Source organism: Oncorhynchus kisutch, linkage group LG5, assembly GCF_002021735.2.
Source record: "Oncorhynchus kisutch isolate 150728-3 linkage group LG5, Okis_V2, whole genome shotgun sequence".
Taxonomy (NCBI): domain Eukaryota; kingdom Metazoa; phylum Chordata; class Actinopteri; order Salmoniformes; family Salmonidae; genus Oncorhynchus; species Oncorhynchus kisutch.
Window position 1 is genome coordinate 26688353 of NC_034178.2, and position 71765 is coordinate 26760117.

Sequence of the window (71765 nt, forward strand, 5' to 3'; positions counted from 1 at the left end):
CACAGATTACCACATGTGGAGAAGTACTGTATTATAACATCTCAGGAAGCACATCAACATGATTTATTCAGGTCATATATGCACACAAAAAAAGTTTCTGTCTAGGTCTAAAATGCATCTGAAGGTTCAAAAGGGTAATGCTTGCCAGACGATTCCTGTAATGCTTAACACTGAATCGCACTGACAGCATGACTGTGTAGCTCAAGACATCACGGGGCCAGCACTAGATATGGCTTGGAAAATGTACCTTAATCTCGGGATGATAAATGCATTGTACTCCGAATTGTCCCACTATCCCAACTGTTACTCCGGGAAGATTGAACAACTGCTTGTTTTTCTGCAAAGCTGCCCTTTTTGTCCTCATAGCAAAAGCCACATCAGCCATTTTGAACAACTAAGGATAGTCAGCCAATCAGGCTCTGTGCGGTCTACGCTGTCGCACTGTGGAAATAAAAAATAAATAAAAAATAGAAGTCCTGTGTGGGGAATGGCAAGGTATACGTCAAACTATCCAAAAACTATGGATGCTTGTCTAAAGTACAATAATGAATTGGTAAAGCAGGTCATTGTTGTCAAGGGTGCATTAAGAAAGGCAAAAAAGACACACTAGAACATTGTTGTTTCTTTTAATATTTTCTTTCTTTGTTGGAGCTCTAAAAACAACTGCTGGACCCTGTCTTTTTTATTTATTTTATTTTATTTTATTTTACCTTTATTTAACCAGGTAGGCAAGTTGAGAACAAGTTCTCATTTACAACTGCGACCTGGCCAAGATAAAGCAAAGCAGTTCGACACATACAACAACACAGAGTTACACATGGAGTAAAACAAACATACAGTAGAACAATAAGTCTATATACAATGTGTGCAAATGAGGGATAAGATAAGTCTTAGCAAACATGTTGAATTACAATCAATATCACATCGTCATTCGTGTTTAAAATGTATTTCAAGGGACAAAAACAGTACATACAATAGAAAATTAATTCACAGTGACAAGTTCATAGCATTGCTATACAGTACAGTATGAAGACCAGCCCAAGTCCTGTTTTTGCAGTATAATGTCAACAATTGTAATACTGTTTACAACTCAGTTCGAGAAAACCGAGATGACTGCATTAAATTATAAACAGTAGGCTACAGGCCTATTTCAATCATATTGAAATACAGTTCATGTTCAATCTATTGAGTTCTATTTTGCTACTTGTAGGCTACTGTCTGTAATTTGTCTCAATATATTTAATGATGTGTAGCCTAACGTGCGCACCCGTAAGTGGTAACATCTCTCTAGGAGCTGATCTACACAAGAAAATGTGGGGTTCAACAAGGGTTCTTCTAAGATCCGCCAAGTTCCTCGAAGAACCTTATGGTTCTTGGCACTGAAAAATGCCCCCAAAAGTTTATTTCAAGAACCACGGGTGGCAGGTAGCCTAGTGGTTAGAGCGTTGGACTAGTAACTGAAAGGTTGCAAGATCGAATCCCTGAGCTGACAAGGTAAAAATCTGTCATTCTGCCCCTGAACAAGGCAGTTAACCTAGGCCTTTCTTAACTGACTTGCCCAGTAAAATAAAAAAAATATGAGGTGAGATTCATTGAGGAACCTCCTTAGATTATGCAGGTTCTTGTAGGAACCTAATTGCCTAACTGAAAAATGTGAATTTGAGACAACAGCAGGTGCTGTTAAACTGAGGAGATTGTTCAATTTTATGATGATACCATCTACCTTTTCATATTTCTGCAAATGGCTGTGTTGTTTGACACTTTCTCCGTTTTAAAATTCAATGAATATCAATCAACAAAGAGGTAAGAATATGGTAAAGGCTTTGGCATTCTGTTCTTTCAAGCTTTGATTGAGTCTTTACCTGACAAAGTAATGTTAGGATACATGAGTTATGCTGTTAGAGCTTTTGTGCCAAATACACTGCAGTGTTATAGGTGTCACGTTTATGGGCAGCAGTGTGTAGGAGGGAGATTTCAAGATGTGGGTGGAGTGCAGGAGGACATGGGACAGAGGAATGTGTAGTTTTGTTGGAAAAAGTTGTGTGTGTTAACTGTAGGGGTGCCCATGTTGCTGGGGATTGGAGGTGTCCGGTGTGAGAGGGGCAGGTTGAGGTGGCCAGGGTCAGAGTAGTGCAGAAGATGTCATATGCTGAGGCAGTGAAGAAAGTAGAGGAAAGGTGAGGGATTCTGAGAGGATCCTTCTGAATAGTAGATCTGTGCCAGAACAGAGGGTTAGGCCAATGAGTTATATGTTTCAGTAAGGTTGGCTTCTTAGCATTCATAGCAATGGTTATCAACTGTACCGCAGAGATGGAACGTGAGTCACAGAAAATATATGTTGTGGTGGCAGCTTCAGAAAAGTACTTGGGGGAAGAGATTTGACTTCAGAAGAGTAACATGATGTGTTGAGGGGTAGTGTCCCGTCCTCTCAGGTCACTGGCCTGGGGTAGATTCAGATAGGATTAGTGGAAAGTAGTGGAAAAGGTTTGTAGGTTTTAATGAGTGTAGGGTTAGTTGGTAGGGTGATTTTAAATATTTTGATTTACTTTTTCCCTTTTCCCATTTTGTATCACAAAGAGTAATGGATTAATTCTATAGTTCAGTTGGGGGTGCTAATGCAACATATTGGATGCCAACCGCCGGTTAAACTCCACCGAAGAAGTGCATGTCAGAGCAGAAACTATACCATGAAGTCCAAGGAACTGTCAGTAGATTTCCGAGATTGTAATGAGCCATATATCTGCCTAAGCGAGGGAAAAAAATTATATTTTAATATATTACAAATAAACTAAAGTATACTTAAATATACAAAAAAAATCTAATAATATACATTGCTTTCGGAAAGTATTCAGACCCCTTTACTTTTTCCACATTTTGTTAGTCTTATTCTAAAATATGTTATAAATGAAAGAAAATCCTCAGAAATCTACAAACAATACCCCATAATGACAAAGCAAAAAAGTTTTTTATACATTTTTTGAGAAAGAAAACCCCAGAAATACCTTATTTACATAAGTATTCAAACCCTTTGCTATGAGACTCGAAATTGAGCTCCGGTGCATCCTGTTTCCATTGATCATCCTTGAGATGTTTCTACAACTTGATTGGAGTCCACCTGTGGTACATTTAATTGTTTGGACATGATTTTGGAAAGGCTCACACCTGTCTATATAAGGTCCCACAGTTGACAGTGCATGTCAGAGCAAAAACCAAGCCATGAGGTCAAAGGAATTGTGTGTAGAGCCCCGAGACAGGATTGTGTCGAGGCACAGATCTGAGGAAGGGTACCAAAGAATGTCTGCACCATTGAAGATCCCCAAGAACACAGTGGTCTCCATCATCCTTACATGGAAGAAGTTTGGAACCACCAAGGCTCTTCCTAGACTCTTCCGGAAGCCACTCTTCAGTAAAAGGCACATGACAGCCCGCTTGGAGTTTGCCAAAAGGGACCTTAAGACTCTCAGACCATGAGAAACAAAATCTGATGAAACCAAGATTGGCCTGAATGCCAAGCGTCACGTCTGGAGGAAATCTGCCAATATCCCTATGGTGAAGCATGCTAGTGGAAGCATCATGCTGTGGGGATGTTTTTCAGCGGCAGGGACTGGGCGACTAGTCAGGATCAAGAAAAAGATGAACGGAGCAAAGTACAGGGAGATCCTTGAAGAAAACCTACTCCAGAGCGCTCAGGACCTCAGACTGGGGCGAAGGTTCACCTTCCAACAGGACAACCCTAAGCACACAGCCAAGACAACGCAGAAGTGGCTTCGGGACAAGTCTCTGAATGTCCTTGAGCGGCCCAGCAAGAGCCCGGACTTGAACCTGATCGAACATCTCTGGAGAGACCTGAAAATAGCTGTGAAGCAATGCTCCCCATCTAACCTGACAGAGCTTGAGAGGATCTGCAGAGAAGAATGAGAGAAACTCCAAAAATACAGGTGTGCCAAGCTTGTAGTGAAAGAGGCCCAAAATCTAAATTATTATTCAAAATTATTTTCCTTATTTTCCCAGTCGCAGCTAGTTTTATCCAAGTTCCCATTTGTCTTGAACTCACTGAAGTCTGAGATTTCCCATATCCAAGTTTAAAGTTTTTTGGAACGTGGCAGAAGTCATCCTGGATTGACAGCATTGCCAATGTTTTCTAACTTTTCTGGCCCATGGCATTACCCCCTTTCACGTGATATCCAATTGGTAGTTACGATCTTGTCTCATTGCTGCAATTTCCCTACGGACTCGGCGAAGGTCGAGAGTCAAGACGCACTGCTTCTTGATACACTGCTCGCTTAACCCGGAAGCCAGCCGCACCAATGTGTCGGAGGAAACACTGTCGAACTGACGACCGAACTCCCCCGACCGGCCCGCCACAAGGAGTCGCTGAGCACGATGAGACAAGGACATCCCGGCCGGCCAAACCCTCCCCTAACCCGGACGACGCTGGGCCAATTGTGCTGGGCCATGGGTCTCCCGGGTCACGGCCGGCTGTGACACAGCCTTGGATCGAACCCAAGGCTGCAGTCGCGCCTCAGCACTCATTGTTGAATTTGCAATTTCAAACTTGTTGTGTGATGTTTATGTCCAATGGCCGATGAGCACCAATATGTTTTATCTCTTTATTTCTCTTCATGTGACAAGGATTTGCCAGTAGATTGTCAACTTGATGCAGTTATGATGACTTGTCTAGCTTGCTAGCTAAGATTTTGAAAGATTCATTCTTGGCATGATCAGTTCAATCAATGCTAAGTTAGATATAACGTGATTTGATGTCATTTTATCTGTGGCAAATTACCTTGAGCCTTCTTGGATGGGCACTTCCAAGTTCCCAGTTGTCTTGAACTCACTGAAGTCTGATATTTCCCATATCCGAGTTTCCTTCTTTTTTTTACGCAGCAGAAGTCATCCTGGATTGACAGCATTGCCAATGTATTCAAACTTTCCTGGCCCCCTTGAGCCTTCTTGGATGGGCACTTCTAATGTAAGTCTATGGCAGCACCCAAGGTGCTTGAATTTTTTAGCACTACCTGTAGATTTTGCGGTTAAGTAGTGTCCCCATGAGTGACAGAACACTGAGCCAATCACAGCGCAACTAGAGAACATTACCAATCCCTGTGCTCCGTATTAACAGCTGGCTGCCTCACCACCACAGAAAGCACTGAGCTAGGCTGAAACATCTGCATTTTGGAGCTGCCTTACTCAAGAAAGCAAAAAAAGAGACCATGTTTGTATGCGGCTTTATGAACTTAATGAGTTGTAAAAAGTGTACATTGTTAGGAAAACTGATATGTGACACTTATTAATGCCAAAATAACATGCAGAACAGAATTTATATTTTTTAAGCTTATCAGGTGGGCCTCAAAACAGGTTATCCTTGTCTCATCGTGCTCTACCGACTCCTTGTGGCGGGCCGGTCGGTCGATTTCGGTCATGAGTCGCCACTTCTATTTATAACTCCCCTGCTATAAATACATGGGCCTGGTTTCCCGATAGTGATGGAACTTAGGCTTACCAGTGTTTTAACATGCTTCTTTCCTACAATCTCCGAAGATGTAACATACCTTTCCCAAAACATGCAGAGACAATTAACGGTCGCTAAGTGCATCTTTTGAGCATGTGTCGATACTGATAGGATCTAAAGAAAGGAAGTGCTGCTCTTCAATCAGCTTTCTCCTTACTAGGGAAGTCCAGAGAGGACATATGAATAATTTAAAAAACTATTCCCTCATTACTTTGAGATCACGATCGCAACATAAAAGTTTTATTGAGATCACGAGAATAACAAAAGTACCATGCATCATTCATTTATACAATAATTTTTATTTTATTTTTTATTTAACCTTTTATTTCAAATCAAATTTATTTATATAGCCCTTCGTACATCAGCTGATATCTCAAAGTGCTGTACAGAAACCCAGCCTAAAACCCCAAACAGCAAGCAATGCAGGTGTAGAAGTACGGTGGCTAGGAAAAACTCCCTAGAAAGGCCAAAACCTAGGAAGAAACCTAGAGAGGAACCAGGCTATGTGGGGTGGCCAGTCCTCTTCTGGCTGTGCCGGGTGGAGATTATAACAGAACATGGCCAAGATGTTCAAATGTTCATAAATGACCAGCATGGTCCAATAATAATAAGGCAGAACAGTTGAAACTGGAGCAGCAGCACGGCCAGGTGGACTGGGGACAGCAAGGAGTCATCATGTCAGGTAGTCCTGAGGCATGGTCCTAGGGCTCAGGTCCTCCGAGAGAAAGAAAGAGAGAAAGAGATAATTAGAGAGAGCACACTTAAATTCACACAGGACACCGAATAGGACAGGAGAAGTACTCCAGATATAACAAACTGACCCTAGCCCCCCGACACATAAACTACTGCAGCATAAATACTGGAGGCTGAGACAGGAGGGGTCAGGAGACACTGTGGCCCCATCTGAGGACACCCCCGGACAGGGCCAAACAGGAAGGATATAACCCCACCCACTTTGCCAAAGCACAGCCCCCACACCACTTGAGGGATATCTTCAACCACCAACTTACCATCCTGAGACAAGGCAGAGTATAGCCCACAAAGATCTCCGCCACTGCACAACCCAAGGGGGGGGCTCCAACCCAGACAGGATGATCACATCAGTGACTCAACCCACTCAGGTGACGCACCCCTCCCAGGGACGGTATGAGAGAGCCCCAGTAAGCCAGTGACTCAGCCCCTGTAATAGGGTTAGAGGCAGAGAATCCCAGTGGAAAGAGGGGAACCGGCCAGGCAGAGACAGCAAGGGCAGTTCGTTGCTCCAGAGCCTTTCCGTTCACCTTCCCACTCCTGGGCCAGACTACACTCAATCATATGACCCACTGAAGAGATGAGTCTTCAGTAAAGACTTAAAGGTTGAGACCGAGTTTGCATCTCTGACATGGGTAGGCAGACCGTTCCATAAAAATGGAGCTCTATAGGAGAAAGCCCTGCCTCCAGCTGTTTGCTTAGAAATTCTAGGGACAATTAGGAGGCCTGCGTCTTGTGACCGTAGCGTACGTGTAGGTATGTACGGCAGGACCAAATCAGAGAGAGAGGTAGGAGCAAGCCCATGTAATGCTTTGTAGGTTAGCAGTAAAACCTTGAAATCAGCCCTTGCTTTGACAGGAAGCCAGTGTAGGGAGGCTAGCACTGGAGTAATATTATCAAATTTTTTGGTTCTAGTCAGGATTCTAGCAGCCGTATTTAGCACTAACTGAAGTTTATTTCGTGCTTTATCTGGGTAGCCGGAAAGGAGAGCATTGCAGTAGTCTAACCTAGAAGTGACAAAAGCATAGATTAATTTTTCTGCATCATTTTTGGACAGAAAGTTTCTGATTTTTGCAATGTTACGTAGATGGAAAAAAGCTGTCCTTGAAATGGTCTTGATATGTTCTTCAAAAGAGTGATCAGGGTCCAGAGTAACGCCGAGGTCCTTCACAGTTTTATTTGAGACGACTGTACAACCATTAACCCGGACGACGTATTCCGCCCTATGGGACTCCCAATCACAGCCAGTTGTGATACAGCCTGGAATCAAACCAGGGTCTGCAGTGACGCCTCTAGCACTGAGATACAGTGCCTTAGACCGCTGCGCCACTCGGGAGCCCTAAAATAACCACCTACCTCATCAAGGAGCCATTCGTTAATCACTATGCTCTCATGGGCCATTTAAGCCCTGAACATGCACTGTCTCCCAGGCTGCCTGCCATACCCAAGACCACAGCCAATCACATGCAAGGAACAACACAGTAAGTTGGCAAGTCTTATGAGCTAGCTAGTTAGCTACTTAGTCTTACTAGATTATTATCTATGATGGTTGTCAGCTTGCATAACTGATGTGTATAATTATAAGGGACACTTCATGTTTTGTCGATAATATTCACATTTACAATGGGTGACAGACTGATCAGTTTCAATTTCAGCCTCAGAAGCTGATAAGTCAGGAAGTTGCCTTATAGGCTCTTTCATGTGTAAGGCTCCTTGCAGACAGCCTACAATACAGCACCCTGACAAATCAGCCTCTGAAGCTGCTATTGAATCTGATCAGCCTGGCATGAATAGAGCACACCCACTCTTGATCATATACATAATGCACTGACTGCTAATCTGCCTGCAAGGTGCTTTACCTATAAAAACAGCCTACAAGGCATCATCCTGATTTATCAACCTCTTAGGCTGCTGAATCTGATCAAGCTCTGAGGCAAAATGTTTAATCTGATCAGCTTGTCGGGAATGAAGCTCACCCACTCTGTAAATATTATCCATAAAACATGACGTGTCCCTTACAATTATACACATATCAGTTATGCAAGCTAACAACCAGACGGCTAGCTCACAAGACTAGCCGATTGGCTGTGGTCTTGGGGGTGGCATACAGCCTGGGTGGAAGTTGCCTGTCAGGCATTGTTTAGGGCTTAAATGTCCCACCAGCTCTTAGCTCAAAGTATTTAGCTGGCTAACTTTCTAACGTATAAACTGATAATGAACTCCAAGCACGATGCTAGCATGAAATGTACCATATCTTAGTGTAGCAATCTATTTATATATATATTTGTCCTCTGGACTTCCATACCATTCAATATTTCCTTGATTTAAGAATTATTTTACAACTGCTGGAGATATTACTACCTATGGCCGCAAATATTGAGGCAGCTTATTATAACGCTTACCCAATGAAAATGCACGAAATCACCGATTTGGCACATCATTGCGCACATTAGGCTACATATGTTTAACCACATTTTTATACATCGCTTGCAAAGACATTGGCAACTTTGTATTTGTAGAATTTTGTTCTGAAGTTATCAGGGCCACATAAAGACAGATAAACCATGTGATTTTATGTTTAGCGGAATCCTTCTGTGTGTAAAGTGACGAGGGAGGGCAAAAAAAAAATCTAACGGCACACTTAGCTATTCTAGGAGTGGTCTGAGGCAGGCGTTAATTATTAGCTATCTCAGTGCCAACAGAAATAGTATTTGAATTCCATAATTTAACTTGTTTTTTAATTTAAAAAAAAATGAATCTAAACAAATTATCAATTTATCAAATTATCAATTTCATTGAATATTCAAGTTCAATATTTAGATATTCAGTTTCAATATGGTAGACATTGCATTCATTGTATGAGTATCAAGTTTATAAACCATAATTTAAAGTTGATCAATGTTGGATATATTCAGTTTTCAAAATTCAGATTCAAAACCAGTCAACATCCTTTGCCTGCCAGCAAGGAAAGTAGGATAACAGAATCACTGTGGTAAACAGAAACTTTGCCGGTTTCTTTATTTCTAATTCATTTATTTCAATTGACTGATTTCCTTATATGAACTGTAACTCAGTAAAATCTTTGAAATTGTTGGATGTTGAGTTTATATTTTTTAAATTCAGTATATATTCATGTGGGTCAAATTTTGTGACACTCTTCTAATGCAGCCTGTGATAATCATAGAACAGAAAGCACGTCCATGTTCCAGAGTATATTAGCTTTCAGGAATGGGGTCAATAGCTTATAGCAAAAGTGGTTCAAACACTAGAGCCAAATTCATAAGAAGAAAATAAATTGAACATGCCACATTGGCTTCAAACTGCCAGAAGCTTATGTTTACCACAGAGAGCGTTTGTTTATATCTGTTCTTCCCTAAGTTTCAAGTCTGGAAAAGTACCCGGATGTTGGTTTTGAATCTGAATTTAAAGAACTGAATTTGAAAACTGAATCTGAATGCATCTGAGATGTTTAAATATATGAAACTTTGAAATGATGGTTTGATACAAACAATGAATGCAATATCTAGCATAATGAAACCATATTCATTCAATTCAGTTTCAAATCATGAAATACAAGTTCCATTTATTAATTCCATTATTACATTTGTGCATTAAACATTCAAAAACATTAAATGCAATATCCTAATATACAAATTAAACATAAAATACAAATTGAGTAATGCCTGTCCATCATTACTCAAACACAGCATCACCCAGGGAGTGTTACTATCATCAACTGTTTCCCTATGACATTCCAGTTGTCTGGTCACAATGCTGTGGCCTGTGGAGAGGATGGATGGGCTGCTGCCCTGCACAGGCTGTGGCTGCTGGTTTCCTGTCACTATCACCCATCTCTCAACACTCACCACCTCTGAAGGGATTCAATTCAATATCATCCTCGCTGCCTCCTCTGAAGGAAGGCTGTGAAGGAGAGAACCGTAAGATCACTCTTGGCAGCAACCATGGCCTGTCTCATTGATCCTGATAACCTTACAAGAAGTATACAGCAGCCAAGTTGCACTTGAAATTATTTACACAAAATATGACAATCACATATTGAAATGTGTGTCAGTTTTTGTCCGTAATTCAATGTTACTTGGTTTGACCACTGAGAGCAGAGATTCATGCCAAAACATGGGTTTGAGTTAAAGGAATCCATGTATCTGGCAGCAACTCCACTAGGTGGCAATGTCAAATACAGTCATCAGTCTAAAAAGTACAGTACCGATTGTCATGACAGATCAAAATCATCTGACAGCACGTTCGTTGTCTGGCAAAGTACTAAAATAACTTCTTCACTTGTCATTCTAGCAGCAGACCACTAGTCTGGGTGATCCATTTGATTCAAACTGTGCATATCCTGTCTATTTTCCCAACCATGTCACTTCCCTAATCTGCAGCAAATCCTCTTCCACCCCAATACCAATTAATTTGTCATTCAGGATAACACTGCATGTCTCCTTAATGTATAATGTCCAGACAAGTCATGGCATCACGCATCAAAATGTAATCTTATGAATTATTTGGATGAAAGGAGAGAGGTTGTTACATGCAGGAACAGATGGGATTTGTATGATTGTGTAAAATGTCCTAAGATCCCCTTTACCATATTCAATGGTCTGGTCCTATGAGCTCAACAAACCTCAGTGAAAGGTTCCACCCAACGCAATATGCTCCTAACTTTAAAATCATATTTGCTATAGCACTTCACAACAAAATTAAGATCACAATCAGTTGACGGAAGGCTTTTATCCTAGCTAAAAATTGCAGAAATTATAAATGTAGACAGGTGTGGCTAAATTAGGAACTGGCAAGTTTGTACAGAAAGGGTTGAGCAAAATCAAAAAGGCATCTGGCTCATCAAACACAAACGCACAATAGGTAAATTGGCAGCCGTCTGTGGCAGCCATGCCTGAATTCGACGACTGCACGGCATGAATCAAAATGAGACTGCACATCAAATTACCTGAGGGGATACATGACAACTTGACTGAGTATAAAATGCATCTGTTCTATGAACAACCAAGAAACCAAACGATGTCAAACCATTACAATCCCTCCTGACAAGCTATAAATAAAACTTCCAATGGAGCATAAGTATAGCAGCAAATGCCTGAACCCACACAAAGCAATCGGGCATGATCCGAAGTTAAACATACGAGCCAAGAGAAACGCTTTCTAACAACCTAAATCCTAAAACCATTAACTTGTTGTTCTTCAAATGAAAATAGTTTTCCATCAACTTGGGACATGTACAAGTGAATCCGAGAAGCCACTCAAACAAAACTGGTACAAGGATGGGCATCCAAGTCCTCTGGGGACAGTGTAACAGCCAGTTCTTTCAAGTGCACAAGTGGTATGTATCCCAGGTCTAAAGAAGACACAGATTCGGAAAAAATACAAAAAACACCATTACATACAGCCCTCAGGATCAGTTACCCATCTCTGCAACTAAAATATGTATATGGGGGAAAACAAAAAGCACAACAAACCGACAAATTGTGAAAACATAATTTATTGATTTCACAGTAAGAACTGTTTAAGATCTGGGTCTCTCCTTCTTGCCTTTGTAAAGGGCCAGCAGGGAGACGTTAGCCACTTTGACCACCTTGAAACGGACACCGGGGATATCACCGACGGCATGTCCCTTACGACCGAATCCTGCCACCAGAACCTCGTCGTTTTCCTGAAAGACCAAAGGAAACAAACTAAATACACAGGACAACAACAGACAACACGCACCAGTCAACTTTGAATATCAAAATGATTGTCCCTGAACACGTGCATATTCTTAGATTACTTATGGGGAGTCTTACAATTATCCACTATAATGACATCAGGCAGAGTATAAGATACTGGTTTATATGGCTACCCAACTATGTCCGTCAGATCCTAAAATATCTGTCAAGTTAGCTAATGTTCTAGGAATTCATCAATCTCTTCTTATTCTGAGGCAATCCACAACATCCTAGAAATAGTTACCGGTACACTGTTCTTTGGTAAGATGAATGCAATGTTGGGTTTGACTCTTACCTCAATGAAATTCAAGCAACCATCATTTGGGACAAAGGCAGTGATCTTCTTGCCATTCTTGATGAGTTGGACCCTGACACACTTCCTAATGGCAGAGTTGGGCTGCTTAGCTTCAACACCTCTGTAAGAATTGGGGAGAGGAGTATGACACTTCGCACTGACAGTATATGAAAGATGGCATCCAGTGCACTGTACATAGTTGATCATACAGCATTCACATAGCTTTCACTGGATTAAAGTTTGCATGGTTATTAGTGAACACTCATTAGGGGCGTTGTGATGTAACGTTAGCTAACTACTTACACTTTCTCAAGTACGATTCCCTTAGCGTGGGAAGCGCCTCCGAAGGGGTTAGCCTTCAGGGCAGTGCCGAGATGGGCCTTCTTGTACTGTTTATCATGCCATCTCTGTTCACGACGATGGTTACGCAGCTTCCTGGCTGTACGCAGACCGCGACACTTTCCTGGGGAAATAGAACGGTAAACTTAAAATCATGGCGTGAACTAAGTCGACTAACAAAACATAGGTCGATACATACCTACAAATGGAGTCTAGAGAACCTGACTAACGTTGGCTAGAATATACAACCAGTTACAGTAGCTTATTAACGCATATGACTACGGTTAAGTGCGGACAATCTAGCAGCTAACAATTTAGCTAGTTCATTGCTAAATATTTTCGCCAATTAGTCAAATGGATGCAGTTCGCTGCTAAACACTTGTTTTTCTATCACTTTGTAACTAGCCAGCAGGCTTCGTAAATGCTTGGTGACTGAAACGTAAGGCAGAGAGGGGAAGTGCTTGCCGAACCCCATGCCATGCTACTGGCCCTCTCCACGTTGCGAAACTCGCGCTATTTGTCCGTAAAATTTAGAAAATATGCCTACAAATAACAGCCCGTTTTTCCACAATTATACTGGAAGTTGGTAAGAGGACATCCTTATTCCATATCAATGTAAGGAATATGACTATATATTGTAATCGTTCCGTTAAAAAGGGAAAATTATCGTACCCATGTTTGCAGATTACGAGCCCAGGCTAGAAAGGAAGAATCCCAGACTCCTCCGCGGCAATGTCCCTTCTCAGGACCCCAGAGGTGGGTAATAAAGTGCCTGTTTTGAGCTAGTTCTTTTTCAAAATACAATTTAAATATAGCTCCATTTTAAGCAACCCGTTTTAAAATACACAATTTAAGGAAATATCACATGTATACTATATGAATAGCTATGTTTGATTAAGTAAGTGTAATAAGGAGGTGGTGTTTTAAATGCCTGATTTAAAGTGCAGTCAAACAAGTCTGAAAATGGACAGGGCGTTAGTTCCTTAATTCATTAATGCTGAGAGCCAAGCAGAGAGTCATCAGGTCCAAAACTACTGGATTGATAAACCATCCTTTCTGTCTCTGCTTGGTCGGCTCCCCACTCTCAACTGGAATTTCATACCGCTGACTCGATTACGGGTGCTGAGTGCATGGCTTGTTGCACTCAGGGGTGGGTTTGGACGGAGCCACATTGTCTCTCGATCTCCCTGTCCCAGTCTCCAGTGTTTATACTACAGTAGTGTTTATTTGCCATGGGGCCATGGTCAGCTTGTCTCATCTGGTGTACTGGGTTTTATCTGTTTTATCGGCATGCTCCCACTAACCCCCTTCTTTTGTATTTTTCTACGACGTGCCTGGCCCATACTGTACATTCCACCTCACCCTCTTCCTCTCCTCCTATGTCCTCTCCTGTCTTATGCCTAGTCCTGGACAAATAAATTATTTTACATTTATATTGAGCATGCTTTTTTTGTCCAGGACTAGGTGTAATCTGAGTCCGGGAAACCAGCCCATACTGTAGACAATGAGATTATTCCAGAATGCTATCAAAATAAAGATTGTTTTGTAATTGTATTTATTATGGATCCCCTTGGCAGCAGCTACTCTTCCTGGGGTCCAGCAAAATTAAGTCAGTTAAACAATTTAAAAATAACAAAAACATTGTTTAACTGACTTAATTTTGCTGGAACCCAGGAAGAGTAGATGCTGCCAAGGGGATCCATAAAAAAAGCATGCTCAATATAAATATAAAATAATTTATAACATTCACAACATATTTCACAACGCATTAAGTGTGTGGACTCAGGTCACTACTCCACCACCACATATCTACAATGCAAAATATAATATATCTAGGCACCGCATCTCAGTGCTTGAGGCATCACTACAGACACCCTGGTTCGAATCCAGGCTGTATCACAACCGGCCGTGATTGGGAGTCCCATAGGGTGGCGCACTATTGGCCCAGCGTCGTCCGGGTTTGGCCGGACGACGCCAAACCCGGACGACGTTGTAAATAAGAATTTGTTCTTAACTGACTTGCCTTGTTAAATCATTGTTTTGTTTTTAAAACATGTTGCAGTCATTTCAGTCGCTGTAGTAGCTGACGTGTTTTGTGTTGAGTTATCCACATACATAGACATACTGGCTTTACACAAAGCCAGTGGCATGTCGTTAGTAAAGTTTGAAAAAAGTAAGGGGCCTAGACAGCTGCCCTGGGGAATTCCTGATTCTACCTTGATTATGTTGGAGAGGCTTCCATTAAAGAACACCCTCTGTGTTCTGTTAGACAGGTAACTCTTAATCTATGATTATCTATGGGACATTTAACATTTCCATTCTACAATATGACCTCTGACAAAGAAAATGTACTCATTGTGGTGTGGTTTGTCTCTCACAGAACAGAAGGCTTAGGAGAAAAACACAAGAACCCAGATGCTGGGAACAAGATCAATTGGAGTTAACACACACACACACATCTAAAAATACACAACACATCCTAACATACAAAACACCACACAAAATAATGGTGAAAAAACAAAAACTAACAACAAAGCAGATAAAACAAATATAGGACTATAGACTAACCAATCAAACAAGGGTTAGGGTTGTATCAGCCATTATCATAATACTTACGCCTATCCAAACATATCTACAAGTGCATAAGGGTTAGGTCTAACTTATCCATCTACAGACACACTTTTTTACTTTTTCAGGAGAAGAGAAAGGAGATTAAAAAAATTGAGGGGAGTGGAAAGGAAGGGGGGGGGGTTGAGGAGACAAAAGAGAGGAGGGGAGAGGAGACACTAGAGAGAAGAGAAAAAGGGGAGAGGATGGGGTGGAGAGACTTCTACTTTATATTAGGAGAGCAATGTTTCCGGTCTTTTTAAGAGTTCCAGTTATTTTTATTTTATTTATTTTTTTAAGGAAAAAAATATATAAATGAAATCTAAGCAGCCATATTCTCTCTCATGCCACATTCTCATTGCTAACATTATAGTTATTGCTATTCCATTACTTCAGTTCCATTGCTTTAGTTTCTGTAGTCTGATGGCTAGTTAGTATATGAAATGAAAGATATAAAGATGTCCATTCTTCCCCATCAGGGACTGGTAGAGATGGGACACCAGGTGGGTGCAATAAGAAAAACAGCAAGTACTCAGAACCTCCATACACGGACCTCTAGCCACTGAGTTCCATGAGGGAAATATTACTAGCTGATAACACAATTCATATTTGTATTTACATCAAGTAATGTAGTGCTCAGTAGAAAGTATATTAGCAAATTGTAGCTAGCTTGTCCCCAATGGAGAATAATGTTTTGTGCAAACTGGGTGTTGGAAAAGAATGCATTTGTATCTTATTTTCCCCAAAATTTCAGCACACACGTCTTCCAACATATGTCAGGTAGTAATATACTACTCACACACTTTGTTTGTATTGCATATTTGAAATACTATTTACCTGAATTCCTTACCATACCACTAAATTTGTCACTATTGAAACAGTGAAAAAGTTGCAATAAAGGTAGAAATTACCCTTCATGCACAGAAATGATCATTTTGATTAACCTTCTATTACAGATACATTTTAGAAAAACTATTTGCATACCAAATTAACAAAACAGTAAAGACATGACCCTTAACCTGATTTTCAAAACCTTAACATTTTATTTGGAGAAGTACAGTGGCTATTCACCCCCCCTTGGCATTTTCCTATTTTGTTGCCTTACAACCTCAAATTAAAATGTATTTTTGGGCGGTTTGTATCATTTGATTTACACAACATGCCTACCACTTTGAAGATAAAAAATATTTTTAATTGTCAAACAAACAAGAAATAAGACAAACTTGAGCGTGAATAACGATTCACTCCCCCAAAGTCAATACTTTGCAGAGCCACCTTTTGCAGCATTTACAGCTGCAAGTCTCTTGGGGTATGTCTCTATAAGCTTGGAAGATCTAGCCGCTAAGATTTTTGCCCATTCTTCAATGTAAAACTGCTCCAGCACCTTCAAGTTGGATGGGTTCCGCTGGTGTACAGCAATCTTTACATCATATCACAGATTCTCAATTGGATTGAGGTCTGGGCTTTGACTAGGCCATTCCAAGACATTTAAATGTTTCCCCACTCGAGTGTTGCTTTAGCAGTATGCATAGGGTCATCGTCCTGCTGGAAGGTGAATCCCCGTCCCAGTCTCAAATCTCTGGAAGACTGAAACAGGTTTCCCTCAAGAATTCCCCTGTATGTAGCGCCTTCCATCATTCCTTCAATTCTGACCAGTTTCCCAGTCCCTGCCGATTAAAAACATCCCCACAGCATGATGCTGCCACCACCATGCTTCACTGTGTGGATGATGTTCTCGCGGTGATGAGAGGTGTTGGGTTTGCGACAGACATAGTTTTTTCCTTGATGGCCAAAAAGCAACATTTTAGTCTCTGACCAGAGTACCTTCTTCCATATGTTTGGGGAGTCTCCCACATGCCTTTTGGCAAACACAAAAAGCCCAATTCCGTGGAGTGTACGGCTGAAAGTGGTCCTATGGACAGATACTCCAATCTCCGCTGTGGAGCTTTGCAGCTCCTTCAGGGTTATCTTTGGTCTCTTTGTTGACTCTCTGATTAATGCCATCCTTGCCTGGTCCGTGAGTTTTGGTGGGCAACCCTCTCTAGGCAGATTTGTTGTGGTGCCATATTCTTTCCATTTTGTAATAATGGATTTAATGGTGCTCAATGGGATGTTCAAAGTTTCAGATATTTTTTTATAACCCAACCCTGATCTGTCCTTCTCCACAACTTTGTCCCTGACCTGTTTGGAGAGCTCCTTGGTCTTCATTGTGCTGCTTGCTTGGTGGTTCCCCTTGCTTAGTGGTGTTGCAGACTCTGGGGCCTTTCAGAACAGGTATACTGAGATAATGCGACAGATCATGTGACACTTAGATTGCACGCAGGTGGACTTTATTTAACAAATTATGTGACTTCTGAAGGAAATTGGTTGCACCAGATCTTATTTAGGGGCTTCATATCAAAGGGGGTGCATACATATGCACCACCTTTCTGTTAAAAAAACTAAACTTTTGTAATATATTAATATAACAATATGTTTGTTATTTACTTGTATTAAAATGATCACATTTCAGGTATGACCCAGAGGCAGACAGTGTCGAAGAAACAAAAGTTTATTTTTAATACTGGGGCAGGCAAATGACAGGTCAAAGGCAGGCAGGGGTCAGTAATCTAGAGAAGGTGCAAAGGGTCCAGAACGGCAGGCAGTCTCAGGGTCAGTGCAGGAAGGGGTCAATAATTCAATGAGGTGGAAAGGTATAGAACAGCAGGCAGGAGCAAGAAACAGAAAGGAGCAGGGGAACAAACGCTGGTAGGTCTCACGAACAAAACGAAATGGCAAGAGACAAACAGAGAACACAGGTATAAATACACAGGGGATAATATAAGATGGGCGACACCTGGAGGGGGGTGGAGACAAGCACAAAGACAGGTGAAGCAGATCAGGGTGTGAGAGAAATAAAACATATCATGATGTAAAAACATTTTTGGAGGCTTGATTGCTTTTTTAAATAGTTTTTTGGGGGTGGGACTGCAATTTGCACCACTTCTGTAGAATCACAAGAAGTACCAGTACCGTATAATTTTGTAGGAATACTAGGTATTTGAGGTAAGTATGTACATAAAGTCAGGGATAAAATGACTAGACATCAGTATAGATAATAATAAGAGTAAAGTAAAGAACAGATTAGCAGCAGCATATGATGAGTCGGTATGCGTGTGTGTTGTGTATATGTGTGTGGGGATTTTGTGTGAGAGTATCAGTGTAGTATATGTGAGTGAGTGTAGTATTGTGAGTGTGCATAGAGTTAGTGCAAGATAGGGTCAATGCAGATGTTACTGATTGTAACAGAGAGGAAAAGTCCAAACAATCTTGGGTGAAGATGATTGGGTGAAATCCCAAACCTCTACCACAGATGATCATAATATTAGCCTCTACTGCAACTAGTAACATGTTCTTCACCACTGGTGAAGTAAATGAGGTGCTTTTAAAATAGGTTTTTAGCAGTAGCCTAGATGACAGTGGCTCATGCCTGTCCCAGTCTACTGGACCGCCCATCACTAGACTAATTTGATAAGACAAGCTCTAAAAGCCGTCTTGCTTTATTAGTGGTCTAATTAAAAACACTACAGAGCTACATAATTCAAGGAGTCATAGGCTTGATGTCAGTAAACCCAATGGGATGTACATTATTTGCGGTAAGCAGCAGCAGGCACTATAATTAAACCTCTTAACTTATGTTAAATTGACAGGTGCCACCACCCCTTAATGTTTTTCAAATGACACATATCATGAGCATTTGCTATTATATTGGACAAAAATATAAATACAACATGCAACAATTTTAACGATTTTGCTGAGTTACAGTTCATATAAGGAAAACAGTCCATTTAAATAAATTTGTTAGGCCCTAATTCATGGATTTCACATGACTGGGCTGGGGCCCACCCACAGGAAAGCCAGGCCCAGCCAATCAGAATGATATTTTTTTTATTACAGACAGAAATACTCATCAGTTTCATCAGCTGTCTGGGTGGCTGGTCTCACGTGGTCAGGCCGGTTGGACGTACTGTCAAATTTACTAAAACCACGTTGGAGGCGGCTTATGGTAGAGAAATTACCATACATACTGTGGACATTCCTGCAATGAGCATGCCAATTTCAGTCTCCCTCAAAACTTGAGACATTTGTGGCATTGTGTTGTGTGACAAAACTTTATATTTTATAATGGCCTATTATTGTCCCCAGCACAATGTGCACTGGTGTAATGATCATTCTGTTTAATCAGCTTCTTGATATGCCACACCTGCCAGGTGGATGGATTATCTTGGAGAAATGCTTACTAGCAGGGATGTAAACATATTTGTGAACAAAATTTGAGAGAAATACGCCTTTTGTGCTTATGGAACATTTCTGGGATCTTTTATTTCAGCTTATGAAACATGGGACCAACCCTTCACATGTTATGTTTATATTTTTGTTCAGTTTACAGTATATTAGGATGCTTTTGCACAATTTTATTCTTATATCACTATTTTGATTATTAGAATATGAAACAATTCCATTGTTGTTGTTTTTTAGCCCACTTTTCAATTGTAGTACAATCTCCTCATTCATAGGTTACTGATGTACAGACAGAAGGGTAGGCCAGTCTAGGAAAGAGAATAGATCCATCCAGTGTCAACTCTATGCCAATGACGAGGATGTAATTCCATTGAATGAACGTGTCTTTCGTCATATTTCATTTTCATACTGCTTCATTAACCCATGATCTCATTCTCATGCAGAGCTTTTTTTTTAATTCTTCAGATAACCCTGGTTTATACTTTAAATTAATTCCAATAGAGACAGCCTGGTATCTAGGGCATTTAATCAAGGGGGCACGTTCACTGTGGGAAAGAAACGGCAAGCATACTGACCTTGAACATTCTGAATGTTTAACAGTGTATTTATGAATCAGTTTTCTTGAGGACAGCTGCTGGGCTTTGTGTGTGAGTGTGTGTGTGTGTGTTCTGAGAGTGGGTGTGACCGTGACACATAATTACCAGTCCATCTAGATTTCTATTGGCTGCTGCCCTTGTCAATCAGTAGGCTTAGGCTTCGGCTGTTTTCGAAGCAGATTAGGAAGCAGTCATCATCAGTCGTAGTCTCATCTGGCCGGCTCCATGGCAAAACAAGACCTCTTTATGTATTTGCATTTATTTTCTGTCGTTTTTCTGCAGCTTTCTTTGTCTTTTGATCAAGTGCCTGCTGTTGTGGAGAAAAGGTAGGCATGAAAGGAGGTATTTCAACTCTAGGCTGGAGTCAGGCAGGGGGATGGATGGATGTGCAGGGGGTGGGGGGAGAATGAGGTTCTTTCATAGTGTGATTGAGATCGTGGGAATGAGGAGAAACAGACAGTTTTAAAATGCATTTGTGAATCTGCAAAAGCATTATCTATTTTTATCTGTAACAATTGTGGTAGTGATTTCCCTCTTACCTTGTGTTCTGCACTGTACTGTACTATACTGTAGTGTGCACATCTGCAATTATAATGTTCTAGGAATTTGCCAGTGAAACACAAGAGAAAATCCATTGGTGTTGCTCTGAAGGCATCAGTTTACAGGGCAAATCCATATATGCACTACAAAAATAGGCAGGAATGAAAGCTGTTACATCAGGGATGAGATGGAGTCATATTCTGTATGCTCACATGCTATATATCGCAGAGCCATCCTTCCTCTGAGAATTACACTATTTGAGTGCAGATCCATATATGCTAGATTGAGTATTTCTATTCTATTCAGCTCTTGCACTGCTGTCAATCTAGTAATCAAAATGTAAAAATAAATAATATAACAACAGACATTTTGTCATTTCTGTAACATCTATTTTTATGAGTTTTACTGAATATATATATATATATATTAAATACAATATGTTAACTATGATGTTAACTACAGATTTGTTACTTCAGTTACTTCGTTTATTTGTTTGTAGTGTTTCATTGGACATCAATTCATTGATTTTGGTTATTTTGATCGACAATGTCATTGCAGTTTATGTTATTTCAGTAGCATGGATATAGTATCCCATGAATTGCGTTTTATATAACTTCAATGAATACAGTAGGGAGCCATATTTGGACTGAAAGATGAGATGTCAGATTGCCAGGTAGATGACTCCAGTAGATGCCTGGTGCCTTGATGTACTACCTTCTGACCCCTGCTTACTTTTTAATCATATTGCTTTGACATGTGGCATGTGGTCATGACCCTGACACTTACCTCAGCTACTGCACAGGCTACAATAGCCCCCTGTCAACATGTCCTGACATTTCCGGCAGTATTGTGGGAATGTACTGCCCCCCAAAAATTCCACATCATATTCTTAGTAATATTTCTATTCAGCTGCCTAGGCTACAACCAACTGTGAACCTCTCCTTAATAGACAGCAGGGGCTTCTGATGCTTTCTACAGGAGAGCAGTGTGATATTGTGATTAAATCAGGCGATGAATACACAGAATACAGTAAACAAAGTCAACTGATGATCCAAGAGGTGAGGATCATTCCAATTGCAACAATGAAGAAACATCAACGAAACAATTTCAGCCTCATTTCACTTGTCACAGTGTCTGTCTTTTGTGTATTTAGTGTGGACAATACTACTTAACATTTTAACATATGTATCTTTAACTAAAAAAGACAAAGATTCGTTCCCCTCCTTGTTTACCAAAGTAATTATTCGCAGCCCTGTGTCCCAGCACCTGTAATACATATGTGCTTTGGGCTCATCTGTTAGTGAATATCTGACTTAATAAATTTAAAAAACGAATGTGTAATTGGCAACATATTGCCTCAAGGGCATTAGGCTATTTAGCCCGTCTGCATTCGCGCCTGCACAGATGGGACTTTGTGGCAACATGTAGGGCAGTACGGGCTTTAGTCTTAGAGCAGATTTGATTTAGCTAGGCATGAGCGTGCTGAGCTGAGCACAGGGGGCAGTCTAAAAGCAGCGCGTCCACCGCAATATTCCCTCTTACCCTCAGAATACATGACATGACAGGCATTGTGAAGTGAAAGAGAGAGATGACCAACGGATCATATTGATTATATAATGGCTGGTCCATAACATGCTCAGGTGCAGCCAGTCAGTGATGGCAGCAGGGCAGAGAACAGAGTGGATTTGTAAGCTGCTGATAGGGTGGGGTTGGGATAGAGGGAGGAGAAGGGAGGAGGATTTTGCTATCCACTCTTGATCATCACAATTGGTTCAGTCGTTTGAATTAAAGCTCAATTTTTGCTTGGTTTAGGGATTTTGGTGAGGACGTGTGGGTCTATGTAGCAAATTCAGTTTGACACTTGTGTTCAGATAAATTATTACTCATTGTTTTGTCACTTTTTATTATGTAAGAATGGCATCTGCTGGCAAACAAGAACACAGAGCACTCCCTCCTCGTCAACTCCCAAATGTCTTGTTACATCACTGAGCAAGCCCAACACAGATACACCCACAGATGGGATTTCAATAACAAATGTCAGAGAATTACACTTTTACACTGAGGTACACTGAATATGATCTATTCCTGTTATAGATAATAATACATTATTTAACAGTAGTATATGACTGCCTGTAATAGTATTAAACAAATCACCACAAACAACGCAGTAACATAGTGCCTTATTACAGGGTCAAGCCAAATGTTGCCCTCATGCTTTTAATAATAAACATATCAGATAAGGGATTATGATTCATGCAGAATATAAGCACAGTGTATGACTACAGATGCTCACCACCCACTGCTCAGATAGACCAGTAGTGCGCCAATGGAGAAATCTACTGGGTACCCGAAGACGAAAGCTGTAGAAAAAGTGCTTTGCACATTAAATTACTGAAATTTGCATTGATATTAAAGTGCATAGACACATCAAATGTCTGCCATTCATGGTTAGGGTCAATTCCATTTTAATTCAGGAACCTAACTGAAATTCCAATGTACCTAACTGAGAAGCAATGAAGAAGAATGGAATTGGAATTTCAGTTTACTGCCTGAGGACCACAACCCTGCTGCCTGCCAGTCCTCGGTAGCCGCCTCAGATCTGGTGGGCAGTCTGCTAGCTACACTAAACCCCCTGAGCCCTAATAAGGATACCATGGTCTGGCTGCTAGCCCCCCTAAGTCCCAGTAAGGACACCATGGTCTGGGAGGATTAATCGAGCAGAACCTTAATCAGGTTTTAGCGTTTCCCCAAAGCTCATTTAATCTGGCATTATGGCAGTGATTAGATGCTTAAACAGTTAGTCACAGGATAATCTCTTGCACTGTTGAGGAAAACACAATAAGAGCAAACTAGGCCAAATACATTATTAGGGAAAGTGTTGTCTCTTTTTTAGCCACGTCCAAATTTCTAAAACACTATTATACATTTTGTTTTCCATGTAGAAGGTACCATCTCACAATGTCCGCTTGGCCAACCAATGGTTCCAGTGTTGTTGTTTTTTAAATACAGTACCACTCAAAAGTTTAGACACACCTATTCCTTCGAAGGTTTTTCTTTATTTTTACTATTTTCTATATTGTAGATTAATAATGAAGACATCACAACTATGATATAACACATATGGAATCATGTAGTTACCAGAAAAACAAAACAAAATAGATTTTATATTTGAGATTCTTCAAAGTAGTCACCCTTTGCCTTGATGACAGCTTTGCACACTCTTGGCATTCTCTCAACCAGCTTCATGAGGTAGTCACCTGGAATGCCTTTCAATTAACAGGTGTGCCTTGTTAAAAGTTAATTTGTGCAATTTCCTTCCTTCTTAATGTGTTTGAGCCAATCAGTTGTGTTGTGACAAAGTAAGAGTGGTATATAGAAGATAGCCCTATTTGATAAAAGACCAAGTCCATATTATGGCAAGAACAGCTCAAATAAGCAAAGCGAAACCACAGTCCATCATTACTTTAAGACATGAAGGTCAGTCAATCCAGAACATTTCAAGAACTTTGAAAGTTTCTTCAAGTGCAGTCGCAAAAACCATCAAGCGCTATGATGAAACTGGTTCTCATGAGGACCTTCACAGGAAAAGAAGACCCAGAGTTGCTTCTGCTGCAGAAGATAAGTTTATTAGAATTACTAGCCTTGTAAATTGCAGCCCAAATAAAGGCTTCACAGAGTTCAAGTAACAGAAACACCTCAACATCAACTGTTCAGAGGAGACTGCATGAATCAGGCCTTCATGGTCGAATTGCTGCAAAGAAACCACTACTAAAGAATGCCAATAAGATGAAGAGACTTGTTTGGGCCAAGAAACATGAGAAATGGACATTAGAGCGGTATCTGTCCTTTGGTCTGATGAATCCAAATTTGAGATTTTTGGTTCCAACAGCCGTGTCTTTGTGAGAAGCAGAGTAGGTGAATGGATGATCTTCGCATGTGTGGTTCTCACCGTGAAGCATGGAGGAGGAGGTGTGATGTGTGGGGGTGCTTTGCTGGTGACACTGTCAGTGATTTATTTAGTAGTCAAGGCACACTTAACCAGTACAGCTACCACAGCATTCTGATGGTTGGGATGAGTTGGACAACAGAGTGAAGGAAAAGCAGCCAACAAGTGCTCATCATATGTGGGAACTACTTCAAGATTGTTAGAAAAGCATTCCAGGTGAAGCTGGTTGAGAGAATGTCAAGAGTGTGCAAAGCTGTCATCAAGGCAAAGGGTGGCTACTTTGAAGAATGTAAAATATATGTTTCGATTTGTTTAACACTTTTTTGGTTACTACATGATCCATATGTGTTATTTTATAGTTTTGATGTCTTCACTATTATTATACAATCTAAAAAAATTGTAAAAATAAAGAAAAGCCCTTGAATGAGTAGGTGTGTCCAAACTTTTTAAAACATTTTTTTACCCCCCCTTTCTCCCCAAATTCATGGTATCAAATTGTTAGTAGTTACTGTCTTGTCTCATTGCTGCAACTCCCGTACGGACTCAGGAGAGGCGAAGGTCGAGAGACATGCGTCCTCCAAAACACAACCCAACCAAGCCACACTGCTTCTTAACACAGCGTGCATCCAACCCGGAAGCCAGCCGCACCAATGTGTCGGAGGAAACACCGTATGCCTAGCGACCTGGTCAGCGTGCACTGCGCCCGCCCCGCCACAGGAGTCGCTAGTGCGCGATGAGACAAGGATATCCCTGACGGCCAAACCCTCCCTATCCTGGACGACGCTAGGCCAATTGTGCGCCGCCCCATGGGCCTCCCGGTCACGGCGTGTCCAAACCTTTGACTGGTACTGTATATATACACAGTGGCAAGAAAAGTATGTGAACCTTTTGGAAATATCTGGATTTCTGCATAAATTGGTCATAAAATTTTATCTGATCTTCATCTAGGTCAAAACAATAGACAAACACAGTCTGCTTAAACTAATAACACACAAACAATTATACATTTTCATGTCTTTATTGAACACACCATGTAAATATTCACAGTCCAGGGTGAGAAAAGTATGTCTTTTGGGTCGTTGTCCTGTTGAATCACCCAAATTCTGTTGAGCTTCAATTGGCGGACAGATAGCCTAACATTCTCCTGCAAAATGTCTTGATAAACTTGGGAATTCATTTTTCCGTCGATGATAGCAAGCTGTCCAGGCCCTGAGGCAGCAAAGCAGCCCCAAACCCTGATGCTCCCTCCACCATACTTTACAGTTGGGATGAGGTTTTGACGTTGGTGTGCTGTACCTTTTTTTCTCCACACATCATGTTGTGCGTTCCTTCTAAACAACTAAACTGTAGTTTAATCTGTCCACAGAATATTTTGCCAGTAGCGCTGTGGAAAATCCAGGTGCACTTTTGCAAACTTCAAAGATGCAGCATTGTTTTTTTTGGACAGCAGTGGCTTCTTCCTTGGTGTCCTCCCATGAACACCATTCTTGTTTAGTGTTTTACGTATCGTAGACTCGTCAACAGAGATGTTAGCATGTCCCAGAGATATCTTTAACTGACACTCTAGGATTCTTCTTAACCTCAGTGAGCATTCAGTGCTCTTGCAGTCATCTTTGCAGGACGGCCACTCCTATGGAGAGTAGCAACAGTGCTGAACTTTCTCCATTTATAGACAATTCGTCTTACTGTGGACTGATGAACACCAAGGCTTTTAGAAATACTTATGTAACCCTTTCCAGCTTTATGCAAGTCAACAATCCTTAATCTTAGGTCTTCTGAGAACTCTTTTGTTCAAGGCATGGTTCACATCAGGCAATGCTTCTTGTGAATAGCAAACTCAAATTTTGTGAGTGTTTTTATAGGGCAAGGCAGCTCTAACCAACAATCACCAATTTAAACAGAAATCCAGGTGATTCCAAAGGGTTCACATACCCTTTCTTACCACTGTATGTAATAAACTGTATCAAACCCGATGCTGGAAATGGATTTGATTGTATATAGTATACGCCTGATATTCATCCTACCATTATCCCTATATCTCCTGTCCTAGTAATCATATAAGCGAGATTTACGTTGATGTCCTGTAGCCAGTACCTTACAGCCTACCATCTGAAATAATGATTTATTGTCTTATATTTACAGTTTAGGGGGACCCACATCCCAAGGTATCAGGGTTCAAAACAGTGAGTTATTTTCCCTTATTGTCAATTGATTTATGTGAACTTTTTAATTCTATTTTGAGATGCGTATTAAAAGAAAACACACTAAATTCACTGGTAACACTTCACTTCACGTTGCTCGTGTACCTGTGTAGTAGTAACACTGCAATAACTCCCGTAGCAACGCTGTATTAACGTTGCTAATACAGCAGTCATCTTCTTTTTAAAATGAATTGTATTTCTCTCTCTCTCCTTGTATACAGATGGATTGGCTTCCCAGAGCCACAGTGCTGCTTCCGATGGGGACAGTTCTTTACTTGTGGTGGAGCACCCTCTCAGAAGAGTGCTGCAGGTACTATGTCCCAATTATCTTTCCTCATTCTCAAAGTGTGCACTTGTTCACTTCACTTCACTGACCCTGAAAGGAAATGACTGGTAGAAGAAATATGGTGGAAACTCCCACTAGCCCATGCCTCCATCAATCCAATGCTTTCATATTTACGCAAAGCATAGTGAACGAGGGCACACTTCAGCGTAATGGAGAAATACACTGAGTATACAAAACATTAAGAATACCTGCTCTTTCCATGACACAGACTGACCAAGTGAATACAGGTGGAAGCTATGATCCCTTATTGTCACTTGTTAAATCCACTTCAATCCGTGTAGATGAAGAGAAGGAGACAGGTTAAATCATTATTTTTTCAGCATTGAGACAATTTAGACATGGATTGTGTATATGTACCATTCAGATTGTGAATGGGCAAGACGAAAGATTTGCTACTCAATATTTGGAAGGTGTTCCGAATGTTTGGTATACTCAGTGTAGACTACTGTGTGCGAGACTACACCAGACAGAAGTTTTTAGTTATCGAAAAGGACCTTGTACATTGAGAATAGGTTTTATTCCCAGCCATTTGATATTAATCCCAGACAGAAGGCATAATCTCAGTGAGGTAAACCATTAGATATATTGTCATCAAGGAAATGAATAAACAGATTAGATTATTCCTAACAACAGCACCCTTACGCAACGTCTTATTGGTCAATGAACGCCCGCTGCAGCACCCACAATGAGATGAAAAGCAATCTGTAATAGTACTTCAGATTACTGTTGGTTGTCAATCAATGAGCCACCATCTTATCTATTTCTTTCTCCCCTTCTCCTTCTCTTCTTTTCCCTCTCTCCCTCTTTCAACCCATCCTGTTTCATCCTCTCTTTCCCGCCATCAGCTTTATGGGTGGCAGCTGGACTCCCCACACAGAACCAAAAGGAGGCTACTGCAGACATCGAGCACTCTTCCTTACTCTCCTCTGAGCGTGGTTTACAATGGAAAAACATGTATCCTGTTTAGGGCCAGGAAGATTGCTATAAGGTTCAGGAACAGCACTTCAGTGGATCTCACAGAGAAGGCATTCGGCCCCGACGCACCGGTTGACACCAAAGGCTCTATGTGCAGCAAAGATAAAGCTACGTAAGTCTGCTTAGCGGCTGTAGATATTCCTGCTGCAGTTCAAGGTACATGACTCTTCCTCGCTCTCCTGACATTTTGAAGGATGATGTAATGACAGTGCTATTGAATTTGTTTTTCCCCAACAGGCTTATTCTACGATTTGGAGATGTGGAGGACTTGAGAGGACTTGCCATAAGGTTTACTTCTTCATTCATTTTTACAGCCAATTTTAGGCTTGAAAGACCAGTATAAAAATGATAGATTGGCCCAGGGTTTTCCTGGCAGGTCACATGTTGGTCTGAAGTATATCGTGTGTGTTACAGTTTGGTTGTGATACTTGATATTTATATATTCTGTGTACTGTACACTAACTGTGTCTCTCTTGACAAGAGCATCTGCTAAATGACTCAAATGTAAATGTATAATCAATGTATGAACTCTTCCGACAGGCTACAGATGTCCAACACATTCTATGAGTCGGCAGGGCAGAACTGGTTTACTCTGGACAGCGTACACATCCACTACAACTGGACCCACGAGGCTACGTTCAATGCCAGCGACGTGTACGCTCCTAGTACCTACTCCTACCACTGTCAACACGTCAGCAGTCTGCAGAAGTACGACACGCTGCTTGTACCAAGCTCCATCACAGACAACTCCGCAAACTGGCACATCACATTCACCGACTTCCAGGTTGGCATGCATTGTTTTTGCGGGAAGGCAACATTTTATGGCAGGAGGGGAGTGATGTTTTGGTAGAGGAGCACGTTCTAATGGTTCTGTCGGAACCTCTGTAGCTACTCCCGTTGAAATGTAATGGATAACTTGTACTGTTTGTTAAAACCATGATTTGTGAAAATTGCTGTAAAATAATAATGAATGATTGGTAAACAGGACTCCAACTTGTGTGTGGCTTTACTTAACTCTCCATAATACAGGACAGTTTCTAGTCATACCGCCATTGTTATACCATTACACTACATTGTTAATGTATTGTATTTAATTGTGTTTGTGTATGAACCCAGAAATATTCATGTTTATTTTTTTAAAGAGTTACTTAATATAGAAATCCACAAGAATAGTTTCGATGTAATAACCTTTATGTGTTATGTATGTAATCTTTGCCTTGTTTACTTTACTTGAACATCTCACCTTTATATTTCTCTTTGCCTGACAGTTACAATCGTTCAACGTGCTGTCCAACAAGTTTGCCTCAGCCAGCGACTGCGCTACGTTCTTCACTCCGGCAATCCTCATGGGTCTGATCACCTCCCTCATCCTCCTCCTGGTCCTGGCATACGCTCTGCACATGGTGGTGCACCTCAAACACATCGACACCTACGAAGAGCACAAGACTACTGTCTACTTCCCTCGCAGCTCAGAGACTGCAGAATGCACCGATGCCACCGGCTCCACCGCCACTGAGAAAAACAGCTTGTAGGACTCTGTTTCCCAGGATCCACCTCAGTCTCCACCACTAGGAGTATAGACCGTTTCTGTAGTTGTCAGAGAGTGACTGTGCAGGGGCTCCGACTGAGACCCCTGATGCCTGGCAGACGGACTGATTGACTGACTCAACTCTAGATATAAAGCAACCTCCCATACTGAAGGACATGGTCATGTTGCCTGGACTTGATATGGTCGTCCACTCTGGCATTGCTGGACTCAGGCAGTGGTTGTCCAAGCCCGGTAGATCCAATACTTCTCGGCTCAGCATCATCTGGTGGATTTGGAAACAACTTTGGAGGACACTAATCCTGAGACATTAACCACTTATCTGGCATTGCAAGTGAAAAATAAATTAATAATTATGTACTCTTGAATGAAATTCAAACTGATAAAAGCACAAAAAACAATTGATTTAGTTCCTTGTCAGTACTATAAATTCTGGTATATTGGATAAAGAAGTTTCATTTGAATATCCATACCCTAAACGGTACATACCGTAAAGGGTATGCAGTATACACTATTATGTAATTAACTCATCTTTGTTGGATATGCAATTGGTTACATTCTGATGTTTCAGACCTGCAGAGAATGTGTTTTCAAGAACTTCTCTTATTGCGAGCTTTTGTGAAAATAATACTGTATGTGAATTCTGGTTTTGTAAATTTTATTTGGTGTTTTTAATTTCTCAAATGTGTATTCTTCTTACAAGGTGGGTCTTCAATAGTTTTCCAGTTAAAACATTATATTGTCATTGAACTATTTAAAAAGCAGTTCAAATTGCCAGAATCACATCAACAATTTACTGTGATATGCATCATGCCTGTGGCTAGAAAATACATTTGCATACAATAGTACGCTACTCTGATGGGCAAAATTGTAAACATTTTCTAGGAACCTATTGTTATGTACGTCTCATTTATCTGTAGGCTATGTGTTTGGACAAAATAAACCCAAGTTGGCTCAAAGGTGTCCATTGCAATCTATCAAAATGGAAGATGAGTGTGGAAGTTTAACGTTAATTCTTAAATCAATATCAAATCATTTCTGGGTAAAAATCTGGTACTTGTAATAGATTTCTAGAAACATTTGCAAAAATACCTTTTTGGCTATCAACTATTTCTCAAGCAAGAATTTTGTTAGGGCTATCTGGGAGTGGTCTAAGTGGTGAGAGAAAAAAATGTAAATTAGCTGTTATTGGCAGAGAGGTTTGGAACTCTCTTTGTTATTGGTCTATTAACCAATTTACAGCATGGTGATGTCACCATGGAAAGACTAAACTCTCGCCCATGTAAATCAAACCTGCTGATTAAAAAGTCCTGTGTAGATTGTAATTTCAACCAGCAACTACAAGGAAATAACACTTACCATGTTAGTTTCATCAGCTGTAGTACAATATGATATAAAACATAGGAAAACCCCGTTTTAACTGCACTTGGGTCTTTTACAGTGAATTACATGCAGGGGCCAACAACCTCCTTGAAGATGGGTCGTGGCTGGGTCTTCCAGCATGACAACGACCCGAAACACACAGCCAGGGCAACTTAGGAGTGACTCCGTAAGAAGCATCTCAAGGTCCTGGAGTGGCCTAGCCAGTCTCCAGACCTGAACCCAATAGAAAATATTTGGAGGGAGCTGAAAGTCCGTATTGCCCAGCGACAGCCCTGAAACCTGAAGGATCTGGAGAAGGTCTGTATGGAGGAGTGGGCCAAAATCCCTGCTGCAGTGTGTGCAAACCTGGTCAAGAACTACAGGAAATGTATGATCTCTGTAATTGCAAACAAAGGTTTCTGTACCAAATATTAAGTTCTGCTTTTCTGATGTATCAAATACTTAAGTCATGCAATAAAATGCTAATTAATTACTTAAAAATCATACAATGTGACTTTCTGGATTTTTGTTTTACCTATGATAAAAAATTACAGACCTCTACATGCTTTGTAAGTAGGAAAACCTGCAAAATCGGCAGTGTATCAAATACTTGTTTTCCCCACTATATATATAGATAGATACAGTATATTTACCAACAAAAATATATATGGGTGATTGGAAATGATGCAGACAATTACATCGATGGAAGCCACAATCTATCTGCAATATTAAAGATGATCTACCCGCTAATATTTTTTTTTAAATAAATACATGGAGTAACAGAAATGAATGTAAACCAAATGACGGGGGATTTACGGTACATTTACTAGGCCTACTGGTTACATACACAATGGGGAATTGATAAAAAATAAACGATTAAAGGGCAAACAATTCACAGAATGAAACAATGAATGCGCAAGAATTGGCGGGAGACAGCTGAGCACATTCTGGAGAGCTGAGTGCATGCATTCTGAGACACTCCATATCTTCGCCACACACCTATCCCCTTCTTCTTGTTGCAACATATTAAATTATACTCAAAACACATTATCTTCACACATATTTTAGATGCTTTTCACTGACAAGACCCTTGTGTCCTGATTCAACAGACTGGTGAGTTATGTAAAGTTTCTACCATTTCTCTCAATCTCATTCTCCCTGTCGCTCACTCAAACTCACACACGTGTAGATTCAGAGAAGAGTAAGATATTTGCCAATTACACCCATTTCTAACAATGTTCGTTGCAGCAGTGATATGACAGACATCACTTTTGAAAAATATTATATTTTATTGTCACTAACCTTGTCACTCCTGGGTTCCAAATATCTCTAACGGTCACCCCAGCGCGAGTAAAAACACGTTTTTTTTTTTTTTTTGTCATGCGAGTGAGGTCAGAATGCCCTCGCTATTCCAAAATGTGATTGTTACGCAACAGGACAGTTAGTCTCGGGGAAAATATTGGAAGCGGATGTTCTGTTTGAATCGGATGACGTGTGTCGAGTGGAGATGAGAGTGAGAAGAACTGGATTACAGTGGCGAATGCAAAAGGAAATAAGCGCAGTAAAGTGGTAGTGGAATCTTGTAGGAAAACGGTAGGAACAAGGGTTTTGGATTGATGTTGTTACCTGGGAGATCCGTTTGAAGTCTCTATTAAAATTGTAGATGCGTTGGATGAGGTGGCGTTGATGAAGGGAAAAAAACGATAAGTTGGCTGATTCCGTTTTGTTGTGTTTCTATGGAACAGAAGGAGCATGCTTTGCTTCTCAAGAAGATGTCGGATTGGAATGTCCCTTGTGTAGATCTTCGAAACAGGGCGCCTATCAAGGGTGTTATCTCTGGGGTGGTGCTCGAAGTAAATGCAAAGGATACACACGAAGAATTGGATCAAGTGGTTGGTGCACAACGACTGACCCGCATGGTAGAGTGCGGAAGCCCAGTCCATCCATTCTATAGTTTTTGATGAAGAGTGGAAGAAAGACTTTTGAAGAATTAATGGTCGTAGTAGAGAGACAAGATGATGTTCCTTGTCAACAGGGGGATCCTAAGAAGGTGGACTTTGTAGCCCTCTACCCCGCACGTCTGATCCTCATGAACGACGTAGGGAAGGGCTGTGCGCAACCGGTCTGCTAAAACCTTTGCAAGTAGCTTGTAATCTACGCACAGCATGGTCAACGGCCGCCAGTTGCCAAGGTCTGTTACTTCCCCCTTCTTATATAAAAGTGACAGCACACCAACAGCCATTGATCCCCCCGGGACCCCCGTCTCAAGGATGGCCTTCAAGACTTCGAGGACCACTGGTCCAAGTATACCCCAAAACTTGAGATAAAACTCAGCCGGCAGTCCATCCATCCCAGGCACCTTCCCTTTTCCCCATCCTCCTAAGAGCGCCCTCAACCTCTTCTAGTGAAATCTGGGCCTCCATCACTTCTCTAATGTCCTCCGGCAACCGCCTGGACAAGTGTTCTAAAAACACATTTCCCTGCTCTACATCTATTTCCCTTTCCTTAAATAAACCTTGGAAATTATCAGTTGTCACCCTGACCATATCCTCTGGTTCTCTAACTATACTACCATTTTCTTCCCTAACGCCATGCATTACCTTCCTACTCTGTCTGGCCCTAACCGACTTAAAGAACATAGCGGAACAAGTCTCATTGTGTTCTAGAAAGCCACTATGCGCACGCTCCAGGAAAGCTCGAGCCTTCCGCTCCTGCAACTCCCTGAGCTGCGCCTTTAGGGTAGCGGATCTCTCCCAGTCAAACGACCCGCCGAGGTTGCCTGCCTCGTACTCGAGTTCAATTAACCTTTGGATACGATCCACCTCCCTCCTCTCCTCCCTTTTTTTCCTCTTGCAATACCCTATTATAAAAGCCCTAATCCTCACCTTAACTAATTCCCACCACTCTAACACCCCCTCGCACATGGACCGGAGGCCTTCAAGCCTCCAAAAGAAACCATAAAACCCGTCAACAAAAGCCTGCTCCTCCAGCACATCCCGATCTAACTTCCAGTACCCCCTACCAAAGAGGCAGACTGGCGACCCCACCTGCAGGAGCACCCCGTCGTGATCCGAAAAGAAAACAGGCAACAACCGCCCAGACAACTTACCCAAAGACCTGGGTACAAAAATATAGTCGAGCCTCCGCTCAACCCCCCTGGAGTTGCGCCATGTAGGACCGGCCATTTTCGGAGTAGTGTGCAGACCACCATCAACCAGACCATGGCAAGCCATTAGCCTGGTAATGGCGCCTGCACTGCTATCCCCCCTATTCCTAAATCTGTATTAAAATCCCCCCTATCACTAATTTCCTATTTGTGACACACAGGGGCGTCAGACAGTCCACCATCTCCCTCCTGTCTGCCACCACCTGTGGCCCATACACCAACACTAATCTAAATTTACAATCCCTTATCGTGACATCCACCCCTATAACCCTCCCCTGCATTACCACAAAAGAATCCTCCACTTTTACCTCCCTGTGCCCACACAAAATCCCTACCCCCGATGAGTGCATCCCCCCAATACCCCAAACCGACTCCCCCTTGTCCCACTCCCTCTTAAACCTACTAACATCCCCTCCATCCCTCAGGTGAACCTCCTGTAACAAACAAAAATCAAACCCCACACCCTCCAAATAACTAAAAACCGCCCTCCTCTTAACAAAATCCCTTCAACCTCTTACATTTAAACTAACAAAAGTAAAATTAGACCCCATGAAAGAATCAAATAAAAACATGTAATACACTCAAATTCTAAACCCAGACAGAAAAAAAAAAAAAAAACAGGAGACTCACCCGATGCTCCCCTGCTCCATATCTACCGGTGAAAACACCATCCGTACTCCCGACATCCCCCCCTCTTCCTCCATCTCACCAACCCAGGATGCAGGAATAGTGTTTGGCTCCGGGGTGCCCTGCACCCTGGGTCTACCCCCACACTCCTCCCCCTCCCCAGTGGTGCAGCTGGTTTGGAGAAAAAAAATCGGGGAGGCTGAGTCCCCAAACAAAAAACTCCCCACCTCCTCCTGTACCCAGTCCTGAGTCTTGTTAGGTGTGTCCCCACCCAACAGAAGTTGAGGGCCTGGGGAAACCAGCAGCAACCCAGAGGTTTCTCCCACCCCCATCACTCTCTTGGCCATCCCCTCCCTCTCACTGTCGGCCAATCGCACCATCCTCTTCATTCTCTTCTTTGGTGATGGCGGCAGTGGAGAGATACCACCCTCCCCCCCCGCCAGCTCCTCCACCATACCCCTCATCTCTTCCACCAGGGCACTTTCCCCCCAGTCCACTTGCTCTTCCACCGTCTCCTTCTCCAACACTCCTCCCTCGCTTTCTTCTCTCTCATGCTCCTCCACTCGGTTGCCTTCTTCCACCGCTTTCCTGGTTCTCCCACTCCCGTGCCTTCCGTTTCCTTCTCTCTTCCATCCGCCTCTTCTTGCTCCTCCTCCTTCCTTGCGGCCTTCCCCTCTGGACCTGTACTCTGGTCATGAGGCATGCTTCCTTCCCCTCCTCTTCTTCCCCCATCCCAGGCTCCTGCTCCCCCCCAGCCGCAGACGCATATGACCTCTGACGAGCCGGGCACCCCCGCCACAGGTGTGCTGACGATCCACACCCGTGGCACGCCTTAGGCTTGTCACAATCCCTCGCCTCATGTTCCTCAGATCCACAAAATCTGCATTTTCTTGTGCTGCACGAGGCGAAAATGTGGCCGTAGGCCATACAGCGCCTGCAAAATGGGGGCTGACGTGCATAAAACAACGTCCCCCTGTCAGCCCCTAGGGAGAACATAGCAGGAGGATGGAGGTAGCCACCATGTCCCTTTGGGTCCTCCCTGAGGAGGGCCTGGAAGCCTCTCCTCCCATTCCAAAACCCAAGGGAGTCTTTGAGGTGCCTTGCTGAGGAGACGTTATCCATGTATCTCCCCAGAAAGGCCCTCACCTCTTCGTCCTTAACGTATGGGTTGTAAATATTGACAGTTACAACCCTAAAGTTGTTCTTCACGAGGCTTGTTATTTCATAGTGGCTCATCGGCCTCTCACCTCCCACTGCTCTTGCCCTTCTCAGGATATCATCGTGTTTCTCCTCTGTATATGGTGCCACGTCGTATGCTCCCTCCAACGAGTTGCCTTGGAAACAAAACACGTCCTTCACCGTCAGCTTTAGAATCCCCATCAATATTATCCTTCCAAAAGTTTCCCGTCCTAAAGGCTCCAACTCCTTTTCCTTCCAAGCAAACCGAATCGTGTTGGCCAGCCCAATCCCAGGGACCGACCGTGTTGATGGATTTAGCACCATCTCCGCAAGGAGAATGGCGCTCGTTCTCTTCTCTTCCAAAACAATGAAAAAAGAAAAACCAAAGTGACTGAGCCTATCTGGTGACAACAAACACAGAGACAGGAACAATCACCCACAAAACCCAACACAAAACAGGCTACCTAAATATGGCTCCCAATCAGAGACAATGACTAACACCTGCCTCTGATTGAGAACCATATCAGGCCCAAACACAGAAACAGACAAACAAGACATCCAACATAGAATGTCCACTCAGATCACACCCTGACCAAACAAAACATAGAACATACAAAGCAAACTATGGTCAGGGTGTGACAATTTGCCAATTATTCATTTCAAAATTCTTCAAGCTCTGTCAAATCAGTTGTTGATCATTGCTAATCAACCATTTTCAGATCTTACCATATATTCTCAAGTAGATTTAAGTCAAAACTGTAACTCAGCCACTCAGGAACATTCACTTGTCACTTGGTAAGCAACACTTGGTAAGCAGTCTAGATCTGTCCTTTTGTTTAAGGTTATTGTCCTGCTGAAAGATGAATTAATCTCCCAGGTTCTTGTGGAATGCGCACTGAACCAGGTTTTCCTCTATGATTTTGCCTGTGCTTAACTCCATTATGTTTATTTGTTTTATCCTGAAAAACTCCCCAGTCCTTAACGATTCCAAGCATACACATAACATGATGCAGCCACCACTCTGCTTGAAAATATGGAGAGTGGTACTCAGTAATGTGTTGTATTGGATTGGCCCCAAACATAACACTTTGTATTCAGGACAAAAAGTGAATTGCTTTCACACATTTTTTTGTAGTATTACTTTAGTGCCTTGTTGTAAACAGAATGCATGTTTTGGAATATTTTTATTCTGTACAGGCTTTCTTCTTTTCACTCTGTCAATTATGTTAGTATTGTGGAGTAAATATAATGTTGTTGATCCATCCTCAGTTTTCTCCTATCACAGCCGTTAAACTCCTTAACTGTTTTAATGTCACCATTGGTCTTATGGTGAAATCCATGAGCGGTTTCCTTCCTCTCCGGCAACTGAGTTAGCAAGGACACCTGTATCGTTGTAGAGACTGGGTGCATTGATACACCATCCAAAGTGTAATTACTAACTTCATAATGCTCAAAGGGATATTCAATGTTATGTCAATCTGGGTTTGAAATTCACTGCTCAACTGAGGGACCTTACAGATAATTGTATGTGCGGAATACAGAGATGAGGTAGTCATCTATAACAAAGGAGTTGAATACTTATTGACTCAAGACATTTCAGCTTTTAATTTTTTTGAATTTACAAAGATTTCAAAAAACATAATTGCACTTGTTGGCCAATGACCAAAAATCTCAATGTAAATCCATTTTAAATTCAGGCTATGACAACAAAAATGTGGAAAAAGTCAAGGTGTGTGAATATTTTCTGAAGGCACTGTATAATAGCCAACCCCTCGCAGATAGTATACAGTGCAGGTATAGCTGATGAGACTCACAATGATATCCAGAAGCCTCTGTAGACGAAGGGGAGATTTCTTCCTGCCCCAAATATCCTAACAGCCGCTGCTGTTCTAATCGCACAGTGAGAAACGCATTTAACAGGCAGGCAGCTTTTCTCAGCCAGTCGAAATCATGAATCAGTGTAAATTTTATGGATATAGAAACATCAATAGAAAACAGGTAGAACGAAATTTAGTGCAGCTAGTTTGTAGTCTTTCCAGCTCCAGTTTGGACATTTTCAGATAAATAACGTTAATCTATTCATCCACAGAATCAACCATATTCATTACATTTCTGCTCCCAAATGCAAATAAACTGATCTATATCCGCAGTCTAGTTTTTATCGCAATCTGCTGTGCAGTATGACTGATTCAGAGTGAATAATTATTTCAGCTTGATGACCAAAACTAATATGTCATTAAACTCCAACAAGTAGTCTATTTAGGCCACTGAATATCATAATAGCCAAGTTCATTATGCATAAAATAAAGTTAATGAAAAACAAGTGTTATGTTGAAGTGTTATGTCTACGCCATGGTCTCATGTGGTACCGCCAACAAAAAAGCCAGCCTCCGCAGTGACAGTGGGATAATCTCATTTTGATTGATTCCTCACATCCTCTTGCCACCTTCTCAAACCCATCGGATGAAAGTATAGAGGGGATGGACATCAGACCTTTTCATCCAATGGGTTTTGAGAAGGTGACGAGGTGAGGAATGAAGGATATGCAATTGAAATTCTACCAGTAAATATTAGGTGGCTATGCATCCCTGCCAGAGCAGAGAGAATACCTTGTTAAACATTCTAGAATTTTTTTTGATATTGGCCTAAATAGCCTAGGGTAATGACATACACGACATGACCAATATGATGTGGACACCTGCTCATCAAACATCTCATTCCAAAATCATGGGCATTAATATGGAGTTGATCCCCCCTTTGTTGCTATAACAGCTTCCACTCTTCTGGGAAGGCTTTCTACTAGATGTTGGAACATTGCTGCGGAGACTTGCATCTATTCAGCCACAACAATATTGGTGAGGTTGGGCACTGATGTTGGGCGATTAGGCCTTACTCGCAGTCGGCGTTCCAATACATTTCAAAAGGTGTTTGATTGGTTTGAGGTCAGGGCTCTGTGCAGGTCAGTCAAGTTCTTCCACACCGATCTCAACAAACTATTTCTGTATGGACTTCGCTTTGTGCACAGAGGCATTGTCATGCTGAAACAGGAAAGTTGAAAGCACATAATCATCTAGAATGTCAATGTACGCTGTAGCGTTAACATTTCCCTTCACTGGAACAAAGGGACTAAGAAAGAACCATGAAAAACAGCCCCAGACCATTATTCCTCCTCCACCAAACTTTACAATTAGAACTATACATTTGGGCAGGTAGCATTTTCCTGGCAGCCGCCACACCCAGATTTGTCCGTCTGACTCCCAGATGGTGAAGCGTGATTCATCTCTCCAGAGAACGAGTTTCCACTGCACCAGAGTCCAATGGCGGCGAGCTTTACACCCCTCCAGCCAATGATTGCCATTGCACATGGTGAACTTAGGCTTGAGTGTGGCTGTTCGGCCATAGAAACTCATTTCATGAAGCTCACAGAGCCAGCTTGGAACTCAGTAGCGAGTGTTGCAACAGAGGACAGACGCGCTTCAGCACTCGGCTGTCCCATTCTGTGAGCTTGTGTGACCTCCCACTTTGCTGCTGAGCCGTTGTTGCCCCTAGAAGTCCACTTCACAATAACAGCCCTTTTCAGTTGACCAGGGCAGCTTTAACAGGGCAGAAATTTGACAAACTGACTTGTTGAAAAGGTGGCATCCACTATGAATGTCAGAGTTCTTCAGTATGGGCCATTCTACTGCCAATGTTTGTCTATGGAGATTGCATGGCTGTGTGTTCAATGTTATACACCTGTTAGCAACGAGTGTGGCTGAAATAGCCAAATCCACTCATTTGAAGGGGTGTCCACATACCTTTGGCAATGTAGTGTATTTGGCAAATTCCTCAAGAAGGAGAAAAGCCTTATGCATATGATGAGTCATGCAGGAGAGAAAACATTTACATGCCCTATGTAACAAAGGCTTTGTAGGTAGGTACTTTAAAAAGAACACACCTGAGACTTCACATGGGCAAGGACACGTTTGTGGAAGATGCTTCAAACTGAAAGGAGCCCTGACGGAGCACATGCAGCTACACACTGGGGAGAAACCATTTAGCTACAATGATTGTGGCAAATACTTCAGTCGGACAAATGCCCTTATACCACATGCAGCATACGGACAAGAAAAGGATGTATAAGTGACCTGCGGAGAAAAATAGTCTATTTTTTTTATTTTTATGATTGAAGACCAACATACACTTTCAAGTCTACTCATTTTATTTCTTTCAAAAATAAAAAGACTGTGGGCCCAAAAAATAATCATATTTTACTTTGAAAAACAAATCACATGAGGCATTTACATCAGAACAGTGACAAAATAATACCTGCTCTTTCTGACATGCATGTGCTTCTGTGCAACTGGTGCCACGTTAAACCTCCACAGCTGTATTCTTATTAGAGCAGCAGGGGGAAACAGAAACCTACTTGTGTAAACAATACAACTATGCATCAAAACAAAAATATGACCTATACACTAAACACAAAAAAACCCCAGAAGTTTTGGTTATGTGAAACCACAATAAATAGCCTGTCAAAATGGTTTGGTGGCGATAAAGAGAGATGATGTGGAACTCTACCAAATGGGTTTTAAGGTGGAGACAATAGGTGGCCATTTAAAAAAAAAAAAACAATGCATTTGGTGCAGTGTCCTCCAAAGATCATGTATATGGCAGTGTAGAACACAGGAGCGCCTCTTGATTTTGGGTCTCATCTGTCCGGCCGAATCATACCCGGTCTGATAAGCATCATTGGCCGATGGTGGCGCATCATATGTGGGCCAGGCATCATCTGCATGTGGCCCATTGGTGGTCGCATACCTGAACATACAGGACAGCAAACATATTTGACTTTACTTGGTTTTCACATTGTACCCTAATCATGGTCCAGTATACATGTCCCTTATGGACTATTATGAATACATCACATCAAATCTTGGTGAAAAATATATCTCAAAGCTATGACTTTGACCAGGCATGAACTGTTCAAGTTCAGTGAAGATTTGTGAACAGCAGCAGATACATTTTGGGTGAGAACTTGCAGATCTTTAATTCAATGGCCATCGGAATTTTTTTTTTAGACACACTCACACACACATTGTTTACATCAACAATACATGATGTAGGTGTTGGGGAAATAATCTCACCTCCAGGCATCATTCCATGTGGTGGGGGCCCCATCATTTGCATCATATGAGGACCATGTCCACCCATAGGGGGCCCGGGCACTGGTAGCATGCCTGGGCGTGGAGGGCCACCTGGTTCACAAATGACAATTTAAAGCTCAGTCCCCAACACACCAAGTTATCAGTATCTCATTTAAATATAAATCATTCTCAAAATACTAGACTAGCACTGTTGTGGTTGGTCCAGTCTACGTACCGATGTTTGGAGGAGGGAGCATGGCTCCGCCTGGGGGAGGGGCTCCAGGGAATGGGGTAGGAGGGATCTTACCGGACTGGAAGGCAGCCGCTGAGGAGGAAAACACAAGGCAACATGTTAACCTATTGTAGAGTTGACAGTCGCTGGACCAGGGCGCTATCCCTGAATTCACTACGTCGGTGTCCGACGTGGGATGGCACCCATGAGGCCATCGGAGATGCAACTGTTCACGTGAGGGACTTCGTATAGAAAAGCATGGGGACACGCACGTAGGTAGTGTAGCGACCTTAAAAGATGTTCGGATCTCTTGGAGTAACGGCTAAGGTGTTGGGTTGACAGTCGCTGGACCAGAGTTCGAATCCAGGTCACTGCTACCCCCGAATTCAAACGCTACACGCTTATTATGCAAGTATGGGTGTGTGGGGCTTGTGTATGTTTTGTATCTGCACAAACTGTTGCTTATAAACGAAACCGCATAGAATCGGCTGAATGTTTAGCTACCCCCTTCATATCTGCTTACTTGTTTTATCGATGAGGCTCTGTGCCTGCTCCTCCATCCATTTCTGGTAGTAGTCTTTCACATTCTCTTTATGCTTTCGTCCACTACAGTGAGTCTTTCTCACCGATGGCTGTAAAAATATATAATGTTCAATTTAATGTTAATACAGGGTGCAATTTATGATGTGCTCGCTATTGTTAAAGGGTGCAGAGACTGAAAATTAGTCTGGCTTACCGAGTCATGTGTAAGGTACGTATCACAGTAGTCACAATAAAATCTGGGGGATACAAAAAAGCAAGTTAACCAATTCACCGAAATCAACAAAAAAAAAGAAAAACTTTAGCTGGGCCATGGACCAGAACAAACTAGCTTGGAGCAGTGCCTTATATTTTTTACTATGCAATTAGAATGCTCTGGCTGGGAGAGTGAAGAAGATGCTAGCTAGTAGCTCTCGAAAACCCTTCTTAGTATGTAGGGTAGCAGGTATATTTCTCTACAGTTGGCTCCATGGGGGAAATTCCGACCCAAGTTAAGCGCACACGAATGGACTGTAATTCCCTTTTATGCTCTTCTCTCTCTTTGTATTCTAACCTTGAATTTATGCTATTCACCAGCTGTTAGTTTGGGGTGGATGTCAGCGAAATTAAGGTGTGGCAGGGGTGTGTATTTTTTGTTTGTTTTTTTCCTCCCCAATTTCGTGATATCCAATTGGAAGTTAGTCTTGCCCCATCACTGCAACTCTAGTACGGACTTGGGAGAGGCGAAGGGCGAGAGCCGTGCGTCCTCCGAAACATGACCCCGCCAAGCCGCACTGCTTCTTGGCACAATGCTTGTTTAACCTGGAAGCCAGCCGCACTAATATGTCAGAGGAAACACCGTACACCTGGCGACCGTGTCAGTGTGCATTCCGCCTGGCTCCTGTGGCAGGAGTCCCTAGAGCATGACGGGACAAGGACAACCCGGCCGGCCAAACCCCCCCCCTAACCCCGACGACTCTGGGCCAAATGTGCGCCGCCTCAAGGGTCTCCCGGGCGCGGCCGGCTGCGACACAGCCTGGGATCGAACCAGGATCTGTAGTGACGCAACTAGCCCTGCGATGTAATGCCTTAGACCGCTGCATCACTCGGGAGGCAGATGCACTGTATTCTGACCATTACCACCTTTACGCGGAAGGAAACCATGAATAAGGTTGAGCGAACCTACAGGTTCCAAGTGGAAAAATAATAACACCATTCTCCATGCACTGTAATTTATAAATTGTTAAAGAGGTAAAATGAGTAATCAGTTTGGATAACGGGATTGTAAATAAACAAAGCCATTGTTTTAGGATGTTTCCTTATGATCCTTGGAGACGAATGTGAAACCATATGGACGTAAACGCAAAATCATATCAACATTGCGGCCTCTTTTCCACAGTGAAGTACACTATAAATATCTGTGCTGTTTAGTGTTGTCAAGATAGCAGAATTTGACTTCGATACCAGGTTTAGTATCACGATACTCAGTACTAAAACGATACCACGGGGAAAAAAAGAAAGCGTATTAGCTAGTCACGGAATAATCATTTGGTCGAATCATTGAACAATATGTTGATAAATGGTAGAACGACTAAATAACTATCATTTATTCTATATAAAATGTTTCAAAAATAAAACTTATTTTAAATGAACAGAAGAATCTTACATATGCAAAACCATGACTCGGACCATTCAAAAATAATTGTACAATTACAACTGTTTTAAAATGTAACTTGATACATATAATCAGTTAAATTTTCTAATCTATGGCTAAAATATTGGGTCAAATGACATTCATTAGACCGGATTCATTATAGCTAAACTATTGAATAGATTACATGAATAGTATAGATCCAAAACAAAAAAACACTTAAAAGCTCATTTCTGAAGTTTCTATACAGAACAAAAATAACATGTAAAGTGTTGTTCCCATGTTTCATGAGCAGGAAAAAAAAGAACCTAGAAATGTTCCATACGCAAAAATATATAATTTATCTCAAGTTTTGTGCAGAAATGTTTACATCCCTGTTAGTCAGCATTTCTCCTTTGCCAAGATAATCCATCCACCTGACAGGTGTGGCATATCAAGAAGCTGACCATTACACAGGCGTTTGATCATTACACAGGCGCACCTTGTGCTGGGGCCAACAAAAGAACACTATAAAACGTGCAGTTGTGACACATAACACAATTCCACAGATGTTTTGATGGAGCGTGCAATTGGCATGATGACTGCAGGAATGTCCACCAGTTGGTAGCCAGAATTTAAATGTTTAATTTCTCTACCATAAACTGCCTCCAACGTTGTTTTAGAGAATATGGCAGTATGTCCAACTAGCCTTGCAACCGCAGACCACGTGACTACGCCGGCCCAGGACCTCCACATCTGGCTTCTTCACCTGCGGGATCATCCGAGACCAGCCACCCAGACAGCTGATGAAACAGGAGTATTTCTGTATGTAATAAAGCCCTTTTGTGGGGAAAAACCTATTCTTATTGGCTGAGGCTGGCTCCAAAATGGGTGGGTCTGGCTCCCAAGTGGGTGGGCCTATGGCCCATCATGGCTGCGTCCCTGCCCAGATATGTGAAATCCATAGATTAGTGCCTAATTAATTAATTTAAATTGACTGATTTACTTATATGAACTGTAACTCAGTAAAAACATTGAAATTGCTGCATATACAGTGCATTCGGAAGGTATTCAGACCCCTTGACTTTTTCCACATTTTGTTACGTTACAGCCTTATTCTAAGCCCTCTGGGAGAAATCATTAAAAAAATGTATAAAATAGAAATATTGTCAATGTACCACATTGAATGTGGCCTACATGAACCCAACCTCACTCCGAAATTACTTTAACATACAGTAGCTTGTGTAAAACAAATTAGAGGAGAAACGTTCAACTATTCAATGTCATTAAGGTGGAGCACAGCTACGCAAATGAGTATGGAAGATGATCAGTATCCATATGTGGTGACATGATAGCTCAGCAGAAACTAACACAGCTGGATTCCAAAGACATCTTGGCCCGGTTGAAACTTAGGGCAGCGATGGAACTTTGACTTATTCATGTTTTACCGATGCAACTTTTTATACAACAGTTCGAATTGTAACATGCTTTTCCCATAACACCACGCAGAGAGAACATTCACTGAGTGCATCATTGAGTCATTTGTCAATACTGACAGGATAAAAAAAAAAAAAAAAGGCAACACTGCTCTCTGTATCGGATCAGCGTTCTCCCAAACATTAGAATTATTCTACATTACTGATGACGGATAAGCTCCTAGAGAGATAATATCACCAACTGCTTCAAATATTGATGAGATTCTCACAAACACATACATACAGTTGAAGTTGGAAGCTTAAATACACTTAGGTTGGAGTCATTAAAACTTGTTTTTCAACCACTCCACTAATTTCTTGTTAACAAACTAGATTTTTGTATATGACAAGTACATTTTCCAACAATTGTTTTCAGACAGATTATTTCACTTATATATAGCTGTCATCAAGGCAAAGGATGGCTACTTTGAAAAAGCTAAAGTATATGTAGATTTGTTTAACACTTTTTGGTTACTACATGATTCCATGTGTGTTATTTAAAATCTAATTTTATTAGTCACGAGCCGAAAACAACAGGTTTTCACCTGTTCACCTTACAGTGAAATGCTTACATACAAGCACCTAACAAACAATGCAGTTAAAAAAAGTATAAATAACCCCAAAAATTTGTAAGAATAAGAAATAAAAGTAACAAGTAATTAAAGAGCAGCAGTAAAATAACAATAGCAAGACTATACACAGGTGAGTACCGGTACAGAGTCAATGTGCGGGATCACCGGTTAGTTGAGGTAATATGTACATGTAGGTAGAGTTATTAAAGTGACTATGCATAGATGATAACAACAGAGAGTATCAGCGGTATAAAAAGGGGAGCAATGCAAATAGTCTGGGTAGCCAGAAGCTGTTTAGAAGCCTCTTGGACCTAGACTTGACGCTCCGGTACCACTTGCCGTGCGGTAGCGGAGAGACCGGTCTATGACTAGGGTGGCTGGAGTCCAACAAATGTTTAGGGCCTTCCTCTGACACCGCCTGGTATAGAGGAACTTGAAGCACTCAACCTGCTCCACTACAGCCCCGTCGATGAGAATGGGGGGGGTGCTCGGTCCTCTTTTTCCTTGTAATCCACAATCATCTCCTTTGTCTTGATCACGTTGAGGGAGAGGTTCTTGTCCTGGCACCACACGGCCAAGTCTTTGACCTCCTCCCTATAGGCTGTCTCATCGTTGATCAGGCCTACCACTGTTGTGTCATCGGCAAACTTAATGATGGTGTTGGAGTCGTGCCTGGCCGTGCAGTCATGAGTGAACAGGGAATACAGGAGGGGACTGAGCACGTACCCCTGAGGGGCCTCCGTGTTAAGGATCAGCAAGGCGGATGTGTTGTTACCTACCCTGACCACCTGGGGGCGGCCCATCAGGAAGTCCAGGATCCAGTTGCAGAGGGAGGTGTTTAGTCCCAAAGTCCTTAGATCTGTTGGGGCGGTGTGCAAATTGGAGTGGGTCTAGGGTTTCTGGGATAATGGTGTTGATGTGAGCCATGACCAGCCTTTCAAAGCACTTCATGGCTACAGACAGAGGTAATTCAGGCAGGTTACCTTAGTGTTCTTGGGAACAGGGACTATGGTGGTCTGCTTAAAACATGTTGATATTATAGACTCGGACAGGGAGAGGTTGAAAATGTCAGTGAAGACACTTCCAGTTGGTCAGCGCATGCTCGCAGTACACATCCTGGTAATCTGTCTGGCCCTGCGGCCCTGTGAATGTTGACCTGATTAAAGGTCTTAATCACATCGGCTGCTGAGAGCATGCTCACACAGTCTTCCGGAACAGCTGGTGCTCTCATGCATGTTTCAGTGTTATTTGCCTCGAAGTGAGCATAGAAGTAGTTTAGCTCATCTGGTAGGCTCGTGTCACTGGGCAGCTCTCGGCTGTGGTTCCCTTTGTAGTGTGTAATGGTTTGCAAGCCCTGCCACATCCGATGAGCATCAGAGCCGGTGTAGTACGATTCGATCTTAGTCCTGTATTGATGCTTTGCCTGTTTAATGGGTCGTCCGAGGGTATAGCGGGATTTCTTAAGCTTCCGGGTAAGAGTCCCGCTCCTTGAAAGCAGTAGCTCTAGTCTTTAGCTCAGTGCGGATGCTGCCTGTAATCCATGGCTTCTGGTTGGGGTATGTACCTACGGTCAACTGTGGGGAAAATGTCATTGATGCACTCATTGATGAAGCCAATGACTGATGTGTTGTACTCCTCAATGCCACCGGAGGAATCCCGGAACATTATCCAGTCTGTGCTTGTAAAACAGTCCTGTAGCTTAGCATCCGCTTCATCTCACCACTTTTTTTATTGATCGAGTCAATGGTGCTTGCTTAAATCAGGAGGATAGAATTATGGTCAGAGTTGCAAAATGGAGGGCGAGGGAGAGCTTTGTATACATCTCTGTGTGTGGATTAAAGGTGTTCCAGAGTTTTTTCCCCCTCTGGTTGCACATGTAACATGCTGATAGAAATTTGGTAAAACTCATTTCAGTTTCCCTGTATTAAAGTCCCCTGGTGGTGCCGACTCTGGATGAGCATTTTCACGTTTGCTTATGGCAGAATACAGCTCATTCAGTGCGGTCTTAGTGCCAGCATCAGTCTGTTGCGGTATATAGACAGCTACGAAAAATACAGATGAAACTCTAGTAGATAAGTAGAAAGTGTGGTCTACAGCTTATCATGAGATGCTCTACCTCGAGGCAAACCCTCGAGACAAACCCTCAAGACTTCCTTAGATATCGTGCACCAGCTGTTATTTAGAAAAATACATATTCCACTGCTCCTTGTCTTAACAGACGCCGCTGTTCTGTCCCGCCGATACAGCATGAAGCATTAGATATTACAGTTTTGAATATCCCGTTGGTAGTTTAATCTTCCGCGTAGGTCATCGATTTTATTTTCCAAAGATTGCACGTTTGCTAGTAGAATGGAAGGAAGTGGGGGTTTATTATCGCAGTCCTGATGTTCAGAAGTTATTTTTGGTCATGAGAGGCGGTAGCAGAAACATTATGTACAAAATAACTTGCAAAGAAATGAACATAAACCACAGTTAGGAATACATAAAAGGTCAGCCTTGTTCTCCGGGCGCCATCTTATATATAGTTCATAGCTTTGATGTCTTCACTATTATTCTACAATGTAGAAAATAGTAAAAATAAAGAAAATCCCTGGAATGAGTAGGTGTGTCCAAACTTTTGACTGGTACTGTATATATTGTTTTTGGGGAGGGGGTTGCATGTTATTTTGGCATTAATATGTGTTACATAGTTTTTTTTTTTTGTAAAATCATTGAGTTAATAAAGCCACATACAAACATGGTTTCTTTTTTGCTTTCTTGAGTAAGGCAGCTCCAAAATGCAAGTGTTTCAGCCTAGCTCAGTGCATTCTGTGGTGGTGGGGCAGTCAGCGGGAAAAAAACGGAGCACAGGGGTTGGTAATGTTCTCCATTTGCGCCGTGATAGGCTCAGTGTTCTGTCACTCATGGGGACACTATGCCACCACCAAATCAAAGGGTAGAGCTCACAAATTCAAGCCCCTTGAGTGCTGCCAGAGAGTGATATTAGAAGTGCCCATCCAAAAAGGCTCAAGGTCATTGGCCACAGATAACATTTTGTAAAATCACGCTATACGTACAGTTTGATTGGACTGATCAGGTCAACATCATACATTCAAAATCTCAGCTAGCAGTTATTATCATGAATCAAGTCGACAATCTACTGCCAAATCCTTTTTCATCCTTGTCATATGAAGAGAAATAATGAAGAGAAATTATAGATAAAACGTATCGGTGCTCATCGACCATAAACATTACACAACAACTTGAAAATCGCAAATTCAACAATGAGTGGTTTGGAAGGAATCAGTGGCTACCTGAAAGCATTGCAAAGCAATCACTACCCTGCTATTCAGTAGAGTGGGTGTGTGGTCTCAAGTCTGGGTTTAAGGGTCTTTTTTCCAAGCTTAAAAGGATAAACATTCAACATTGGCCATGCTGTCAATCCAGCATGACTTCTGATGCGCTCAAAACAACAGGAAACTCAGAAATGGGAAATCTGGCTTCAGTGAGTTCAAGACAACTGGGAACTCTGGAAAAAACGAGCTCCGAGTAGGAAAATACGTTTTGAAGGTTCATCCAACTTGAAATTGTAAGTCGGGAACTCAGGCCTCTTTCTAGAGCTCCGACCTGAAGATCACTGACGTCATCATGAGTCGACCTTGTTTGTTCAACAAAAAGTCTGCAAACAAGCAAACACCGGCCACGAACAATGTGTTTACAATACGGCGTTGGTAATAAAGCATTTTTTGTTCGACCGCAACTTCTGGGGTAGCTTTAGCTTGGTGCCTAGCTAGCATCAATACAACCAGCCTGAAAACAATGACCAATAGAAACTGCAGTCATTTTCATTATTCTTATTAATGATTTAGGAATCCTTGAGAATAAGTATTAGCTAGGCAGCCACTTGTTGTTTGCCTATTGAAATTGAACTTAGCTAGCTAGCTACTTAACCCTGTTGTCCAAAGCGAAGGTTATAAGCAGCCAGCTAGCTTCATCTGGCTAGTGAGGCTCGACCGGACCGGGTTATGTGATGTGAAGCTAGCCACAATAAGGATTCGGCACAATAGTGGAATTTGCGGTTAGCCTTCAAAATAAAAGTACCTTTGAAAGTGATGCAGAAGGTTACAATTGGTGGTATTATGCCATATTTAGACTAGATAATGACAAACAAGGTTGGAATGTGAAGCAATGACATGAGCTATCAGTCTACTCGGTGCCACCCACAGAACACAACTCTGAAGAATTTACGCAAATATTAGCGTTGTAGCTCTCACACTGACTGTGTGAAATCACCTCCCCAGCCATCCTATTGTGTGTATTGACATTCATTCATGTTGCACTGTACAACTTTACCTAAGGATTGAGGATCAATGAAATGGGGTATCAGTCTACTCAATACCCAATACATTTTTCCCAACGTCCTCCTCAGTTATCAGACTCCAAAACATCCATGCATTATTGTTTTTCCTCAAGAATAGTGTTCAATACACATAGGTTGACAATAAACGTGGCTCAATTCAGTTTTTTCAGAGTCCCGCAATAAGAGCTACGACGCTAATGTTCTCTGGGTGTCACTGAGTAGAAAGACAACATTCCAACCTCGTTTAGCATGATCTATTCAATCAATTTGCATCACTGTCAATTACATACTTTTATTTTGAAACCTAACCCGCAAAGTCCACTATTGCGGCTAATCCTTATTTTGGCTAGCTTCACATAGATGGGTCCGACCAACATTAATCAAATAAGAACTGTCTTATAAATTAGGTTTATTTTAGATGATTAGGGTCATTTTGCTATGTTTTTGGGGAAGAACATTGTTTTCATCCATGAGCTAGCTAGCTTTCCTTTAATGACCATCACTGTAGGTGCGCGAGACAACTTCACCAGCATCATAGCATACTTATCAATGAATCGTTGCAAAATATGAAATACGAGTGATAGTATAATCAATGTGTAATAACTACATAAAAATGTATGAACGTATTAAATTATTATTTGATGTGCTGTCATGTCAGGTCCTGATTGGTCAACAAGCTTATTTGACACGTCAAATAGTGTTATTTGACACATGAAATAATGTTTTGATATGTATCTTTTTTGACACGCAAAGACCCAAACGGCGTTCCATAGAAATCCTGGTTGAGAATGAAACGACTGAACAAATGAACAACGAAACAGCACAGCAAGTGAGTAAAAGAAATAGGTTTTGATGATGTTTTACTGGTAACAGGGACATACGTAAATGCCAACAAAATTACTTTTTGGTCAGTGTGGTGTGTATATCTGTAAGCTTTATTTAACCAGGCAAGTCAGTTCAGAACAAATTCTTATTTATAATGACGGCCTACCCTGGCCAAACCCGGACGATGCTGGGCAAATATGAAGCCGCCCTATGGGACTTCCAATCCCGGCCAGATGTGATACAGCCTGGATTCAAACCAAGAACTGTAGTGACACCTCTTGCACTGAGATGCAGTGCCTTAGACCGCTGCATCCATGTGTGCGTGTTAACTATAACTGTACTAGAATGCTTAAAAGGCCGCTAAAAGGCAGGAAAATATTGCATATTGGTATCGGCCAAAAATGTAATATCGGTGCATCACTAGTGTGTACATGTTTTTTGTACATTTTTTTGTTGTTTATCTGTCGGCCCCAGCCGCGAACTCAGGCTCTGTGTGTAGTTAACCGACCCTCTCTGCCCATTCATCGCCATTTTAGCTGTCGTTGTTTTAGCTGATTAGCTGTTGTTGTCTCACCCATTGTTGTCTTAGCTAGCTCTCCAAATCAACACCTGTGATTGCTTTATGCCTCGCTGTATGTCTCTCTCATATGTCAATATGCCTTGAATACTGTTGTTTAGGTTAGTTATCATTGTTTTAGTTTACAATGGAGCCCCTAGTTTCACTCATTAGACCTCTGATACCAACTTTGTCCCACCTCCCACACATGCGGTGACCTCACCCATTATAACCAGCTTATCCAGAGATACAACCTACCTTATTATCACTCAGTGCCTGGGCTTACCTCCGCTGTACCCACACCCCACCATACCCCTGTCTGTACATTATGCCCTGAATCCATTCTACCACGCCCAGAAATCTGCTCCTTTTATTCTTTGTCCCCAATGCTCTAGGCGACCAGTTTTGATAGCCTTTAGACGTACTCTCATCCTACTCCTCCTCTGTTCCTTGGGTGATGTGGAGGTAAACCCAGGCCCTGCGTCTCACCTGGCACCCTCATTTGTTGACTTCTGTAATCGAAAAAACCTTGGTTTCATGCATGTCAACATCAGAAGCCTCCTCCCTAAGTTTGTTTTACTCACTTCTTTAGCACACTCCCCCAACCCTGATGAACTTGCCGTGTCTGAATCCTGGCTTAGGAAGGCAACCAACAATTCTGAGATTTCCTACCCAGCTACAACATTTTCTGTCAAGATAGAACTGCCAAAGGGGTTGCAATCTACCGCAGAGATAGCCTGCAAAGTTCTGTCATACTTTCCAGGTCTATACCCAAACAGTTTGAACTACAAATGTAAAAAAAATTGCCGACCCCCCTCCGCTCCCAGCTGTGCCCTGGACACCATTTGTGAATTGATCGCCCCCCATCTAGCTTCAGAATTCGTTCTGTTAGGTGACCTAAACTGGGATATGCTTAACACCCCGGCAGTCCAACAATCTAAGCTAGATGCCCTCAATCTCACACAAATCATCAAGGAACCCACCAGGTACAACCCTAAATCCGCAAACATGGGCACCCTCATAGACATTATCCTGACCAACTTGCCCTCCAAATACACCTCGCTATTTTCAATCAGGATCTCAGCGATCACTGTCTCATTGCCTGTATCCACTATGGGCCCGCGGTCAAACGACCACCCCTCATCACTGTCAAACACTCCCTAAAACACTTCAGCGAGCAGGCCTTTCTAATCGACCTGGCCCGGGTATCCTGGAAGGATATTGACCTCATCCCGTCAGTCGAGGATGCCTGGTCATTCTTTAAAAGTAATTTCCTCACCATCTTAGATAAGCATGCTCCGTTCAAAAAATGCATTACACGCCACGAGGAGCCTGCCTGTTACGCGAATGCAGTAGAAGCCAAGGTCAATTTCTAGCTAGCATTAAACTTATCTTATAAAAAACAATCAATCATAATCACTAGTTATAACTACTAATCCAGTTTAGCAGGCAATAATAACCAGGTGAAATAGTGTCATTTCTCTTGCGTTCATTGCACGCAGAGTGAGGGTATATGCAACAGTTTGGGCTGCCTGGCTCATTACGAACTAATTTGCCAGAATTCTACATAAATATGACATAATATTGAAGGTTGTGCAATGTAACAAGTATATTTAGACTTAGGGATGCCACCCGTTAGATAAAATACCGAACGGTTCCGTATTTCACTGAAATAATAAACGTTTTGTTTTCGAAATGATAGTTTCCGGATTCTACCATATTAATGACCAAAGGCCTGTTCCTGGTTCGAGACCAGGTAGGGGCGAGGAGAGGGACGGAAGCTATGCTGTTACAATGACAATACTGTAGTGCCTATAAGAACATCCAATAGTCAAAGGTATGAGAGAAATAGTCCTATAAATACTATATTAACTACAACCTAAAACCTCTTACCTTGGAATATTGAAGTCTCATCTTAAAAGGAACCACCGACTTTCATATGTTCTCATGTTCTGAGCAAGGAACTTAAACGTTAGCTTTTTTACATGACACATATTTTACATGGCACATATTGCATATTGGCACATTTTACTTTCTTCTCCAACACTTTGTTTTTGCAATATTTAAATCAAATTGAACATGTTTCATTATTTATTTGAGGCTAAATTGATTTTATTGATGTATTATATTAAGTTAAAATAAGTGTTCATTCAGTATTGTTGTAATTGTCATTATTACAAATGAATTAAAACATTTTTTTTTTTTTTTTTTTTTTTACATCGCCCGGTTAATCGGTATCGGCTTATGAAAAATCATAATCGGTCGACCTCTAGTACATAGTCCATCTGTAAATAGCCCACCTAATCTACCTACCCCTATACTGTTTTTATTTTATTTACTTTTCAGCCCTTTTACACACCAGTATCTCTACTTGCACATCATCATCTAGCTCATTTATCACTCCAGTGTTAATCTGCTAAATTTTAACTATTCGCTCCTATGGCCTATTTATTGCCTACCTCCTCATGCCTTTTGCACACACTGACTTTTTTTCCGACTGTGTCATTGACTTGTTTATTGTGTTATTGGCTTGTTTATTGTTTACTCCATGTGTATGTCTGTGTTACTGCTTTCGGGGATCTTTACAAAAAGATACTATCGTCAGGCGCTAAAGCAGTTAGCGTCTATGAATGGGGTTAGCTAGCTAGTCTAGATAAAACATATTTCACATACACAATTGAACTTTAGTTAAGGCAAAGGAGATCATTACCACGATATGGCATAGCTAAATGAGAACAAATAGCTTAGTATCAAAACAGCGAACTGGCTAGATGGGAATGAATAATGAGCTAAATGGAAACGCTAAAGGTCGTAATGCTAACGTTTACTATTGGGGGGCAGACACAAAATATACACAATCTCGATTTAAAAATAATCGTTCCCAAACATAAGTTTTAAAACATTGAAACATGTAAATATTGCAGGTGACGCAGCGATAAAATACTTGGAAATAACACTTGAATTGAGGGATTTCGCAACTTACTTAGGCATATTTTTGTGTTCTTCACGAGACGCTCAGTGAGATCATTTCCTGTGTTGAGGGTTGCCAGGCCTTCGCAAATGTAAATTGGTCATAAGGCCTGAAAACCAGCAGCAATATTAGTTTCCACTTTTATCCAATAAACCCTTTCCCATAACGACCTCGAGGGAATTAAGAAATAATATAGACTTAATTTAATTCGGTTTTCATTAAAATTATTATTATTATTGAGAGCTTTGCAAGAGAAAATAGACTTCTCCTTTATTAAACTAGCCAGATCATTTTCAATTTCACTTGTTCTGGCTGCTATGATTAAGCTGGTTGGTTCGAGCCCTGAATGCTGATTGGCTGACAGCCGTGGCATATCAGAACGTATACCACGGGTATGTCAAAACATGTCTTTTTACTGCTTTAATTACGTTGGTAATATATTTTATGGAAAAGGGATTGGAAATAGGTGGCTCCATAATGACCAAACGAAGTAGCCTACCTACAACTGGCAAAGTTGTCACAAGTCTCCGTGACTCAGCTGCCTGCTGCAGAGCTCTCTCAACCAGTGCTCTCAACACACACATAGACACCCCTCCGGCCCTCCCCATTATTCATTCACTTACTCACTCACAGCCTGATAGTCAGCATCAGCAGGTCACAGTGGGATTTATTTTTTTTACATAAGAGAAATTCCATGGCGGTCGCGATGCAATTTAGAAATAGCCCAAACCTCGCAACCAATACATTTTAACCGGTGATATCGTTTTTCCTAGAAACCAATTTTAGGAAAATGTGGACATGGCAACCCTGCCTGTGTTCCCACTTTCAATTGTTCGAAAATTCAAAGGTTGCCCATAAATAGTTCCGCCTAATAATTTACATACTTTTTCTCATCACAAATTATGATTTCCCTGTGGAGAGTTGTTGATTAGTCTAATTAATTAATGCAATAAAGGACTTCTGATTATTTAATTGTGTTTTTCCTTAGAACGACACAGATTATTGGTTTGAAACCATCATTAGCTAATGAAAAGCTAATTTAAAAAACAATTCAAATAGCAACAGATGACCGATGACAAAGACAGTTTTAGAATTCATTTTAAGATTATTCTATTGGTTTTTAAACAATCCACGATTGTGCACCCCAAAACATGTCTGACATGCTTCAAAGGCACTAGCCTTTTAACACTAGCCTTTTAACTATCCCAAAGCCTAGGACCAAGAGGCATGGAGAGGCAGCCTTCAGTTAGTAATACCCAGCCTCTGGAATAGCCTGCCAGCAGAGTATGTGAGCAGAGCTGAGAGTGCCCAATTTGACTGGAGCGTTGGGCGAGACTTGAGCATCGGCCTTCTCATCTCGTCCAGTAGAGCTCACTTGACGAGCTCAGGGCATGCATTTGTAGTCTACTTGTGTGCTGCTATAGCCCCTTGCTTTAGCTACTGTCATTGAGTTCCCTAAATATTTTCATAAAGAAGTTAGTAAAACACACAGGGGCTAAATTAAGGTGATTTACAAAGATGAGGACCAAGAGCAAGATAGGGAGTGTGGTGATGTAGTGTCCACAACTAAAGAATCATTGTGGAATCTGACAATACACTTGATGGTGTACTTACTATGTGAGCATGCTTTAAGAAAGGAAGGAGGTGGGTATATAACTGTGTCATTGTAACAAAGTATTTATAAATAAAACATCAGATCCCTTAAACGTTTAGTTCATTTTCATTCTATTATCTTTACAATAGGCCATACTTGATTTTGGCACAATAGGCCTGGCATATTCCCACGTTCAAGGAGCTTTACGTTTTTATTGGGTTGTTTTGCCTAAAAACCTTTAAGCCTATCTATATAAAAATAAAACAACTCTGCATCTCTGCCCAGCCTGGTAAGAGTGGCCAAAAGGGTGTTTACCATCCCCAGTGCCTCAGATATTCTCCACTGCTGGCCGGCTCGCAGGCAGCATCGCGTGAGCCTGTAGCCAGACACTGGCCCAACTTATGTTTCTAAAAATGAATTCAAATTCACTAATACGTCTTTTTTTGTTGACTTTGTATTTAATTCTATCTAAGTCACAGCCTATAAGCGCAATATATAGACTATAATCATATAATACAAGGAAATGTTATTTAAATGCTGAGCGCTATATATCTCTACCAGCCTATTGTGTCACATTTGCAAATGCTTCACAATGTATTTATTTGTATGCTAGCCTTGAAATAATTGAAATAATATAGCCTATGTAGTAAATATTGCAGTTTTTATTTCCATTGTTTTTATATATATTTTTCCTGTGAAGCACATTGTGTTGCATTCCATGTCTGAAAGGTGCTGTATAAATAAAGCTTGATTTGACAGAAGAGTGTGAAGATAGGCTCAAACCAAATATGTTTATGACTAAACTAAGAGACCACAGCCTGTCGTTTCTAATGGGAATACATTAGTCATAGTGGGCAGAACAAGCAAGGAGGTGGGCAGAGCCAAACACGAGCCAGTGAGATCCAATTAGCCTAGATCCTTCTTGTATATATCTGCATATTTCCGCGTGTGCAATAACTCAATTCGCATTTGGACTCCGCAATTTTTTGCAACTTTGGCAAAGGTTAAAGTCTGAAAAACGTAGTCCACTTTGTTCATAACGGATTCTAACTGGGGGAACAGAAAACTGTATTGAGATCCAATGTTTCATTGATTAGAAAATTTGCTGAATTTCAGCCAAAATCCATCTCCTTCCATCGTCTCCCACTGCCGGCCATATTTGGTAGTGAGTGGAAACGCCAAGCGGATTCTTCACATTTTATACATCTGGTGAAATATCTGTATCGTTGTTCTATCTGTGCATAAACAGCTTCTCCAATAGAAATCCCCGATCACGCTTGAAGGCGATGTCATGGCAACGTTGGCTAGCCAAACGCATGCGCGGGAAACGTCATTGGGCTAACGGTCGCCTCGCGATGAACTGCGCATGTGCAGGCCTTCAACGCAAAAGGCACCGCTTCGATACAGTGTTTTTTTTTTACGAATTTCGAGTAATAACACGTTAATCCATTGAAGACATTGTCTCGAATCTAGGTATTGCCTTTAGAAAATGAACAAATAAGTAATATTTTTTCACTTCTTTCATTTACTTCTCCAACCCCAAACCCCGGCCTGGTCTACTTAGTCTGCTTCGAACGCTTGCGCTTTTGCGTCTCTGGGTTTAGAAACTCTGTGTCCACACCTTGGCTCACACACCGCGACGCAAGGTGACGTTCAATTGCACCGACGTCAAACGTTGCCCTCCACCATGCGTATTAAATGTATTGTTGTTGGAGTGGTTGTTATGACTGGACAAGGCCTCGGTTTAAATTAGGAGACCCCGCCGTCGCTGCCACGGTAGACCTGCCGATGGAGGGCATGGACATAGACCTGGACCCGGAGCTCATGCAGAAATTCAACTGTATGGGCACCACTGACAAGGATGTCCTCATCTCAGAATTCCAAAGACTGCTGGGGTTCCAACTCAACCCGGCAGGATGCGCCTTCTTCCTTGACATGACCAACTGGTGAGTTCGTGGATATGGGGCCTAACTTGGCTAGTAGCTAGCTACATTTGGACTAGTGCCAGAGTGAGCTAGCTGTTATTTATTGTGGTTGTATGTGTCTCTCTCGTTCTCTTTCATGTAGTTATAGCTATATCTACTTGTGCCGATACTTTGTATTTGGCTATGTCATTGCTGGGAATAATGCCGTGTTCGTGTGCTAGTCGAAACTCGAACATTTCCGATTAGTTTATTCGGTGAACGCTGCACATGCATAACGAACTAGTTAACGAGTCAGACTTTTCCGAGTTTCCTAGTTTCGATTAGTATGTGAACGCGGCAATAGTTACGTTAGTTATGTGAAACTGTAGCTAACGCCAGAAAAATTGTGCTGATTCGATTATGCTAAGGGGGACCGGTCTATGGACCGCGACCGTGAACGGGCAAAAGCGGTGAGGGAGGAGAGCCTTTCTCAAATAAACAGTAATCTGTGCTGCTCGGTCATGTTGTCAACCAGGCAGCATGGTGCATACAACATATATTGTCCATTAAAACAAGTTTTCATTGGGAAGGCAGATACAACGTTATTGTCAAATGCAATCACGTTTGCATGTGTAAACACAGAATACTACTCATTATGCTGTGTTCAAAACAACTGGGAACTCTGAAATCTCTGACTTCTGACGTCAGTGCGTTTAAGACAACTGTGAACGTGAAAAAACGAGCTCCAACTGGGAAAACATCGATGTTAACTGTCATCCAACTCAGAATTCCAACTCAGGAATTTGGGCCTCTTTCTAGAGCTCTGACTTTCTGACCTGAAGAGCACTGAAGTCATGACTTGACCTCGTATTTTTCAGAGTTCCCAGTTGTCTTGAAAGCACCTTGGGAATTTGGAAAATAATTAGGTAAAATCATGGGGTCATTGATCTTCAAGTCGGACTTCTAGAGAGATGCCAGATGTTCTGACTTGGAATTCTGAGTTGGATGACCGTTCAAAACTATTTTTCCCAGCTGCCTTGATCACACTATCGGAAGTCGGAGATATACCAGCTCCCAGTTGATTTGAACTGGGGCACCTGGCTCAAACTAATGTAGTGAACATTTTCCCTGGACCAGATTCATCGAATCACCTCAATAACCACACTTCCATCTAGCTTTTATGTGAGTAAAGTCATATCGTATGAAAAATAACAAGGCAGCGGTAACCAGGTTTCCATAGAACATTTTTATGCCAGTAAAGTACATGTTGGATAAAAAATGTCATGACATGTCTGATGGAAACAGCATTTTTTAAAAACATTTTTTTGATGGACTTTCCGATTGTCAACAAAACATGATAGACAAGGTGGAATCTTTTTGTTGTTAGTGAATTATGCGAGAAATGCTGGTGGAAATGCTTTTATGTGCAAATATTGATATAATAACCATCATATTGAAGTGAACTTGGGAGTCATGGACCACTCGTCAGGAAAGCATGCAGTTTATTAGGCTACAGATTGAACAAATTAAGATGAACTTCACAAGGTGGCGCAAGTGAGGTTGATGCTCCTTTCCAACAAATATCGAGGGTCTAATTCTGGTGACATGATCATCGATGCTTGGCAGCTGTTTGACAAATAAAAATGATCTTGCTCTTTGGTCCATAATAATTTAATCATGCAGGCTATACATGCCATGTAGCTAACACTTGCCAATACCGTAGTAGGCACACTTCCTATAAAACATTTTTTTTTAATATATACAATTTTAAAAAACATCAGTAGAGCTGAAAATGGGTTTCCATCGCATTTAACTTGTATTTTTTTGTGGTCCAGCTAAACAACCATGTGCAAGCTCTAGGAGTACATTTTTGAACACCTAGCTAGTGAGTGTTTGTGATATGATGACGTCATTCGATTGGTAGTGAGCTACGGTAGGCTAGTGATCACGACTTTATCACTGAACAAAATAAAACAACCCTGAAATGACCTTGACTCATATTTTTGCCAGGGAAAATCATTATCAGCAAGATACTTATTAAATATATATATTTTTAAATGGTTGTTGTGAAGTAGTTTCAGGAACTAGATCATGTTGAATACTTCCTAGTTTAAACATGGAATTGACTCACCCACTCTCCTCAATGTCTTTTGCCATTAAAACAGGAATCTACAGGCAGCCATCGGTGCATATTATGACGTTGAGAGTCCCAGCATCAACACACCATCCATGTCCTTTTTGGAGGATGTGACGATTGGTGAGGGAGAGTCTGTTCCCCCCGACACACCGTTCACAAAGACCTGGAGGATACAGAATACAGGTGGGGGTTACCTTTTATTCATCCAGTTCATATCACCATACGTATGATTCAGTCACAAAAGAAGAAAAACCTTCACTGCAATGTAAGACCCGGAAGGAAACCACTGGCCTGTAAACGTGTGTGTGGTGCAGGTAAGGTAACTGACTGCATGTTTGGCAAGGGAGCTTTGTGTCTTAAAAATGTGTATCAAATATCTTTGTCTGTCTGTTTCACAGGTGCAGAGTCCTGGCCACCCGGGGTATGTCTGAAGTACATTGGAGGGGACCAGTTTGGCCACATCAACATGGTGATGGTGCGTTGTCTAGACCCCCAGGAGATCTCAGATGTCAGTGTGCAGATGCACAGCCCTGTGTCACCTGGCATGTACCAGGGCCAATGGAGGATGTGCACAGCCACAGGACTGTTTTACGGAGGTAGGTCCCAAACAGCGCGGATGCACTGTTTTGTGGACACGTTTTTTTCCCCATAAGGGTGTAATTCATTCTAGAAATTATCCAGACACGTTAACCTCTGCAGTTTTTAGTTTTTATTTGAATCATTTTATACATTTGTGTGCAACTGTTTAGCTGTGTAGTCCTTTTTCAAGATTTTTAAGTGGTCAATCAATGTCTTGAAATTGGTCAACTTGACTTTTTATCCTTGATTTACTGAGCATTGGGGTATTTAACTCACAGCACTCTGTCTCCTGGACAGAACACGTCACCCCTAACTCCTGGTGGGTGTCACTCTCTCCGTCCACACAGATGTGATCTGGGTGATCCTCAGTGTAGAGGTGGGGGGCCTTTTGGGCGTGACACAGCAGCTGTCCTCCTTCGAGACAGAGTTCAACACGCAGCCGCACCGCAACGTGGAGGGAGACTTCAACCCCTTCGCCTCACCACAGAAGAGCAAACACAACTCCGGAGACCACAACAACTTGAAAGACCCTGGAGGAGCCTGGGAGGGCACGCAGGACGCCATCCAGCAAGATCAAAACGGACTGTCTCACAATGCTGTAAATAGAGCATCGAATGGGCTCCAAAGCAATCTATCAGTAGTGACTTACAGTCAGGTATGTATGAATTAATGAACCAAGTTTGGCTTGACTCAAAACAAGGTGACGTCCACTCCTCATTGTTATCTGCTTAAACATCGGGCCTCTTGTGTGAGAAGTGAGTAGTTATTACAATATTTCTTGAGGTTTTTATGTAATTTTTTTTTCAGTGCCACGTTTGGATGTGGATAAGAACATCTCTCTTCATGGCTGACTTTGAAACCGCCGATTCAATATAGTGTTTTTTGTTGTCACGAAAGTACATTGTTAGTGAAGTTCTCTGATTTTCCAGGCGTTGCCACTACTGTACAGTTACAGAATGTGTGGAAAACACAATAGATCTCTGCTCTGAATTGTAGCACAGACCGATTGTTCGGGAAAGCATGCAGTTTATTAGGCTACTAGCCATTGTCAGAAAGTGGATATTTCTGGTTTTCAGGGGTACAGTATTTAACATAACCTAACGTAGCATGTGTATGAAACTGATGTTATTAGGCTACAGATTGAGTAAGTTATGATGAGCTTCACAGGGTGGTGAAAGTGCACGGAGATGAGCTTGATGCTCCTTTCCAATAATTATTGAGGGTCTTAACCTTGTGACATTGAGATCGATGCTTGGTTGCCGTTTGACAAATACAAATAATTTCACTCTTTTTGTCCATAATAATTTCATTATGTAGTCTATTTATTTACCTTTATTTAACCAGGTAGGCAAGTTGAGAACAAGTTCTCATTTACAATTGCGACCTGGCCAAGATAAAGCAAAGCAGTTCGACAGATAAAACGACACAGAGTTACACATGAAGTAAAAACAAACATACAGTCAATAATGCAGTATAAACAAGTCTATATACAATGTGAGCAAATGAGGTGAGAAGGGAGGTAAAGGCAAAAAAGGCCATGATGGCAAAGTAAATACAATATAGCAAGTAAAATACTGGAATGGTAGTTTTGCAATGGAAGAATGTGCAAAGTAGAAATAAAAATAATGGGGTGCAAAGGAGCAAAATAAATAAATAAATTAAAATTAAATACAGTTGGGAAAGAGGTAGTTGTTTGGGCTAAATTATAGGTGGGCTATGTACAGTTGCAGTAATCTGTGATCTATACGGGCACTGTATCTGCGAGCTGTTGGATAGAGCGCAACTCATTTTCAGTTTCCCCCTCAGACCACTCCCAGACAGTCCTAGCAAAATTCTTGCTTGAGAAATTGCCCTTTGCTAAGAAGCCATTTTGTGTTTCTTTTTGACAATTTTTTTTTTTTAGCACTATCCACAGAGTTTTGAAACTACAGCGCTACATTTTTTTTCAAATTGCCAGCGTCTTGGAGCAAAAATGTAGATAATGTAACGTCATTAGCTGAGAGGAATGTACAATACCGCAAACAAGGTATTTGTGGTAAGTGCATGGGGGCTCCATATTTATGCTTCTCTGCTATTAAAAACAATTACATTACCAAAAGTATGTGGACACCTGCTCGGGCGAACATCTCATAAAAAAAAATCATGGGCATTATTATGGAGTTGGTCCCCCTTTGCTGCTATAACAGCCTCCACTCTTCTGGGAAGGCTTTCCACTGGATGTTGGAACATTGCTGAGGAATTTGCTTCCATTCAGCACAAGGGTATTAGTGAGATTGCGCACTGATGTTGGCGATTAGGCCTGGCTCGCAGTCGGTGTTCCAATTCATCCCAAAGGTGTTCGATGGGTTTGAGGGCAGGGCTCTGTTTCCAGCCAGTCAAATTCTTCCACACTGATCTCAACAAACTTTCTGTATGGACCTCGCTTGGTGTACGGTGGCATTGTCATGCTGAAACAGGAAAGGGCCAAATGTGAGCTTGTGTGGCCTACCACTTCGTGGCTGAGCTGTTGTTGCTCCTAGATGTTTCCACTTCACAATAACAGCACTTACATTTGACCGGGACAGCTCTAGCAGAGCAGACCTGACAAACTGACTTGTTGGAAAGGTGGCAACCTATGACAGTGCCACGTTGAAAGTCGCTGATCTCTTCAGTAAGGCCATTCTACTGCCAATGTTTGTCTTTGGAGATTGCATGGCTGTGTGCTCAATTTTTTTTTTTTGTATGTCCTGATTTGTGGCTAAAATATCAGAATCCACTAATTTGAAGGGGTTTCAACATACTTTTGTGTGTATATACACTACTGTTCAAAAGTTTTGCGTCACTTAGAAATGTCCTTGTTCTTGAAAGAAAAGCACACTTTTTTTGTTTTGTTTTTGTCCATTAAAATAACAGCATCTAATTGATCAGAAATACAGTGTAGACATTGTTAATGTTGTAAATGACTATTCGAGCTGGAAATGGAGTAGTACACAGCGTTGTACGAGATCTTCAGTTTCTTAGCAATTGCTCGCATGGAATAGCCTTCATTTCTCAGAACAAAAATAGACTGATGAGTTTCAGAAAGTTTTTTGTTTCTGGCCATTTTGAGCCTGTAATCGAACCCACAAATGCTGATGCTCCAGATACTCAACTAGTCTAAAGAAGGCAAGTTTTATTGCTTCTTTAATCAGAACAACAGTTTCAGCAGTGCTAACATAATTGCAAAAGGGTTTTCTAATGATCAATTAGCCTTTTAAAATGATAAAATTGGATTAGCTAACACAACATGCCATTGGAACACAGGAGTGGTGGTTGCTGATAATAGGTGTACAGAGGCCCATGTAGATATTCCATTAGATATTTCCAGCTACAATAGTCTTTTACAACTTTAACAATGTATATACTGTATTTCTGATCAATTTGATGTTATTTTAATGGACAAAAAAAGTGCTGTTCTTTCAAAAACAAGGACATTTCTAAGTGACCCAAACTTATGAGTGTGTGTACTTAAAAGGTATTAACACCAGTAACCTGGATCCCATAACCACTCTTCACATTTTCTGATTTTTAAAAATGTATTTTGTTTTTATGACCAGACCTGGGAAATTACAACATTTCCCCCCAATGTGGCACTAATGCAATTCCACAAAATACAAAACATGCGCCGCAGCAGATTGGCTAAAAATGTAATGGCGCATTATCTAAACAGGTTGTCACATGGAAGCCTTTAGCCTCGTGGATTTAGTTCACACAAAGTCGCCATAAATTCAAAGCACATGCATAATTGAAACTGCCGGACTGCACACAAGACCCAAATGCAATTTAGAGTTCTAATTAGACCTGAAAATTTTATTCTGATCCAGGCCCGGTGAGCAGAAGCCCGAGCCCAGGCCTGTTCCACCATCACAGAAATGAAATGAGTCTGAACCTGGGGGGAAAAAAATGAAAAGCCAGACTTCTAGTAAACAGTAGGCTATATTGATTTAAAACGGGTGTTGAGAACAACACAGTGAAGGCGGGCGGCAATGGAGTGAGGAAACAGCCATTGGGCCTAGAAAAAGCGCAGAGAATGGAAACTCACCTTTTAGATATGCGCAACTGAATGATGAAAATATTGGAATAAAGTAGGCTAATGCAATTGAAGGCATCTATCAAATTCTTGCTTATACTGAAACTCCTAAAGTTGAATCCAACCATTATACTAATTTAAAGCAGTTGTTGTGTGGTCAAATAAATTGGTCATAAAACGTTATCTGATCTTCATCTAGGTCACAATAATAGACAAACAGTCTATAGACAAACAGAAAACACTGTGTAAACATTCACAGTGCAGGGTGGATAATGTATGTGAACCCTTGGATTTGATAACTGGTTGACCCTCCTTTGGCAGCAATAACCTCAACCAAATATTTTCTGTAGTTGCAGATCAGACCTGCACAATGGTCAGGAGGAATTTTGTACCATTCCCCTCTACAAAACTGTTTCAGTTCAGCAATATTCTTGGGATGTCTGGTGTGAACTGCTCTCTTGAGGTCATGCCACAGCATCTCAATCAGGTTGAGGTCAGGACTGGGCCATTCCAGAAGGTGTATTTTATTCTGTTTAAGCCATTCTGTTTTTGATTTTACTTCTGTGTTTTGGGTCGTTGTCCTGTTGCGTCACCCAACTTCTGTTGAGCTTCAATTGGCAGGCAGACAGCCTAAAATTCTCCTGCAAAATGTCTTGATCAACTTGAATTCAATTTTCCACTGACTATAGCAAGCTGTCCAGGCCCTGAGGCAACAAAACAGCTCCAAACCATGATGTTCCCTCCACCATACTTTACAGTTGGGGTGAGGTTTTGATGTTGGTGTGCTGTGCCTTTTTTTTCTCTCCACAAAGTGTTGTGTGTGCCTTCCAAACAACTCAACTGTAGTGTCATCTGTCCACAGAATATTTTACCAGTAGTGCTGTGGAACATCCAGGTGCACTTTTGCAAACTTCAGACGTGCAGCAATGTTTTTTTTTTGGACAGCAGTGGCTCCTTCCATGATGTCCTCCCATGAACACCATTCTTGTTTAGTGTTTTCCATATCGTAGACTCCTCAACAGAGATGTTAGCATGTTCCAGAGATGTCTTTAGCTGAGACTCCAGGATTCTTCTTAACCTCTACTCATAGCGAGAGTAGCAACAGTGCTGAACTTCCTCCATTTCTAGACATTTCGTGGAATGATGAACATCAAGGCTTTTAGAGATCCTTTTGTAATCCTTTCCAGCTCTTTTGTTCGACGCATGGTTCACATCAGGCAATGCTTCTTGTGAATAGCGAACTCAAATTTAGTTTTTTACATTTTTATTATTTATTTGTTTTGTTTTGATAGGTCAAGGCAGCTCTAAACAACATCTCCAATCTCGTCCCATTGATTGTACTCCAGGTTAGCTGACTCCTGACTCCAGTTAGCTTTTTGAGAAGTCATTAGCCTAGGGGTTCATTTTTAAATGATGTATTCAATATAGACAATGAAACATTCTATAATTTGTGTGTTATTAGTTTATGCACACTGTGTTTGTCTATTGTTGTTGTGATCAGATCAAATTTGATGACCAATTTAGGCAGAAATCCAGGTAATTCACATACTTTTTCTTGCCACTGTATATTAGCTGATAACATTTTTGAACAAGTCTGCTTGCTCTTCACTCATGTAGTAGCCTGTCCTACTCTCAACCAAAAGCCTGTGACTTGTCTGATAATCAATCAATGTGATTTTGTGTCACTGAATCTCTATTTGGTTATTTGATCTCTGGCAGGACATGTGGTAGATGAGCAAAAAAATAAATGAGCTATCACTGATCAGAAACATTTAGTGTGCAATAATGTAGCCTAAATCCAGTGTATATTTCTATATTGACTTGCGTTGTAGCCTTTTTTAAAATATCAAGCCTAGGCTATTTTCCTATTGTGCCAATCCCACCGAAACCCAAAATCCTGACTCCTGTCTCACATTAAAATTCCTAACTTTATTCTGTAATCCATAGGTTGCATTATCAAAGCATGTCTCGCCTATGCATGTCAAAATACAGCTGTAACGTTTATCCTGCTTCTCTGCACTGTCTCTTATTGCTGCCCATATGAGCGCTCAAGTGGATTATTATTATTATTTCACGAGCTGATCTGTATTATTACTATTATTATAATAATAATATTGATTTTGCCAAATAGGAGATATTCTGTCAACTTTGAGCATTTTGACTTTTGTTTGACCGCCGTTAAAGTTGGTATGATTCGACAACGCTATAGCCTATTCGGGGTGTGCTCTATGCCTGAATTAATTAATAATGCTCATAATTTATGAACTCCCTCTTTCGCAATTTTACAACAATGTCACTGGCGATCAAAGTTACTGTATCATTACTAAATATCAGTTTCACTTTCGGTGAAATCTTTATGTATATATTGGGAGAACTCTGGCAAAGTAACCATATCTTTGTTTTAAAGATTTTTTTTGTGGTATTTCCCGGGACTCTCTGCAACGTATACTCCCTCTCCGGCCTCTAGGTCATCAGGCTGCTGATTATCCCGCACCCCTGTCACCATCGTCTCGCGCACCTGCGCCTCATGACACTCACCTGGACTCCATCCCCTCCTTGATTATCTTCCCTACATCTGTCACTCCCCTTTTGTTCTTTCCTCAGGTGTTATTGACTCTGTTTTCATGTCGGTGCGTTGTTTCGTGTTCATTGTTTCTTTTATTCATAAAAACACTCACTCTCTGAACTTGCTCCCCGACTCTCAGTGCACACTCGTTACACTCTCGGTATAAATATGAATTATTCTTGGTATTGAAATGCGGGTAGATTTTGGGGAAAATATTCATCCATAGTACTTAATTGTTACTGAGAAATGATTTGCTATTGAGATAAACACTGCTGCATTGGCCCTTTTTTTTTTTTATTTAAGTCTTGGACTAAAGCATTCTCAGTGGAGGTTCTCCTTGTAGTCATAATCTGTGTCTGGAAAACCAGCCCTATATGTCAGTTCGTGGTTAAAATATCCTCACTGAGCTACAACATCCACCACTACAGCTGCTGTACACCACCTGCTTTGCCAAGTTTATTGCCCTTAATGATGCAAGTCATTTTTGTTTTTATGGATTTACCTGTATATAAGATGATAACCCTTGTCAGTTTGCCACCATATAGCCCTCAGATGCTTGGATATGTGTGTGTTCCGTGCCTGCTCTAAATCACCTCATAGTTCTGTTATGGCTGGCCTTTTATTTTTTTTTATTCCAGACTGTAAATGTACTGCCACTCCTGGCTGGGTACACCTGACTGTTCAGAAACCCATGCCTCTGTTGCTCATTCACAGCTTTTATTGACTCAATAATGGACTGAGGTACTGCTGAGCTTATCTTTCTGAGGAATACACATGTGTTTTATGTAAGGGCCTGCCCTGTTCAGGAGGGTGCTGCTTCCTTACTGGCCTGCGACACCAGAAACGTAACTTTTGCAAACCTTGAGAAACTCCTATTAAATTCAATGAAAACCTGGGCGTAAGCACGCCAACTCCGCAAGAGGCATGTGCCGTTCAGCATAAAATTGTGCACTGTGTTCTCTCTCCCCAGGGTATTCATGGCCCCTATCCGTTTGGCCAGAGTTAAAAAGATGGAGATCCAGGCGGTGCTGAACTGACCTGGGTATGTTGAGGCAGGGGCACCGGAGAGGGGAGTGACACATTTCATACAGACTCCAGACAACCCTCTTCCTTGCCCCCAATCCACCAAAACACAAGCTACAGAGAGAACAAGGATGCACCTACCCCAGCGAATAACCCCCTACCAACATCATCAGCACCCTCCTGAGATCTGTATGTGTAAATGCTACGTAATGAGTGCTATAAATCCTAAAAAAAAAGTTGTCATACTACTACACAGCTGTTTTTAGTTTTCTTTCTTATTTTTAGCTGTCAACACACCTCAGTGAGTAAGGACTGCTGGATGAGTTTAGCAAAGGGATGGATGCGTGTGAGCTTGAGCAAATGACGTGTGAGTGAAAAAAGCCATCTAAAACTATTTTGCCTGTTGAGCAATTGTACAGTTGAAGTCGGAAGTTTACCTACACTTAGGTTGGAGTCATTCAAACTCGTTTTTCAACCACTCCACAAATTTCTTGTTAAGTAACTAAAGTTTTGGCAAGTTAGTTAGGACATCTACTATGCGTGACACAAGTCATTTTTCCAAAAATGGTTTACAGACAGATTATTTAACTTACAATTCACTGTATCACAATTCCAGTGGGTCAGAAGTTTACATACACAAAGTTGACTGTGTGTTTAAACAGCATGGAAAATTCCAGAAAATTATGTCATGGCTTTAAAAGTTTCTGATTGCTAATTTACATAATTTGAGTCAATTGGAGGTGTACCTATAGATGTATTTCAAGGCCTACCTTCAAACTCAGTGCCTCTTTACTTGACATCATGGGGAAATCTAAATAAATCAGCCAAAAAATTGTAGACCTCCACAAGTCTGGTTCATCCTTGGGAGCAATTTCCAAATGCCGAAAGGTAGCACGTTCATCTGTACAAAGAAGAGTACGCAAGTAGAAACACCATAGGACCACGCAGCTGTCATACCGCTCAGGAAGGAAACTCGTTCTGTCTCCTAGAGATGAATGTACTTTAGTGTGAAAAGTGCAAATCAATCCCAGAACAACAGCAAATGACCTTGTGAAGATGCTGGAGGAAACGGGTACAAAAGTATATATACACAGGAAAACTTATATCGAGATAACATGAAAGACCGCTCAGCAAGGAAGAAGCCACTGCTCAAAAACCGGCATTAAAAAAAGCCAGACTACGGTTTGCAACTGCACATGGGGACAAAGATCGTACTTTTTGGAGAAATGTCCTCTGGTCTGATGAGACAAAAATAGAACTGTTTGGCCATAATGACCATCGCTATGTTTGGAGGATAAAGGGGAACGCTTGCAAGCCGAAGAACACCATCCCAACCGTGAAGCACAAGGGTGGCAGCATCATGTTGTGGGGTTTCTTTGCTGCAGGAGGGACTGGTGCACTTAACAAAATCGATGGCATCATGGAAGGAAAATTATGGGGTTTTATTGAAGCAACATCTCAAGACATCAGTCAGGAAGTTAAAGCTTGGTAGCAAATGGGTTTTCCAAATGGACAATGACCCCAAGCATACTTCCAAAGTTGTGGCAAAATGACTTAAGGACAACAAAGTCAAGGTATTGGAGTGGCCATCACAAAGCCCTGACCTCAATCCTATAAAAAAAATAGTGGGCAGAACTAAAAAAGCGTGTGCGTGCAAGGAGGCCTACAGTCCTGACTCAGTTTTACACCAGCTCTGTCAGGAGGAATCCAAAATTCACCCAACTTATTGTGGGAAGCTTGTGGAAGGCTACCCGAAACGTTAGACCCAAGTTAAACCATTTAAAGGCAATGCTACCAAATACTAATCGAGTGTGTGTGTAAACTTCTGACCCACTGGGAATGTGATGAAAGAAATCATTCTCTCTACTATTATTCTGACATTTCATATTCTTAAAATTAAAGTGGTGATCCTAACTGACCTAAGACTGAGAATTTTTACTAGGATTAAATGTCAGGAATTGTGACAATTTTAGTTTATATGCATTTGGCTAAGGTGTATGTAATCTTCCAACTGTAGGTTTTAAATCAATGTCTGCATATGTACAGTACCAGTCAAAAGTTCCAATGTTCTTTATTTTTCCTATTTTCTACATTGTAGAATAATAGTGAAGACATCAAAACTATGAAATAACACATGGAAGGAATCATGTAGTAACCAAAAAAGTGTTAAACAAATCTAAATATATTTGAGATTCTTCAATGTAGCCACCCTTTGCCTTGACAACAGCTTTGCACACTCTTGGCATTCTCTCAACCAGCTTAATGAGATAGTCACCTCGAATACAATTAACAGGTGTGCCATGTTAATTTGTGGAATTCATGTCCTCAATGCGTATGAGCCAATCTGTTGTGTTGACAAGGTAGGGTTGGTATACAGTATATAAATCTATTTGGTCAAATACCAAGTCTTTATTATGGCAAGAACAACTCAAATACAAAAAGAGAAATGACAGTCCATCATTACTTTAAGACAATCCGGAAAATGTAAAGAACTTTGAAAGTTTAAGTGCAGTCGCAAAAACCAAGTGCTATGATGAAACTGGCTCTCATGAGGACCGCCACAGAAAGGAAGACCCAGAGTTACCTCTGCTGTTCATTAGGGTTACCAGCCTCAGAAATTGCAGCCCAAATAAATAATTCAGAGTTCAAGTAACAGACACATCTCAACATCAACTTTTCAGAGGAGACTGTGAATCAGACCTTCTTGGTCGAATTGCTCCAAAGAAATGGCAGCGTAGCCTAGTGGTTAGAGCGTTGGACTAGTAACCGAAAGGTTGCAAGATCAAATCCCCGAGCTGACACGGTACAAATCTGTCGTTCTGCCCCTGAACAAGGCAGTTAACCCACTGTTCCTAGTTAAACCACTACTAAAGGACACCAATAAGAAGAGACTTGCTTGGGCCAAGAAACAGGAGAAGAAACATGAGCAATGGACATTAGACCGGTGGAAATCTGTCCTTTGGTCTGATGAGTCCAAATTTGAGATTTTTGGTTCTTTTGTGAGACACAGAGTAGGTGAACGGATGTGTGGTTCCCACCGTGAAGCATGGAGGTGTGATGGGGTGGGGGTGCTTTGCTGGTGACCTTGTCTGTGATTTATTTTGAATTCAAGGCACACTTAACCTGCTTGGCTACCACAGTATTCTACAGCGATATCCCATCTGGTTTACACTTAGTCCCACTGTCATTTGTTTTTCAACAGGACAATGACCCAAAACACACCTCCAGGCTATGTAAGGGCTATTTGACCAAGAAGGAGATTTATGGAGTACTGCATCAGATGACCTGGCCTCCACAATCACCCGACCTCATCCCAATTAAGATGGTTTGGGATGAGTTGGTCCGCGGAGTGAAGGAGAAGCAGCCAACGAGCTCAGCATTTCAAATTGTATTTGTCACGTGTGCCGAATACAACCTTACCGTGAAAAGCGTACTTACAAGCCCTTAACCAACAATGTAGTTCAAGAAGTAGTGTTAATGAAATATTTACTAAAATAACTCAAGTAAAAAAATAGAAACAATCAAAATAAGACAATAACGAGGCTATTTGCAGGGGGTACCAGCACTGAGTCAATGTGTGGGGGTACAGGTTAATCGAGGTAATTTGTAAAGTGACTATGCATAGAAAATTAACAGCGAGTAGCAGCAGTGTAAAGACAAAGG

The 71765-nt window shown here is 41.5% G+C and overlaps 4 protein-coding genes across 5 annotated transcripts; 2 read left to right on the plus strand and 2 right to left on the minus strand.

Moving 5' to 3' along the window:
• Positions 1-11759: 11759 nt before the first annotated feature.
• On the minus strand, positions 11760-13413 carry LOC109890819 (40S ribosomal protein S23). The gene is made up of 4 exons (XM_020482865.2): positions 13307-13413; positions 12599-12758; positions 12296-12416; positions 11760-11948 (listed from the first exon to the last, which is right to left on the minus strand). The coding sequence occupies exons 1-4, from the start codon at positions 13308-13310 to the stop codon at positions 11802-11804; spliced, it is 432 nt and encodes a 143-aa protein (XP_020338454.1). The 5' UTR covers positions 13311-13413; the 3' UTR covers positions 11760-11801.
• Positions 13414-20267: 6854 nt separating this feature from the next.
• LOC109890818 (V-type proton ATPase subunit S1-like protein) lies at positions 20268-30154 on the plus strand. Its single transcript, XM_020482863.2, has 7 exons — positions 20268-20444; positions 26747-26787; positions 27027-27115; positions 27997-28238; positions 28364-28414; positions 28667-28910; positions 29395-30154. The coding sequence occupies exons 1-7, from the start codon at positions 20344-20346 to the stop codon at positions 29656-29658; spliced, it is 1032 nt and encodes a 343-aa protein (XP_020338452.1). The 5' UTR covers positions 20268-20343; the 3' UTR covers positions 29659-30154.
• Positions 30155-40191: 10037 nt separating this feature from the next.
• LOC109890820 (U1 small nuclear ribonucleoprotein C) lies at positions 40192-54523 on the minus strand. The gene is made up of 6 exons (XM_020482866.2): positions 54264-54523; positions 42101-42143; positions 41888-41996; positions 41368-41457; positions 41133-41243; positions 40192-40806 (listed from the first exon to the last, which is right to left on the minus strand). The coding sequence occupies exons 1-6, from the start codon at positions 54269-54271 to the stop codon at positions 40697-40699; spliced, it is 471 nt and encodes a 156-aa protein (XP_020338455.1). The 5' UTR covers positions 54272-54523; the 3' UTR covers positions 40192-40696.
• Positions 54524-57207: 2684 nt separating this feature from the next.
• On the plus strand, positions 57208-68353 carry LOC109890822 (protein ILRUN). 2 transcript variants are annotated; one of them, XM_020482868.2, is made up of 5 exons: positions 57208-57791; positions 59915-60069; positions 60285-60482; positions 60813-61120; positions 68050-68353. In XM_020482868.2, exons 1-5 carry the CDS (start codon positions 57544-57546, stop codon positions 68083-68085), a joined length of 945 nt encoding a protein of 314 aa, XP_020338457.1. In that variant the 5' UTR covers positions 57208-57543; the 3' UTR covers positions 68086-68353. The 2 variants fall into 2 exon arrangements, with proteins under 2 accessions (XP_020338457.1, XP_020338456.1); XM_020482867.2 differs by lacking the exon at positions 68050-68353 and adding an exon at positions 61273-61769 and having other exon boundaries at positions 57220-57791.
• Positions 68354-71765: the final 3412 nt, after the last annotated feature.

What these genes read in the sequence shown, in the direction of transcription:
- LOC109890819 (XM_020482865.2), bottom strand. An exon ending in GGAATCGTACTTGAGAAAGT is followed by an intron (nt 12,417 to 12,598) that starts GTAAGTAGTTAG and finishes CAATTCTTACAG; the next exon opens with AGGTGTTGAAGCTAAGCAGC. An exon ending in GTTGCTTGAATTTCATTGAG is followed by an intron (nt 11,949 to 12,295) that starts GTAAGAGTCAAA and finishes TTGGTCTTTCAG; the next exon opens with GAAAACGACGAGGTTCTGGT.
- LOC109890818 (XM_020482863.2), top strand. Translation starts at nt 20,344, where the DNA reads ATGGCAAAACAAGACCTCTTTATGTATTTGCATTTATTTTCTGTCGTT. An exon ending in CCTGCTGTTGTGGAGAAAAG is followed by an intron (nt 20,445 to 26,746) that starts GTAGGCATGAAA and finishes TTATATTTACAG; the next exon opens with TTTAGGGGGACCCACATCCC. An exon ending in TTGAGAGGACTTGCCATAAG is followed by an intron (nt 28,415 to 28,666) that starts GTTTACTTCTTC and finishes CTCTTCCGACAG; the next exon opens with GCTACAGATGTCCAACACAT.
- LOC109890820 (XM_020482866.2), bottom strand. An exon ending in GCTCCCTCCTCCAAACATCG is followed by an intron (nt 41,244 to 41,367) that starts GTACGTAGACTG and finishes TTTGTGAACCAG; the next exon opens with GTGGCCCTCCACGCCCAGGC. An exon ending in ACATGGAATGATGCCTGGAG is followed by an intron (nt 40,807 to 41,132) that starts GTGAGATTATTT and finishes CTGTATGTTCAG; the next exon opens with GTATGCGACCACCAATGGGC.
- LOC109890822 (XM_020482867.2), top strand. Translation starts at nt 57,544, where the DNA reads ATGTATTGTTGTTGGAGTGGTTGTTATGACTGGACAAGGCCTCGGTTT. An exon ending in TTCCTTGACATGACCAACTG is followed by an intron (nt 57,792 to 59,914) that starts GTGAGTTCGTGG and finishes CCATTAAAACAG; the next exon opens with GAATCTACAGGCAGCCATCG. An exon ending in CACAGGACTGTTTTACGGAG is followed by an intron (nt 60,483 to 60,812) that starts GTAGGTCCCAAA and finishes CCGTCCACACAG; the next exon opens with ATGTGATCTGGGTGATCCTC.